Source organism: Pyrgilauda ruficollis, unplaced genomic scaffold, assembly GCF_017590135.1.
Source record: "Pyrgilauda ruficollis isolate IOZ18807 unplaced genomic scaffold, ASM1759013v1 scaffold3, whole genome shotgun sequence".
Taxonomy (NCBI): Eukaryota; Metazoa; Chordata; class Aves; order Passeriformes; family Passeridae; genus Pyrgilauda; species Pyrgilauda ruficollis.
Genome location: NW_024524377.1, coordinates 23,969,362 through 24,029,271, shown reverse-complemented (window position 1 = coordinate 24,029,271; position 59,910 = coordinate 23,969,362). Strand labels below are relative to the sequence as shown.

General features: G+C 43.6%; 2 protein-coding genes across 7 annotated transcripts; one reads left to right on the top strand and one right to left on the bottom strand.

The window, feature by feature from the left end:
• The first annotated feature begins 9,777 nt into the window (after positions 1–9,777).
• Positions 9,778–12,824, top strand: METTL21A (methyltransferase like 21A). Of its 3 annotated transcripts, none has more exons than XM_041473517.1 (3): positions 9,778–10,021; positions 11,219–11,330; positions 12,345–12,824. In XM_041473517.1, the coding sequence occupies exons 1-3, from the start codon at positions 9,875–9,877 to the stop codon at positions 12,740–12,742; spliced, it is 657 nt and encodes a 218-aa protein (XP_041329451.1). In that variant the 5' UTR covers positions 9,778–9,874; the 3' UTR covers positions 12,743–12,824. The 3 variants fall into 3 exon arrangements, with proteins under 3 accessions (XP_041329451.1, XP_041329452.1, XP_041329453.1); XM_041473518.1 differs by having other exon boundaries at positions 12,216–12,351; XM_041473519.1 differs by lacking the exon at positions 12,345–12,824 and adding an exon at positions 11,407–12,207.
• A 4,075-nt stretch (positions 12,825–16,899) lies between these two features.
• Positions 16,900–56,776, bottom strand: CREB1 (cAMP responsive element binding protein 1). Of its 4 annotated transcripts, XM_041472855.1 has the most exons (10): positions 56,393–56,776; positions 53,629–53,664; positions 50,242–50,332; positions 37,847–37,968; positions 34,388–34,534; positions 32,425–32,525; positions 29,551–29,693; positions 27,938–28,120; positions 26,360–26,510; positions 16,900–23,446 (listed from the first exon to the last, which is right to left on the bottom strand). In XM_041472855.1, the coding sequence occupies exons 4-10, from the start codon at positions 37,958–37,960 to the stop codon at positions 23,302–23,304; spliced, it is 984 nt and encodes a 327-aa protein (XP_041328789.1). In that variant the 5' UTR covers positions 37,961–37,968; positions 50,242–50,332; positions 53,629–53,664; positions 56,393–56,776; the 3' UTR covers positions 16,900–23,301. The 4 variants fall into 4 exon arrangements, with proteins under 4 accessions (XP_041328789.1, XP_041328788.1, XP_041328787.1 ...); XM_041472854.1 differs by lacking the exon at positions 53,629–53,664; XM_041472853.1 differs by lacking the exons at positions 50,242–50,332; positions 53,629–53,664.
• Between the last annotated feature and the right edge of the window lie 3,134 nt (positions 56,777–59,910).

Below are 59,910 nucleotides of genomic sequence, written 5' to 3'. Positions count from 1 at the left end.
GGGAGCCCGGGTCCCGCCCCGCCACCGTCCAATCGCCTCCCGCCGCGGCGCCGCGTGACGGCCGCTCCGCCAATGGGCGCGGGGCTCGTCACGCGGCCTCCGCCGCGCCCTCCCCCGGCCCGTATCTCCTCCCTCCCCTTCCCTCGCCTTCCCCACACGCACGCGCGCACGCACCGCCGGCCGCGAGGCCTCAGACGCGCCTCCGTGGCCACGCCCACTCGGCGCCGCGCGCCGGGCCCCGCCCCCGGGGGGCTCGCGCTGGCCCGGCGTGCACGTGCCGCGGGCGCGGCGGGAGCGGCCGTGTGGGAATGCGGGACGGCCGGGGACAGCCACTCGCAGGAACGCGAGCCACAACGCCAGCGCTGCCCCGGCGGCAGCCCCGCCGCAGCTCCTGCGAGTTGGGGCAGCACGAGCCTCTCCGCTGCCTTTAACGGGCTGAAGGGCTCCCGCCCGGGGAGCCCCAGCCGTGCCGCGTCCCGCCGCTCGCTGTGCGCGGAGCCTGCCCGCAGTCCGGGAAAGCGGCACTGCACGGGGCCGCCGGCATCCCCAGCGACACTGGAAGTCCCCAGCAGTATTGGCTTGCTGAGTTTCAGCTACCTGAGAGCTCCTCAGAGGACTGGAATGTTCAAATACACTCCAGGGGAGATGGATTAGAGGGCGAGATAGCCACAGCAGTCAGAGGCCCTGAAAAACGCAAACGTGCGTTGTTCTGCAATGAGACAACCCACTATCGCTACAAAAATTTAACTCTGGCCCCTGATAAGAAGAATGGCTCTGCAGAAGACTTAGGAACACACAAAGGTATTACAAAACTGCTATCATGCTGGCAGTTAGTCCAAAGATAAGCAGGCTCAGGGTTTTACTCCATTTTGTAGGAAAAATCCTAATGTTGGCTCTCCCATGTGATGACAAACATGGAGTTTTTGGGCAAACCATGTGTAGTTTCTTTGAAGAGAAGTCAGAGATGCTGTGTTTCCAGAATTTGTACAACTTAATCCCAGGCACAATAAAGTGACAAACCAAGTGATTTATAGTCTTATGTGAGGATTATTCCCTCAGACTGATGAATGATACCTTTTCACTTACCAGCAATTTCTCTAAACTGTTAGCTAAGCCCGTCTACATGCTACTGACAGTTTGCAAAGCCTTGTTACCCCAGACGGATCTGACCTTGCGGTGGATTACACCAGGGCCTCAGGGAAGATTTGCTTTCAGCACTTCTTGAACCACTTCAGGCCAACTGAAGTCCCTGTGCAGCCTCTGCACTCTGCTTGGAAAGCTGTAGGCCAGCCAGTCCTGCTCCCAGTTCTAGGAAGGGCCAGGGGTTAACCATTGGGTGGAACAGGAGACTGACCTGAGCCAAGGAGAGAAAAAGGGGCTTCATGCAAAACAGTTATTGAGAGATTGGTGTTTTCTTCCCTCTAGCATTGCACCCACAGATTTTTTGTGAGTATGGTGGGGAAAGAGAGGAAGCTAGAGGGTTGCCGTGACTTACTGAAGTAATTGATTCTCAGCAAGAATTAGAGTTGGCTTGCATCTGCACTATTTAATATGAAAACTGGCATAATTTCCTCTTGCACGAGAAGAGCAATACCTTCCCTCACTCTTTGCACCTGGCTATTTTCAGAGGCTGGAGAGGCTGAGCAAGCTGCACTGCTGCTGCACTGCTGGGCCCCTTCCAGGGGCTCCACACTGATGGAGGTGAGCTGCTCCATCCAGAGCAGTGGAAGGAGCCACAGGCAAACCTGCACACCTCAGCTGGACAGCAGCCATGCCCAGTGTCCTGCCCAAAGCCAAGTCCATCTGCTCCTTGCAGCCCTGGGCTGTGGGGCTGCCTGCCTTCGACAAAGGGAGGTGCAGCTGCAGCAAGTGCCTCCGGGGATCCCAGCAGCAAGCTGGCACCTCTGCTAACTCTCAGCTTTGGAGCAGCTTCAAGGAAATCCTTTGCCAAAGCTGCGGTTTTGGGCAGTGGAAAATCCTTGTTCAAGGGTGAGGAAGTGAGGAAGAGTGGCTCACTGGGCAGCTGAGCACGAGGGCCCAGCCACTGGGGCCAACAGCCAAAACCCCACATACTTGTGCCGATAGGTGAGAAATGCTGGGAACTCAGAGTGGCTGGAGTATGTGATGTGCCTCACTGCTATTTGGGTGTGAAGGTTTTGGTTCCTCTGCCTCACAGAGGCTGAAGTTTCCCATGGGTTTCATACTTGTTCTCAGCGTGTAATTCTGCAAAGGGGGAGAGATGAAGGCTGCCCTTCCCCTGCGCTAGTGCTGCTGTAGAGTATCAGGATTTATACAAACATTCAGAGGGAGGAAAGAAGGCAGTAGTCTGTTTCCCTGTGAGGACTTATTCATGTAGGTCTTAAGCAAGAGGAAGCTGAATTTAATCCCTGGAAGTCACAGAAACAGCAAACTGTCCCACCTCCTTGTCATTCCAGGCGAAGTTGTGCTTCCGCTTCCACATACCTCAGTACACCAGCAAAGAGTAATTTTCCATATCTGTGCATGTTTTCATTTAGCTGCAGTGATGAGGAATATCCATTTCCTGCTCCATTTTGGCAAAGTAACTCTTAAAGACTTAACTCAGATCTGACTTACCAGGATAATATGACAAAACCTGTTGCTGTGTGTATTTTCTGCAGAACCAGGCGATCCTGTTAATAGGTGTAGTCTGAGCAACACCCTGCAGAAATGAAACACATTATCTTTTTATTTATGCAGCTTAACATTCTATTGACTTACTGCTGTAGCAATACGCTGAATGTCCTCTATCATGATTTATTACTGGTCCTGTTCTCTTCCTATTTTCTGTCTCATCTTTCTACTGTTCTGCTTGATTTACTCCAGTGAATCCTCAGACAGTTTCCATTATTAAAAAAATCAGTTATTTGGATGTACAATGGGCAGCATGCACCTAGATCCACATTTTGCATAAGCAGGCATTTTGGATGGCGGATCGTGGCAATAATGAATGCCTGAGCTGAAAATAGCTTACTACAGACTGTTGGGATTCAACCTCTTTTCCTCCTGCTCCAGAAAGAGAGGTGTGTGGCATGGGACTCTCAATTACCACCCCTCGTCTCTGAGCAGGGCACCCACTGGGGAGCAGCCCTCCTGCGCTTTAATTTTCACAAAAGGAAAAGCAAAGTAACTTTCACAAATGTGGGATCAGAATCCTAATTTAGGCCCTCTCGGGAAGTTGCTGCAAACTTCAGGAGAGCTCCACACAGCCTTTAAGGAAGGCCAGACAGCATCTTGAAACAAAGCCTAAATCAGATTGTGATGACAGCCAAAGGAGTAGTGACCTCTGCTCCTAATATGCAGAGATTAGAAAGACCTGTGGTTTATTCTGAATATACAAAGGACCAGACTTGCTCCTCATGTTAGTCTAATGAGGTCAGAGGAGCAATACCCTGCCAACTGCTCCAAGTGAGGAGCACACCCTGCCAACCACTAAATGCAGCTTCTGAGCTATAACTTAACTATATGTATAATTATTTGCAGGATGCATAATAAATGAAGACTACCAGGCTTGACACGACTAATATTAGTGCTACCAGCTGTGTTTTGGCTTGTGGGCTTACAGGGGGAGGTAATTCTGTCTCTTTACTTGGCCCATTTGCTGAGTAGATGGGAGCTGCTGTCTGCTTGCACTTCTCAGACAAGTCTTTACATTTCCTGCTGAAGTTCCTTGTAGGCAGAGTTGTGCAGGTTTTTATTTAACTCGCTCTCTGAAATCTCAGCACTTGCATTCACAACCACACAACCCTGTTGTCCTTTCCCTCATTAAGCAAAACCAGGCTTCCCTTCATCTGCAAGCAGCAGTATCCCTGAGAGGAGATGTCTGAAGCCAAAGTTAGCAGCTTCTTTATGAGTAATAACTCTTGAAAAATTCCCAACTCCAAGCATATGTTCTTGTCCACACCAACTGCAACAAGAGGATGAAAGTCTCCTAAAAGGTTTGAAATGAAATTGCAGAATTTCCTGTAAACCATCCAGCTTCACAGTCACCATCAGTCCCAGAAATGGAGAATGGCTCGTTGCACACACTTGGTTGTGCTTCACAGGGATGAGAATCTTAAATCCACTAAACTCTGCTGTTATCTTCACCCTGACTTGGTACTGCACATGCCTTCCCAAGGTCATGCACCTCCTTGCCTTTCTGCAGGGTGATGACACCAACTCTGGGATGTGTTTTGTTCAATTTCTCCCTTCTTAGAAAGTGTCACAGCTGGGGGAGGAGTGCTTTCTGATCTTACTTGGATAAATTGGAGAAGAGCCAGGGCTTTGTCTTTTCCTGGAAATGTAGCTGCAGGAAGAATGAATCACCAGGTTGAACCTGTATAACCAACTGAAAACAAAAGCTCAGACTTCTGTGTCTCACTTGGAAATAATCGGGGGAAAAATAGGCATCCTGTTTTGAAAACCACTACCAGCTGACAGGACAAAAATGTTGCACGTGTGATGTCTTTTGAAGCTGACAAGTAACCTAAGACTGCAGCCATTTAAGGGAAAAATCCCTGAGCAAAACAGTAGTTAGGGAAATAGACTATTCCAATGTTTGGGGGAGCAAAGTAACCAGGGAGGTTATTCAGAACACCCAAGGTGGATTTTTAGTAGCCCTAATGTTTCACACACTATTAAATCTCCTGTACTACCTTGGCTAGCAGTGAATACAAGCAAACCAGGGCTGGGGAGCTGTGTTTGATAGCATAAGGGCAGACTGCAGTGCTGCTGTCATTGATTAAATCCCTCCTTTTGCCTTTGCTGCTATCTAAGATGTCATTACAGGCAATGCAGAAGCTGCTTGGCTGGCATGCGAGCATCTGGATCGCTGCAGGGATCCAACAGCACAGGCATGTGGGAGTAAACCTTTCTTTATCTTAGCTTCTCTCTTCTGCTCATACCTTTGTTTTGTCTTCAGGTAAAATAAAACCAGCTTGACAGTTACTAAAGACTAAGTTAATGTTAATGGAGGCTTAGTACCCGAGAAGAAAATTCGAGATGTGCTGGAGCCAAGAGGGAGACCTGCAAAGCTGTACTTTAGGCTGGCAGAACCACCACTTTCATTTATCTGGTATTAGAAATAGCTGTTCCTGCAGGTCAGGGAGACAGATTTCTTGTGTGGAAAAGGAAAATGCCTTTCAGTATTTTAACAGAAACTTTAACATGAATAGTTTATTCTCAGAAAATTCTAACTGTGCATGTGTAAGTCCTGCAGCAAGTTTATTTAGAACCTTCCGCAATTCTAATTCCAGCTCTGGGCCACCAAAGCCTGGACAGTGGTGCTAAGGGACCCTCCCTGTTACTTTTAAGATACCTGAAATTGCTTAGACTCAACTCTTCCATCTTCTATATTGTCTGATGGATTTTCTTTCTAAGGACTCAAGAAGAGAAACACTGACAATACCATTAGAAAGAACACCAAATCCCCCATATTTTTCATATGCTTGGATTCTTCCTTCTTTTAAAAGGGTAACAGCTGCACTGAGGGAAATGCCTTTGCATCTGTATGAATGCTATAGCTGTTGTCTGCCTGTCTGTATATTTGTTTTTAAATTGTTTAAAATTAGCTATCTAGTTTGAAATTAATACAGTGCATTGCTTGCACTGTAATTTCCTCTCAGATTGCAAAACACTGCACCTATAGAGCATATAATAAATTTCTCCACCTAATGCTGAGCCTCTAGATCCATACTGAGACTCCACAAAAGGAAGGTTTTTGTAACATTTTCCCTGCCCCATGTCTGTTCCACTTCCCCACCACAGCCCTGTGCACCTGGAGTGCTGCTGGAGCAGCTTTCCCACGTCTGCTCACGTGTCAGTCTTGCTCCATGGGTTATGGACTCTCCCCTCCCAAGACCCAACCCTGGCATCTCGTGGCCTGGAAGTTCAGCAGCTGGAGGTGTGGGTAAGGCTGTGGGTCTGTGAACATCTGAAACTGGGGGAGGTTTCCAGCAAATGAAGTGCAGCTGGAAATCCAGTGGTTAGTTGTGAAGAAGAGGTGACTCAATTTGCTTTTTGTTCCTTAACTAAAACTTCAGAACAATGTCAGCTTCCAGATCTGCAAGGCCTTAGAGAGCTCACTCACATAATTCTACTAAAAGCTAAGTGATCTTTCTGCAACAATGCATTTTAATAAACGTGGTGATTGTTTATGGCAGTTTATCAAAATGCAAGGGTGAAGGGATAAATGTAGTATTACTGATAGGAACAATTCCCTCTTCAGAGGTTCCAGAAACTTCCTGTGTTTCAGCTCAAGCACTTAGGAAATTATACATCTTCATATTTTTGATAATTACTTCCACTGTTTAATGTAACTCTGTGTGTAAAGGAAATGAAATGCTAGATCGGATTATACATTTATTTCAAGATTTCACTTTTTTGCAAGGATCTTGCAAAAGCAGTAAGTTCTAAAGTCTACTGATAACCCACCAGTTTCTGCAGAAACAAAAGTTTTCATTTTTAATTCACCCCATCAGTTTCAAAGAGGGTCCAAATCACTTCAAGCTGAGGCTGTCTTGATTCTGCAACTGCAGGCTGTCATCAACCAAATTAATCTCTGCTTTATTCCCTTTGTATTTAACAGCAAGTGATTCACCACCCAATCTATTTTACTGGTGTGGAGAATCTGGAAGATTCTTCTACTGGTGAAGATGAAAATGTAAAACTTGTTAAATCATTTCAGTGCAAGTCATTTGAATGGCCACTTACAGTGATACATAGGGAGAAAGACTGCTTTCTTTTCTGGGTTTTCCTCCATGCTTTGTGTTACCTCTTGTTCACTTGGTTGATGAAAGCTCTTAGCAAAACAGATATTTGTCCAGACTTTACTTCCAAGACAATTTTCTTGTTTCAGTGGAATGACAACCAGAAGTAGCTGCTGTTTATTTCGGGAGGAAAGGATTAAGCCAGAAGTTTTCACACAAATGTAGAACAGAACCATTTGGAACAAGGCGTTGCTGACAGAGGGTTATGAACAGCACAGGTTTCTAGATAGAGTTTAAAAAAAATCAGATTGTTTCTATTTATATCTGCCTTTGCCTTGGTAACCAGAGACTGTGTGAGGGATGCAGTATTTTCCCATCATGGATGTCTCCAAAATCCATGCGCAGCCATGCAGTGCATCCAGTGTTTGCAGAGCTATCACAAGAACTGGCACATTCATTTCTAAGAGAGGATTTTACATGCTAAGCAGCAAAGAGAAGATTGCAGTAAGAGAGTTATATTAGTATGGATTCAAAATAATTTGTACTCATTTCTATCTTACCTACTTTGTTCTTTGATCTTTTAAGTATTTCATGGACCACTGCTCTTAAACACTTTTTCTTAATCACCCTGAGCAGCTTACCCAAATCCGAGGTGGTGGGATTTACTCATAATTGGCTACATTATGCCTGCTTTATCAAGTGGTTGAATGAGGTAAGAATGGACTTGAATCGGTGTTTCTTCACACTTTAAATCATTCTTGCTTACCTTAAAATCAGCTGTTTTCTACTTTGCAAGATTACCTGCAGCTTAGGTGTCCTTACAGCCCCCTGCAGTGCTCAAAAGCCAAACCAGGCTAAGTTCTCACCACTGCACTGCTGTGCTGAGCTTTAGCCCTGCTGGGAGAAAGGCATTCCAGCTCTGGACATCTGTTTTAGCCACAATTCTCTGTTGTGTTTTCCTTTTACTGTCAGGAAAGGTAGAAGAAACCAAGTGTGTCTCTCTGCCACTGTAGTACCCAGGTACTCCATTTTCTTAGAAAATGGATGGGAAAAGGTGAAGAGAAGGTAAACATAGGCTCAGAATGAATATGGGGAATCAGGCCCTTATTAAACTTCTAGTGGACTTGCTCTTTCTTAATAGCTTCACTAGCCAGCTGTGATCCAGAAAGTAATTTCTGATCTTCTGTCTAAGGCTCATGGAACTCAGTGCCAGAGCAACTTTATCAGGGAAGAAGGGGAAATATTTCTGAGAAGCAGGGCAGGATTGGTAGAGAACCTGCTGCGCTCCTGAGATATTCAGGGATATCTGACTAATAAAATCACATTATTGGGATAAAAGCACTCACTGCATTATCATCTTCGGGAACAATACATTTTCCCATGCAGCCTTTTTTTACTCTGGTTGCTATTCAGCCAGACACTTGGTCTTATGAAATACTGCAGGGGAAGAAAACTCATCTGGGGACAGAAAGGAAGCAGTTGGGAGCACTGGAGCCCTGCCACACTCCTCCATATTCTGGTTGGAGATCCCAGGGCTGGCATATGGTGCAGGAGGTGGAGGTTGAAGCTTTGTGCCATTTGGGAGTTTCCCTCTATTTGCCTGCTAATGTAGTTTAGGCAGAATGTAGGTGACACAAAAAGTCATTCAGAGTTCTTGTTTCAAATGTAATGACTCTCATTGCTTTTTTTTTTTTTTTCCCCCACACTGCCTATATAAATAATTTAAAAAATAATTGAGAAAATAGCACAAGCAATTTCAAACTCTCAAAAGCAGGAATAGTGGCAAGGGACCAGCACTTTACGACATAAAACCACAGAAAACTGAATCATCACACCTGTTCTGGCATGTTTATAGGGAGAAGTCTGAGTTGCTGTAAGACAAGCATGGACTGGTTTGGGGCAAGTGAAATTTTGGGTTCCATTCTCCTACAGGAGCAGAACCCTAAAAACAAGCTTTACCCTCTGTTACCCCTGTGCAACCTGTAATGATCTTCCACAGAGGTTTTCACGAATCTTGAGCCACTCTATTGAAATTGACAGCTTTTAGATGTAACCACACTTGCCTTTGACTGCCAGACAGATTTGCTGGTCCCTGTGGGAAAGAGAGGGAATGTTTTCTGGAGCTGGTTACGGTCCCCACCTTCGAGGGGCCGGCCTTGCCTCATCGGTGGTGTCACCGGGAGCTGTCAGGAGACAGAGCCACTGGAGATGGGGCACAGAAGCTGTGTCCCCTGGCCCTGCCGGCCCCGCTCCTCTCGGGGGCTGAGCAGCGTGGCTGCGGGCACTGCGCCTTTCTGTGGGGGACCCGCAGCAGAGCCTCCGGGCAGCCAGGGCAGAGTGCTGCCAGGACACTTCCCCGGCTCTGCCGTGGCCTTTAGCAGCCTTTGGAGCTAGTTCAAGTAACACAGGAGCGGAGCACTGTGTTGTTTTGCCAAACAAGAGATTAAATGGAGCCAAAGGTGAAGAAACACCGCTGCACAAACAGCGCCGGGGAGCGTTTCGGCCACACGGCCAGCCGAGAGCAGCCTTGGTCGGAGCTCCACTGAGACGCAGAGCTGTGTGTCCGCTCTCCCAGGGCTGAGGGAGCGCTCCCGGGCCGCGATGGGCCCTTGCGGAGATACTGCTCTCCGTGCCACCAATGGAGGACGGCGCCTGCTGCGCTGCACAAATGCTTCTGTCGGGCACTGCTTTCCAAGCCCCCGAAGCAAAATCCCAAGGCTGGAAGCACAGGGAGGCTGCGGGGACAGCTGAAAATGTCCCACAGGCGTGGGACCTTTCCCCCCGTGCCTTTCCGCGTGGCAGCGGCTGTGAGCAGGCGAGGAGCCCCTCCGTGCCCGGCCTCCCGCGGGAGGCAGCGCGGCGCTTCTCCCCTCGGGCCGCCCGGGGCCCTCCCCGCGCCGCCGGCCCCGCCACAGCCTCCCCGCCGCCTTGGCCCCCGCCGCGGCCGAGGGGCAGGACCGCTGCGGGGACCTTCCACCCGGCCCAGCCCTGCGCACCCGACAAGTGACCGCCCTGCCTGGGCTGAGCGCAGCCGTTCCCGCTCGGGCGCTGCGCAGAGGCTGCGCCCGCCCCTGGCTGCGCGGAGCAGCGCGGGGCTCGGGCAGGGCCTGGCCGGCGGCCGGGGCCGCGCTGAGCCGGGGCCTGGGGCTGCGGTGGCCGGCGGCGGGATGGCCTTGGTGCCCTACGAGGAGGGAGGCGGCTGGACAGCGCGGCAGCTGCACAGCCCTTCGGCCACCTTCCACTTCGCCAGCCGCACCATCCGCCTCCAGCAGGACTGGCGGCGGCTGGGGGTGGCGGCCGTGGTCTGGGACGCGGTAGGTGTTCAAAAGCGCAGCTTTTCTGCAGCCGGTGGCTTCCTGAGGCTCTTGCCGAGCTTTCAGATTCACCGTAGAAATTTATTTACCGTGGAATTGTAAAGGGAAGGCCTTTAACTTTTTTTTTTTTAATGTTAGGAGAGAACATGTTAAACTGTGCTTTACCTTTCCCTCTTTCCCCATAAGAGATCCTGCAGGAATGCAAGAGAGATGCACCATCCAAACCCTGCACAGCCACTGCCCAGTACAGGAAATATTTTGGATAACTCTCACCTCTTTCTTTTCAGTGGCTGCTGATGTTAGCTTGGCATCTTTCAGAGCATAGCATAGATCCCACTGCTTGTAGCCTCCAGCAGGAGTGCTGATCGACTTTATCTTGGGGATAAGAGCCGTCCAAAACAGAGGGGTTTGTGGTGGGTCCAAGGCCACAGCACAGTCGCTCGCAGCATCACTGTAGGAACCCAAGGGCTTCCCATCGAGTTCGATTTCAGTCCACACACAAATTGCACTTTTACCTCTAGTTTAAAAGAAGAAGTGTAGCATTTTTAGCAAATTTCTCAAATGAATTGTACAGGGTTGCTGATCTTTCTGGACGTCAGCTTTGGCAGAACTTGCTGTGGGAGAGGTCCTTGTCAAGACCTATGTAACATGCTATATACAACCAGCTAGAAGTGTCACTAGTTTACTTTCCCTGTGTCCTTCCTGAGGGGATACCAGTGTTGTGCAGAAACCTTCTGAAATACCATACAAGATACTATGAAACCTTATTCTGGACTTTTGCAATACTGGGTTTATTCGCTAATATTTGACAACCCCTCAAATTTCCTTTGAGGAAATTTTTTCAGATACAACTATCGTATTTCCTTTCCAATACAACTTTTCCTTTCCAAATACAGCTCTTTCTACCCCCTGTTATGTTTGGGCATTCATGGAGCAGTCACCACATCCAAGTTGTAACCACTGTGGTTCTTTTTTCCGTTTGCCAGTAGGAGTCTTTCATAAAACACTATAAAAAACTTCCATAAAGCATAAAAAGACTACAGGTGCACACAGGAGGTGGAGAAGTGCTGAACAAAGTTTGCTGCAGACCTGAGGCACCCGACCCTTCCCATAACCTCCTCTCTCAGGTTAAACCAGAAACCCTGTGTTCAGTGGGACTGAAACCCTGTGCTTAATCTCCCCTGTCTCTTGGCTTAGGCTGTTGTTCTGTGTGCTTATCTGGAGATGGAAGGCATTGATCTCAGGGATCGGTCTGTGATTGAGCTGGGAGCTGGAACTGGATTGCTGGGAATAGTGGTCACATTACTAGGTAAGGGCTTTTTTTTTTGTTGTCTCTTTTAAAGCAAATCACAACTGCAGTAAAACTAGCTCTTTTACCTGTACAGGCCTGGTGTAGAAGTGGGCACCGAAGCTGCACGTGTGAGCCGTGGTGGTTCTCTGAGTCATCTTCCTTCCTTGTCGGACTCAGAGCCTGCTGCGGTGTTTGTTGTGGTGACGGTGCCGCTGCAGTTTACTTTATGGCGGGACCCTGTTGAGGCTGCCGCCTGTTGCCATGGCAGGCAGCTCTGCAGCACTCAGCTCTGCAGCTATTCCCCGCAGGGAGCAGGAGCTGTGCTTCCCGACTTCCACTTGTCCTCCGATGCAGATAAAGCTACAGACAGAAACCACTCTCCGAGCTCGCATAAGCCTTTCATTAGCCTGTCTTGCAGACAGGGCATAGGGAAATGAAGTGATTTGCTGCTGATCTGTCTGTGGCTGAAGCAGGAACTGGGTACTGTGTTAAATTTGTGCAATCTTTCCCAGGTTAACTTTGTAATTCGAAGCTCTAGTGGCTGTGAAAGGTGCCTGTTGAAATCATAGAAACAAAACAATTTGACAAAATACAGGCTTTTGTCTGACCTGTGAGAGAGGCTGTCTAGCTGCCTCTCTCTTACAGAAAAATACGGAATTGGAGCAGGTTAATTGTAACACCCCCTGTAATTTGTTCTTTTGTTGCATATGGAAAGGCCAAAAGTAACTCCTTGACTTCCATGCATTAAGAAAAATCACCAGGAAAGATGTTTTTTTTCCCTACCCAACTTAATCTTCACGTAGAATACACTTTATATTCTTAAGTGAATGATGAAGGGTAGGATGTCTGTAGACAGGGGGGTTTTTGCTTATTTTGTTCTTTTATTTGTTTGTTTTTAATCAGGCAGCTCAGGGGAGCTGTTAATGTTTAACAGGAGCTAAGGAGCCTGCTGGATTTAGAGCATTGTGTTCCTCTTGCTGCATTGAGGGATGTGGATTGTGAGTGTGAGCCATGGCCTCCTGTCCCCCTTAGGTGCCCGTGTCACCATCACAGACAGGGCAGCAGCGCTGGAGCTCCTGGAGTCAAATGTGCAGGCAAACTTACCCCCTGAACTGCGTCCCAGAGCGGTGGTGAAGGAGCTGACATGGGGAAAAGACCTGGATAACTTCTCTCCAGGAGCATTTGACTTAATCCTGGGTGCAGACATCGTTTATCTGGAAGAAACATTTGCAGAGCTGCTTCAGACGCTGGAGCACCTGTGCTCGGAGCGAACGGTGATTCTCCTTTCCTGCCGCATCCGCTACGAGCGGGACCTCAAGTTCCTGAAGATGCTGAGACAGCGTTTCTCCGTGTCTGAGGTCCACTATGATTCCAGTAAGGATGTTCATATCTACAAAGCACAGAGGGGGAGTCGCAAGGATGACTTTTGACTCTCTGCTTTGTTAATAAGCCACTGATGATGTTCAATTCTCCCCTTTGTTTCTACTGAATACACTTGTTCCTAAGCATGAAGTTGCAGTTGTGTTATTTCACTGGCTTCTTGTTCTGATGGTCTTGTCTGATCACTGGGTCTGATACAGCAAGGATTGTACTTCTGCATATTGAACCTCTGCTTCATATCTGAATAGTGTCATATAGGGTGTTCCACTGTTTTTTTATCAAATGTAATTTTTGAAGCAGATTCAAGTTGCAGAAACCTCCAGCATCAAAATTGTTATATCAAAAGGTCTGTTGTCTGAAACCAAACCACATTTAACTACTGGGGAAACTTAAAGAGATTACAATGCTTTTTTTTCCCCTTTATCACTTCCTTAACTCTAGAAAAGTAGGAGAGTGGATGAAACAAAAGCTAATGCTCCAGCTCTAAATGCTTTAACTCTTCAGGACTTCTGCATCTTAGCAGTTTGTGGTAGAAGAAACCACTTAAAAGGCAAAGAGAACCAAAGGCAGATGCTATAAAGGTGTTCTTTTGCTGTCACTTCTACTTTGAGGAGGCACAGTGAAACAAAGAACAAAATCTGGAGGGGCACTGGAAACAGGGATTGCCAAATAAGCCAGCTTAGAAATCAGTGTTATTTTTATCTGATTTGCAAGTGAGTGGGCTACACCTGCAGTACTGAAGCAGTTGCGGTTTCTGAGTTGTCCCTAACAAGTCTGCCTCACACAGATTGAGGCTCCTTGGAGGAGATACACGTGCACATGTGCTGCTGGGAAAGTGCAGCAAGGAAACTCAAGCTGTTCTTAAAATATCAAATCAGCCCTTGACTCTCAAATCACCACTAGTAATGTTCTACTTTGTGCTTTTATTCTTGCTCCCTCTGTCTCTGAGAGCTGTTACTCAGGTCAGGAGGTGCTCTGTGCAGTCTTTGCAGCAGGGGAAGTACTCTTGCATTACTTGGGACCTTGGGGCAGCAGCTAGGTTTGTGTGCTTTCAGTGCACAGCGGTAGTTAAGACACTGCTCCGAGTAACAGATTTCATACCTTGAGCTTGTAAAACACATCTGTGTGTTTATCCCACAAGATCTGGGAATCCATCTCACACCAGCAGCAGACTTCCTTCTCTTTCTAGTGGTGGAAGAATGAAATTGATGAAAACAATGGGCAAACAGAAGACAGCTACACCTCTAAACGCAGGAATTGCTTTACTACCCTTTTTTGTTGTGTGTGGATGTGGAACTATTTTTGCTTTAAACTTAAACTCAAAAAGCCTCAGGTCAGGCTCAGACTTTGAGCATGTGCCTGTGTTTGGCACTGGCAACAGCAAACAGCTTTGCAGAACACAGCAGCAGCTGCTTTGGGCCATGGACATTTTGGAAGTTTTGGTCACTTTTGCTCCCATCACACTTCCTGGTCGGTGGTCCAGAAGTGCTGTGCTGACTGTAATGTGGAAATGACACATTTATCATTAAGGTTTGTGTTTCATCCCTGGCACATCTCTTGCATGTTTTCAGCGAAGTTCCTTGCTTGGCTTCGGACCCTGTCTGGATTTGCCGCTCTGGAACACTTGCTGTAACAGTATCCTCAGGAGCCACATGGTGTCACTAAAACAGTGCTTAGGCAGCTGGCTGGGAATTCGCAGCCATGAAACTGGAGTTGGAGTCAGTTTGGGAGAAGGAAGACAGCACCTTTAGTTGGAAACAGATCATGAGATCTCATGTGTCAGGTGTAGCTCCTTCTGTCCTATCCGCTGGGTGAGCAATGGTTGAAAAGAATTATGAGCTCTCCCCTCTCTGTCTGGCTCTAGTTTTTGGAGTGTGGCTGTAAGTTCTCACCTCTCCTCTTCCTTTTCCTCCCCACTGGTGTATCCTTGTCTCCAAACTCATCTGGGAGTAGGCATTAGGCTCATGTGTATCTCAGGCCCCCCTTGGGCTGGAGCTGGAAGAAAGCAGTGTGCTGGTGCCTGGGCTCGTGAGTGCCCAGGGGAACTTTTCTGTGGGAAAAGCCTGGCAGTGCTCGGCCCTTGCAAGAGGCTGCAGCTTGCAGCACTGACAGCCATAGCAGCTTGCACTGTTGCCATAGCAGGAACAGGCTAAAAATTCTGTTTGAATAGCACAGAATAAAGCACAGAATAAAGGCTGGTGCAGCGACCCGCACACTTCTAAGAAGGGGGTTTTGTCCCAGACCTCGCTTTGACGATATTAAACAGTTTTGTACTTTTAAACCAATGCAGTTTAATTCCATCTAATTGTTAAGTTTTCAGTGTCAGATTTCCCACTGCTGCTGTAACAGCCCACAGCCATCCTGCCAGGGCAGACATGTGCTAGTGGAGACCAGGCTTGGCTTCTTTAGCCGTGCTGCTGTTACACAGCAGCTGCATGCACACCCAAGGGAGCGCGCCTGAAGGCTGCAGTGATGCTACTGCCCATAAATAACAGGAGAAGAGCACGAGATGGCACTGGCAGCTCAGGTGAGTGCCTTGCCCCTGGCCTGCGGAACTCTTGGTGGCCCCACCCCAGCCCAGCAAGTGGCACCTCTCCAGGGGACACCTTCTCCTCTGACTGCTACTGGGGTGCATGTCCTGTTAGACTTAGCAGACCAGCTCCAGGAATACTGCAGTTAGGCCACAACCATGTGCATGTCAGTTGTGGTTGCATTTAAAGCTACAGCGTTTAGGAGCAGGCATCAAGCGTGAGAATGCAGCTCAGCTGCAACCCACAGTCCATCCCCCCTGGGCAGTGCTGACACCCACGTGCACCAGGCAGGGAGTGCTGCCTTCTGTTGTCCCAGGATGGCTTCCCAAGTGTTCTGTATTTCCATGCACTTACCTTCAGGGAGAGGTCAGGAGTGAGTCAGGCCACAAGTGAATCCCGCCAGGCGTGCAGGACAAGCAGCAGAGGTGTAAGTGCTGGTGAGGGAGCACAGGGAGCAGCCCTGTGCAGTGACACCTGCAGACTCGGGTGTCCCAACCCACGGGTCCCACAGGAGCTCCTGCTCTGTATGAGATGGTGCATGACAACAGCTGCTGCCAGCAGCTGTTTAGCAATTACACCAACACCCTGCCCAAGCACCTTCTGTCACCCTGCTCATCCCAGCACTACAGAATCCCACTCCTTTGGGTGGTTCCATTGCACTGATCCTGTTTTGTAACAGGTGATCTGAGCTCATCTGTAGGACGTGGTTGGCATACATCCCTTAGCAGTGGGGCGATGCACAAATAAGTCTCCTGAGAAATTCACTCGCTCTAGGGAGTGGGTCCAAGCCCCAGGGGAGTGACCAGGTGAGACACAACCATGCTGTGACACTGAGAAACCATCCCTGAAACACGTGCAAGAGAACAAGCTTTTTGTGAAATGTCACTGCAGCCAAGGTAATGTTTGATTGATATTAAGATACATAGTTGACTACACAGGGATCTGTGTTACCCAGTTCTTTTCAGTGCAAAATTCAAGCCAAACTGCATTTTTATCTCGGGGACTAACCCTGTTTGGGATTCTCTCTCATTACTGTAGATTTTTCTGAGCAAGAACGTGAATGGCATTATAAAAACTAGAAAATCCCAGCTGAAATGAGCTGACCTTACTGCTTCCCCTTGATTTCACTGGAGGTGTGTTTACCTCAGAGCTGAATTTGTTCTCCTGGCTTCCATCCCAGTGTTTGGATCCAGCCTAGCAGATTACATAATAGGGCTGCGATCCTTGCAGTGTTTGCTGCCTTCTGTTTCTGTTCTGTTCTAAAGACCAGTGGTACACAGTTCACAGGAATGCCTAAAAGTGAGACATGCAGCATATTTAAACTGTGAAAGGCATAAGCCTTTCAAACATTATTGAACAACAGAACTGCCACCAGAATAGGTACTGGAAAACAGGTTTAAAAATATCAGGAGGAAGAGAAACTTTGTTTTTCAGGACTTAACCTCTAACAAATTCTAACTCTTAATTCAATTAAGATTAAAAAAAGCCTTCTCTTTGGGGAGAATACTTTATGAATACTGAGGGCAGGACACAAATTGAGATGATACCACAGACTGCTCAAAATACACCTTTTCCCATATTCTTCTAGCTGCCATTTGCCACTAAATTAAATTAGTGTAAATGGAACACCCTGCTCAAAAAAGAGACTTTGTAGAGTTTTTTTAAAGCATGTTTATGTGACTGCACATAAATGTTTGTGTAAAAAGGGAGTTATGACAGTTTATACCACAAAGGTTACAGTAAGAAAAAGCACTTCTTTATGACAATAATTCACAAATTCACAAGAATCACTTTAATATACAAAGCAATTACTACCATTCTGAAACACAAAGCAGCTAATATGTACATAGTGTTAATAAAATGCATTATAACCCAGTACAATTCTTTTTAAACACAGATAAAGCACAAAAAAAAAAAAAAAAAAAAAGAAAAAAAAAGAAAAAAAAAAAGAAAAAAAAAGAACACAACAGGGATGTTTCTAGATTTCTGGGGAGATGTAAAAAAGCCTTTATTTTCCCCCAATGATGGATTTTCATTTAATCTTTTAATTTCCACAAGTACGTGGGAGTCAAGCTCAAATACCCTGTTCTGTGCTGACATGGTTTGGGTAAAGAATCAGAAATGCAGATGAGGTGAACATACTCTTTCCAGCTTACACTACAAAGGGAGAATAATAACCCTTGCTCTGGAAGCTTCCCTGAAAAACATTGTTTCAAAACAATTCAAATTATAAATCCAGAGTAGAAACAACTCATTTCTGAAGTGAATGACCAATCTGTGGAAAAAAAGTCAGTGGAGGGGCTGGCTGCCAACTAGCACCTCTTCTTGTCCTGTTCCCATCCCAAGAAGTCCATTATAAGCAGCACAGTTTCAAATCTCATAAAAACTTGAAGTTGTAGAACGTTTTAAAATTAACGTTTTAATATAAATAAATGTAATTAAACACACAAAAAATGGAGTGGCACCTGGATAAAAACACAACTTGTGGAGAGCACCCGAACATCCTTAGTTCTTAAGAGTGGCCGTTTCCAGAGAAGCAACTGGCTCAAGGCGTGCCATTCCCATGCTCTCACTCAGCTATCCCCTAATTTAGAGGAATATGCAGCTGAGGCTGAGTGAACTGCTCGAGTCCTGAGTGCAGTGAATGCTCAGCTTATGGAGTGTGCCAGCCATGGGTCACTGCAGCCTGTCCCTGGCCCTTTCCCTGCCAGCACACAGCTCCCGAGGACAGCTGACTGCTCCTGCCTCTCCTGCTGAAAGCCAGCCCTGAACTCACCGCAGAGCAAGTCACAAAGCTGCACCTGCAGTGCCACGCAGCAAACAGGTCACTCTTCAGTTTGTGCTATGCCAACTAGCCCAAGCACATCTCTCTGCAGGCCACAGCTTAAATACATTTTAAAAACACATTCCAAGGCAAAACACTTGAAATGCAAACGCTCTTTACACCACCTGGATCTGGTCCCTTTTCCCCAAAGATTCACACACTTAAGTCTATCTATCCACAGACCTGAACCTGTCACAAGCACACAGAAGGTGGATTTCAGCACCCTCTCTTCACCAGTCTGGCTCCTTCCAGACCAACTGAGCTTCAGGATACATTCAGGCTTTTGTAAAATCAGTGTCTTTTACAACTAGCAAATTACACAGCTCAGAAAAATGAGTTCCCAGGCAGTCAACAGAGAACCATCAATGTACTGTATGCTTTTTAACACCTGCTCACAATGACAGACTTCAGGGTTAAATTATCATCATTCCTGCTAAAGAAAGGTGGTTGTGCTGTGCTTTTCTTTTCAAGCAAGGTGGCACACTGTCAATGTACCTTTACTTCCTGGTGTCAAATTACTGGAAAGCCTTTCGATTTATTTTCTTGGAATGCAGCTTGTAAAATCCGCAGACAAATAGCAAATCAACAAAAGGGGAATAAAGTGGCTGAAAAATAGTTCAGCTTTCCTTCCAAATTAACCTCCCTTTCCCACAGGGGATCACTGAACTAGTTCTACTCTAAAAATAATTTCACATCCATCCTCTACATACTGCTCCAGACACCACAAGCTTGATTGTTGCCCCTTCAGCTCCCCTGCCCTTCTGAAGCAATGCCTGCTGGGCACCAGGTGCTGATCTGCAAGTTCAATTAGCCAAGGAGTCAGCTGCTGTGGAGGAGTGAATTGTGTGCAGGCAGCAGGATCACAACTATTATGCCAGAAATCTTCTCAAGCAAATCAAATTTATCTTAATTTTTTTTCCTCTGTTTGTTGTTTTTTTTTTTTTTTTTCTTTAAAAGTGCACATTTTAATTAAACATTTACGAAGAACATAGTGTAACAAAAATAAATACATGACCTTTTGGTTAGATCATTGGCAAATGTTACGTCACTAACCAGGCTCCAGGGTAAAAAAATTACAATAAAAACAAGGTCTTAGAAAATCGATTAAATCCTCTATGAACTGTCATAGATTTGCAACCACTGATATCAAACTTGCTTTGATGGGTGGACTTGTCTTTAAACCACAAAAAACAGTCTGCCATAAATGAAAAAACAAAATAAAAAAGCGGGTGCCAGTTTTCACTAACAGATGACTAGTTGCTGCTGCAGTTTACTGGAAGCCCAGATTTAAAAAAAGCCACCTGTGGTACAAATTTAGGTCAGAAACTATCAGGGCTGTTTTTCCTTATTAAATCTTTTTTTTTTTTCCTGAGCCTCTTAATGATTCCAAACACCCCACCAATTTTCTGACCAATGTACACGTACCAGAGAAGACAGTGATCTCCAATGCAAATGCCAACTCCAGGCTAGCCAGAACTGCAGGTGTCTGAGCAGTCCTGACAAGCACAACAGGCTAAAATTGTGCTTTCGGATACAAGCAACGGTGCCGGCAACTACCCAGTGCTGGTGAAATTGCTGCCTAAGGAAGAATGCATCACCACTACCCCAGGAGGAAAACAGAAGTCTTACCAGTGGTTCCTTTAGAAAATAACACCTTAACAACCTTTCCAAATGTTTTGCCTTTGATATATAGCTGCCAAAGAGAAAAAGCACAGAAGTGAATTACTCTGGGTGGAGGTGGCTGTAAAACAACTGTTTACATAATCTCAAAAATCTTCATCAATAAAAAACAAACTTCACAAAAGCCATTAAAGATGAAATAAAATTCTTGAAAATGGGTAACTGAGAGACAGCACAAAACAAATCAGTAATTAAGAGCTAGAATAACGCAGCCCAGAGCTACTGGGGTGAGGGGAAGCTTTCAGACACACACACACACACACACACACACACATCCACACACACCCAGACACACAGAAAAGTAAAAATTCTTTTTCTGACCTCCATATACTATAATACTCAGCATTCCTGACTTAAAAGCTCTCAGAGCTGTAGATTATATACTGTGTGTATATATATATATATGTACATATATTATACATATGTATTTTCCAAGAATATCTAAATTAAAAGAGCACCTTTGACAATATCTTAACTGCCTGATTGGTGCTGTTGTTTTGCAAAATAATGACATTACAAAAATTATATTTCAAACCAATTCTTGTTTATTATGAACGTAACGGATCTAGCCCTTTCTAACCCTCTCTTCAGGTCAAAGAGTCTATCAGGTCTTGAAAACTCACAACCGTGAGATATAAAACTAATCCTCCCTCCCCCTTGTCAGCATCATTTCCATCCTACTTCCAAATGGCCTTAGTTAATAGAAGCTTATCACCCCAACCTCAGTACTTGGTAAATAACATAGGAACGGATTCCTGTGTCGTATTCTTTCCCTTTTTGGGTCAATAGGAATAGTAAAGCATGTATGGGTAGCCTAGCCAGCCCTATACTTGGTCTAATACATTTTTTATTATTGTAATCTATAACTTTCATTAAATAAATTTGTGTCCCATAATCCTCAGTGCAGCATAAATAAAAATAAAGATTCTTGCAGACCCCTATGTGCTCTGAATTACATTCCTTTTCTTAGTGGAACTTTATTTGCTAATGAAGTCTAGGCTAAAACCACTACAGGCCACTTGCAGACCACACACAGACAAACGGGTAACACAGTTCTCCTCTCACTGCCACACAAGTTTGCACAGTGGATTAGGAGAACCCCATCTGGGCACTGTTTTAGGCTCCCATGCCCATTCAGCCCCCAGGCTTTGTGCCCAGCGATTATCAGCAAGCTCTGGACGGTGTTCATTACCCACTAGACACAGCTCTCAGAGCCCAGCTTGCCTTGTTCAGGGTCACTGCAAAACCACATTTTTTGCAAACAGATGTCCTACAAAAGAAACAGCCTTAATGTGGGCATATGCAGCCTTTTCTGTGTTCCTCAAAGCTGGAGGAACCATTCCCTGTAATTGCAAATGAGGCCACCATGAGCTTCATGCTTTACAAGAATGACTCCTGTATTATCAACATTTCTACTTCAGTACTCGTTCTGGAAAACGTAACCGTTTTATGTGTTTGTATTCGCTGATTTTAACGATCAGATAGTTTCTATAAAAGCACTGCTGAGAACTTAGGGTCTTCTTTACATTTGCACTGCTAAACTAATAGATTCATCTCCCATTAAATAAAACCACAAAAATCAACTCTCTATGGCAGATAAAAATAGACCATTTATAAACACCCACAAAACTTGTGAATTATTTCATATTTCTGATGCTTATGTTCTTTTCTTGAAATACAAGTGTAATTTCAAATTCCTGATAACTCTAGATGTAACAATAATGCTGTAAGTTTAACCCTGCTCCTTTTAAATTAAGTCTCTTGGAAACTGAATGCCCTCTCAAATGAGAAATCTAGAACTTTTAATACTGCTTAGGTGTTTGAGACTCAACTGCCCAGAGTCTTCCAAGTATTTTCCTTACAACATCACACTGATTGTATAATCTTTTAGAAGCCTGTGTGTGAAATTTATCTTAAAAAGATATAGAGTGAATGGGAAAAAAATATTAGCTAATACTCTGCTAGGCAAGGCATTAGTCTAGACCACAGCCTTATCCACACGTTTCTATACATAAAAGTTTGACCAGAAGCCCAAAGTAAACTTACTCCATCAAATGACCCACGTTAACACAGTGAGAGACTGGCTTCAGAGGGCCAGTACACAAACTGCACATGATTCTTTTGGACACATTCTTTTTGACAACTTCTTGATGTTCTTTTTTGGTTTCTTTTGAGCATGATTCTTTTAAAGTCCTAATGCTTAGTACAGAGTTTTTTTTAAAATATGAACTACCTTTTTTAACATCATATGTCTGGGAAAGACCACAGTTCCTCAGTGCACAGAAAAAAACCCGATCTTGCAAACATCTGAGGCACGTAAGTAATTTTAGTTGCAGGAATAATCTGACCCTTTCCATGAAAAAATACCCCAAATAAATCAAGAGTTTAGCTAATCTGGTCAGGTTCAAATAATCAGTATTTTCCCTTTCAAAGCAGGAGTTGGAATATTTGTGTTTGAAGTCCTCTTTAATATTTGAGGTTGCCCTAGTAGTTGTCATACTACAACTTAATTTATGTATAGAAGGCAGCCTCAAAGTTCAAAAAAGAATTTAGCAAACCAGGCTGATATTTCTATCGAGTACAATAATTTCCATTGCATAAGACAGTGGTAGGGAAATAAAAACAACTTCATTGCTTGAGAGGACTTGGGACACAGACCATACTGTCTTCAGGGAGTACTTAAGTGGAATTGGCTATGCTTCAACTGCTTAGTTGTTCTGCATACAAATAGGTAGTGCTTCAATGTGTTACCCCTGTTTACTATGTGACTGTTTACAGAACATGACAATTGCATCTTTTTAAAAAAATTTCTTTCCCATCCAAATATAATTTCCCAACCTATATCCTATGAAATTTGTGTCTGTTTTCTGTGCATTCAGAACGCTGAACGCATTTGCACACATAAGCTACGAGAATCAACAACTGACCAGTGAAGCTCATTTCAATGCATTTGTTTCTGAAGTGTGGAGAAGGTTTTACTAGTCCAGGAGGGCTTAATACAGATTGCAGATGAAACCCCCTCCTGGGCTAGTCTGAAAAGGTCTGTTATCTCCACCCCAAGAAGGTGACAGTGAAGCGCCCCTCTGGCGCGCTGCTCGGCACGAACGTGTGACACCTCCGTGGCAACCACTGCTTCTTCACCGCAGCATGCATGCTCCACCTATCGGCCCACCGTTCTCTGGACCAAGAGGCTGGGGTGCCTCTGTCTCTAAGGCAATGGAAAGAGCTCAGCACAAATTCTTGACATCTTTACAAAAGGACCCTCCCCACAGTAACTCCCCAAGTGACCACTGTTACTCCTTGAAGAGGATCGGGAGACGAGAGAGAAGCCTGTTCTTCTTCACGCTGAGATTGATGATGAAATTCATCTTGTAAGGGGAGAAGTGGAGGCAAGTACTTGAACATTCACAGTTTGATGCAAAGCACAGATGAAGTATATTCTGTAGTTGCTTCAGGCAGTTTTGCGCATAGAAAAAAAGAAATGTTTAGAAAATAAAAAGTTTACTTTGTCTTTCTGGGTATAGCCAGAACCAGTCTCTATCCCACCTGGACAAGTGAAAATGAGAATCCAAAATTAATCTGATTTGTGGCAGTAAAGGTCCTTAAGTGCTTTCAACTCCTCAATCAGTGTCTTGTTTTGGTTTTCAAGCACAGCCACTCGATTTTCTAGACATTTCACATACTCCTTTTTCTTCCTGCGACATTCACGTGCTGCCTCTCTGCAAAGCAAAAAAGGCCATTCAAATCCAGAACAATCATTTGCAGACATGGGCTACCTAACTGCTTTCAGGCAAACCTTTACTAGTACTGCCATTTTCAGAATATGGAGGTATTGCTAAGAAATGCAAGCGAGGAAAAAACACTGAGCTCATAACAACTGCTCCTCACAAATCACACACACTCAAGATCCACACATCATTTCAACACAGAGATCCCAGTAAGACAGCACCAGTAAAATTATTATTATTATTATTATTATTATTATTAATTTTGTGAGCAAAGGATCCAGTGATAAAATTTTGTTTGCAGGATTCACATTGGAGCCTTTAGGCTGAGTAAAATGCTGCTGCAATAATTTGACTTTATTATCGTCTATTATTCTTTTTACACTCTTTAACATTTCCCTTTGCTGCAGTCCAACAAGATGATCAGCTGGTGTAAAAAAGTGCTGTATTTAGAGCATTCATGTATTTGCTCTTGAGCAATGCTTTCATTCTAATAATGATGTCTGCATCACTGCACTGATACTATTAATGACTCAAATAAAAATGAAACACAAAAGATGTCACAAAAGAAACAGTAGGAACCAATTCTTTAGTCCCTGTCAGCTATGCCAAAAACAGACCTCAAGATAGTCAAACTTCTAAGTCTTGCTTGTAAAGAGTGAGCTGCCTGTAGGTAACTTGGTAACATACCAAGAACACCAGTGAAAAATAGCAGAAGGTATTAATGTGCTGCTGAGCATCCTGAAGGCAGGAACACCAAGGCAGGAATACCCTGCACAGCAATATAATGGCACCAACGTGCAAAGGAAGCACAAGGCTAAATGCCACGGGCAGATGGGAGCCCAGGCAGAGGGCTCTCCTCCTGCAGTGCCACTTGTCCAAGCAGCACTCTGCAGACACAGGGAAATAAACACTTATTTGCCCTGAACCTTTAGGTGCAAAGCAGAACAGCTTCAAAAATAAGAGCCTGTGCACCCTTTCACTGCAAACACTACACAGACTGGTGAGAGAGTCAGTCTTCTGGGAAATGAGAGGACAAATCAGAACCCAGTTCCTCCCCTTATTAGATAAATAGGAGCTGTAAAAACAGAATGCATTCCAGGACCTAACTGATAAGAAGCCTCTAAAGTAATTTCTGAAATTCAGCTCCACAAATGAGACACGATGAAGAAACCATAGCCTGTAAGCCCTGAAAGGACTCAGCTATCCATTTGTCACTCCCACAAATACAATTTCACATGCCTGCAGTGCTTCAGTAAACCATCTGTAACATTTAGAATTGAAGTAATTTTGGGCTGTTACCAAAAGATTAAGTACTAGGGGATGAGGAAGTGCCTCCCAGTGCAAACTACTAACAAGTCTCCTTGGGTGACAACATTTTCTTTCTGTGATTTTTTTCCCCCCTTAGGCTGTATATATTAAGCTACCTCAAGTCTGTGCTAATGTGTGCTAGTTGTTCATTATGAACAGCCAGAGTTTTACTGAATTACAACAGAGCTTTAAAAATGTAAAATTTATAAAGAAAATTTGCACAATAATATCTATGAATATTTACACTATAATCCTCCAGTAAGTACCACCTTACCATCTGCCTCTCTGTCCTTTTTCCCCACTTTGTTATGGAGCTTAGATTTGCAAATATCTATTAAGCAGACAGGCTAAAAGCACCACATGCAACATGATACTGTTGCAAAAGCTGTCAATTTAACTCAAGTGGAGTAATTCCCCATTGTTTTTCTTGGCTTTCACAAACACAAAAGCTTTCTTTTACTGGAATAAGACTGATGACTAAATGAGGGTATTCTGTGATCCTAATTATTTTTTTTTTTCAAATGCAGAGCCTGAAAGAGTGATATCCACTATTCACTGGTATGAGAAAACTATATAAAAAGGGAAATGGGTGACATTCTATACAAAAACCTTTTAAAAAAGTGACCTCTGCTGTTCAGCATTATTTACTTCATTAAAGCCCCTTGTATAAGCACCAGGTCTGCTCAAATAAGTTTCCATTTTGTTCACAGCACAGCAACCTACAGAAGATAAATGAACCTGCACAACATCAGTTTTTTCAGGCTGACAGATGAAGTTAACAAGGCTTTCAGGGGGCTTCCCCTGCTCAGAAGGGTGGGAAGCACTGGGCTCTCAGTGTCACAGTGGAACACACAGGCTCTGATCTGTGGCCTGTGGGTAAAAGTTCAAGCTTGGTGTGATGGGCCAGTTCAGGCCCACGCCTTCCCACTCCCACAGCAACACACTTCAGGAGCATCCTGCTCAACTTCTCCCTACAGCTCCCTTCCTTTGCTACTTCCACCCACTCCCACCTCTAAGCTTAGCTGTTCCTCCTCACACACTGGATCCCACAGGACCAAGTCTTTACCTTTCTTTTAGCCCCTCTGCTGCCACTTCTGGCTCCACAGGACTTCAATCAAAGGAAGAGCTGCTCATTTAGCCTTTGCTTGAGCCCTTCTGCCCCTGGAGGGGAAAACCCAAAGCGGCTAAAAGAACAAGTGAGACAATCAAGAAAGTACTCACAAGGAGCACACGTGGGCCAGCAGCCAGGCTAAGGGAGAGTATCCAGCCAAGTAAACCACATGAATGTAGTAACTCAAAAAAAGCAACTCATCTTGGTGTTTGTAGATCTGCAGTCATCTCACCAATTACTTTTTCCTTACTGCAACAACCAAATTCACACACCTCACAGAATGAGTCTGACTCTTTACTCGAGGTTTCACAGTCGCACCACACAGCACTAGTAGATGTGCATTTCTGCTTTGCATCTTTAAATAAAGGCAAATTCTTCAAAAAGCATTTCATAACATGGCTAAGAAAGACCAGCACTCTGAGCACTCGACACTCTAGGCCCGTGCAGAGCTGGCTGGGCAGCAGCAGTGATGTGCATGTACGTGCCTGTTCTTCATCAGCCGCACTTCCCTCTTCCGCGCGGCCTCCTCTGCCGGCTGCGTGGGGAGCGCTGGGGACGACGCCATGACCACTCCTGGTGCAATGGTGCTGGTCGGGGCCGTGCGGATCTGGTAGGTCTGCACGTCTCCTGAGGCAGCTGCAGGGACACACGGGAACGTGACATCAGTCTGGTGACAGCGCTGTCACACGTGCTGTGCAGAGCACCCACTCATCTCTCTAACCTGTCCTCTCCCGAGCACAGCTCGCTCTGTGACCCAGCCGTCTGGGCCACAGCTCAGGAGGGACGGCCATCATCTGGGTCACCACTGCCACCTCAGGCTCAGTTTATTCATGTGTGCAATGTTTTGGGCATGCCTGCTGAAGAAGTCTTCACTTGTGCTTGGTAACTTGATTTGTCTTGCAGTATAGCTGTGCTTCTTTCTCCCTTATTATATTTTTTTGTACTGCTCTGTTTTTTGGGCAATTTCAGCATTTCTAGAGAAGGATGGGGGTCACTATTTCTAGCTATGCTCCAAATGTTTGTCTGGAAAAGGAGGTGTAAGTAACTGCAGGTGTAAGTATCTAACATAGAAAAAAAGCAGTGAAAATGTAGCATTTACTCCCACAAGAGATGGACAGTGCATTCTGTTGCTTCTCTAGAATGAGCAAGGTCTTGGCTTTCTTTTACTTCATTAATTTTAATCTTAGGAGTGTGTTAATTTTGCCTGAGCTCATAATAAACCACAATACCACCTAAAGAAATCATATGTCCTTAAGAACACAAAAACCCAAAGATCAATGCAACAACAGCACTCTTCTCTGCTATGCATTTTTACTGATGCCTGGTAAACTCTTCACTGGATAACTTTCTCATCAACTACTTTACACTCATAGAAGCAGGGGTGCACTTCTGTTATTTTCAATAAAATATCTGTAATACTCCTAAATTTTTAATAAACCAAAGTATGTATTTTGATACAATAGGTCCCCACAACTTACTCTAAGTGAAAGTAGCTCTGCCAAGCTGAGAGCCAGACCAAATGATCACTTAAGGCACTCTCCTAAATTGTTCCATGATTCCAAGACTCACCAATTGAGTCACTCACTCAGTGACTAGTTAAAGAGTCACAGTAGGAAGAAATTATGACTTGCAATTGAAAAAAGGGAAAAATTACTAATAAATTAAAGTGTCCCTCTAGAAAGAATCAAACATACCTCTCTCCTGTCTTTAATGCTTGCTTGAAATTTCCTATTGTTGCACATACAGAGAACTCAGAACTCTAAAGTGATATTAGTTTTTGCAGAACATATAAAAAAAATCGTGTGGACAAAATGCAGCAAATACGGCATGGAAAAGCAAAAATAAATATATTAAACCTCAAATATCCACAGTTTTACCAATCTAAAGGGAAAGGCTTAAAAAATATGACAAACAGCTTTGTCCAGAATCTCAGTAATTTTATGTACTTATCTGTGCCAAAGCTGTTAATTCTGCTTCCTGACACATTTGAAGGAGTCAGGCTGGCAACTTATATCTGCACAGAGAAAATGCTACACAGAATGAGTGGCTGTGAGGTTTCTCACCTTGTACAACAACTTGGTTGCTGGGTACAAGTATCTGCTGTCCGTCTGTGGTCTGTGCATATTGTAAAATGGTGGTGCCAGGTTGGGTTGCAGCTGCATTGGTCATTGTCAACGTCTGGAGACCTTGTACTCCATCTGTGCCATTGTTAGACAACTGTATTGCTCCTCCTTGGGTGATGGCAACTGCAGACAAAAAAAATCAACCCAGCATTTAAGACACTAATTCACTCATTAACTTACAGTATTAAACCTAGGTGTGGAAGAATATTGATCTAAGCTAAATCATTTGAACCCTTACACACCCCCAAATCAGACACATGGCTTCAAGGTACATGCAAGAAATCATCCTTTGAAAGGTAAGTTTTCAAATGTTTGTGAGGGCCAAAACCCACAGCTAAAATACAAATTACTTTCTCTAATAAAACAGAATTACATGGAAGAGCTACAATCCAACCCCAGGGAATACTTTTTAATTTGTTAAGATTTTCTTCTTGGTTGGTTTAGGTATTTTTCTCAGTCCTTAGTTTTTCTTCTCACCTGAAATTCCTCCCATCTTCTGTGCTTTATACCCTTCAGTCTCCTCTGCTGCTAGTGCTATCCATCTTGTGTTTCACTTTCTTCTTGATTTGGCATTTTATTTTCCTTCTGATTGTGTCCCCCCTTCTCTACAACTTCCTGAGACCCTTACTAGCTGTTTTACCATTCATAAAGGTACAGTTTGGTTCAGGCAGTCTTAACTTTGCTGTTTTTTCCCTTTCTTTCCCTCAATCCTGTCATGCAGGTATACTGGGGCACCACCCCTTTTGTGACTCACAGAATTCCACTGTGTTCCTGTATACAGACACACCAAAATGTCAAGTGTCTGCACACGCAGTTATTGTACAGGTATAACAGGAATCAGAATTAACCACATCCATTTCAATAAAATTGAGCAGGATACAAAGCAAAGGGGTTAAGGAGTAAACAGAGATACAAAATTTTAAAGAGATTTTGAGAGACAGATGTAAACAAGTAGTTCTTTCTCCCTTCTGCATGTGTTGTATGTGTCTCCTACTGTATGGTTAGTGTGAGACTGCATGTGTCTTATCTTTAAGGCCATATCCTCAATCATTCTTCAAGTGAAAACACTGTATCTATAAAATCTAACATAGAAAACACAGAAACATGTACTTATGACATATATTAAGGTTGTCAACGACCTTATTTTTTCAGGACTTTCTAAAAATGTAATTGCAGACCGTAATGTTTTTTTCTAATGATGAGGTTACAGAATTGTGAACAAGTATTAATGATCTGCCAAGAAAAAAAAAAAGAAACTTCTGAATTCCGCCATCTAGCTCCTGAAGTGAAGAAGTTTATAATAGCCTTATGGTTAGTTCCTGTTTTGCCTCAGGATGCATGAGCTGCACCAAGTGGCAAGCAGTCCCAGAATGTTAATCGAGCCTTTCAAACACTTACAATAGAAATGTGTTCAAATGGTTAACAGTCAAAATAAAGTAATCTTTTTTTCACCTCCTGCTTTGTCCTAGTCCAAACAACAGTTACAGAAATAATAAGTTCTTCATCTTCTCATCCCCACTTACTAGCACCACTGAGAAATTCAGACTACATACTGTACTGCCCACTGCTGGTTTGGTAAATGGGAGTTGGCACCGTAACAGTGGCGATGGCAGGTGCTGCTGTTTCCTCTTCAGACTTTTCTTCTTCGATCCTTGGCACTCCTGGGGCGTCTGAGGACAAGTCATTCAAAATTTTTCTGGCAAAGACAGTGTGTTGTAGAGATTTTAATAAAAACTGGGGGAGAAAAATAGTCTATCTGATACACAACGCTGGGGAAAAATGTGAAGTGCAGGAAGCTAGCAAGGAAGATATGAGTGGAGAATGAAAACCACACACTATCTTCAAACTCTTATTGGAGAGGCTTGCTCAAAATGCCAAGCACTGATGGGCAAGGCAGCCAGCACAGAACAGCTGTGCTTGTCAAAACCCGTGATACAGATATTACAACCTTCCCTTTTTCTTCAGAGCATGCTTCTCTCATCCATTTTTATTTGTTTCCTGCTTTTAGCCACATAAATATTTGGAGAAAAAAAAGTCAGAACCTGTCTCCTCACTTACATTGGGGGAACTGCTCCATTTCAAAGACTATGAACACCTCAGCCCGAGAGCTGAGTACCAAGGGAGTTAGCAGGAATGCTTGCAGAGGGCCAGCAGTTCATAATTTAACACCTGCCTGGGAGACAATACCCAGTGTTTGAGAACAGTCTCACAGTTATGTTCACAGGTGCCCTGCCTGAGAAAGTTCATGGGTAAAGGAAAGAACAGATTGTTTCATTATTTTCATGAGCTAATTATCCAAAGTCAAAACTTCTAAAACATCACTGCTAAACATGACTGTAGAGTGACCACAGCAGTCACTGCCATTTGCATCACTGAGATCAAACACTGTCCTTCCTCAGAGGACTGTCAAGCCCTTTTCACTGCTGGCATATTTTATTACATCACAGCGCAGTGCAGTAAATGCCTCTAGGTAAAGGGCAATATTTTTTGTAATTCTCCTCCTATGTTTTCCAGTGGATTGGCACAGGAACTCAGTGGCAAAGCAAATACAGATGTAGACCCCAAGTTCCAAGACAACACTACTTTCTTAGGCAAGCCTCCCAAGGCTGTGGGAGCCAGAACACCTCTATGAAGCTATCTGGGGAGAGCAGTCATTCTGCTTAGCAGCTTCACAAACAGCTTTGCTGTTGCTGTTTTGACTTTGTGTGCATGCAAGAAATAAAAAATTCCCATCCAAAGAGTTTGCAATCTAGGTGTTAGATCAGAAACTAGTGAATGAAACAGATGAAAAAATATGGAGAGAGCTGGGATGAAGAAGAACAAAATCCAAGGAGATAAAAAAGTCACTTTTTAACCTCATGTCATTATGACATGGTGGTTAAAACCTTCCTTTGCCATCATAAAAATGGATTTAAGGTAAAGGATAAGGTGGCAGCTTTACAAATACAGGAGCTATGAACTGATGGAATACATGATGCACTTTAGTAGCAGAATCACAGAGGAGATTTTGTGGAAGAGGTATAGCTTTCAATTCTGTGAACATATCTGTACCTATCTTGTTTCTGGGGCCAGTTACAGCAGGTTGAGTAATGCCAGCTGGGAAGTCACTAAAGACAGCAGTGGTCTGGCTCAGCCTTTCTGACCTAACCAACACCAGCCCAGAGTCTGAGCTGCATATACAAGTTTTACAGCTAACAAATGTTGCTGTGTCACCACGATCTGGTTTGAAGACAGAGGCTGTGTTGTGGCACCAGTGCAAAACAGTCCATCTCAATGAGAAGTCAGCATGCACAAGCACCCTCTTCTCAGTTTTGCTGCTTGTTTACTTAGCTCTGTTTTCTCACCATATACAGCCACTCTTCCATATATAGTAAAATCAAGTGTCTTGCTGCAGAAGCAGACTGAAGGGAATCTGTGGCAGCCTTGAAGCTAATACTGCTCCTCACAAATAAAAATATTTTTCCAGATCTATTATGGCTAGGGATCTCCAGCAATGATTTTCACTATTTTTGGCAGAATAGCCTTGAAGGCTGCTGGACAAGGCAGATAATAATCTTCCAAGTGCTAAAAAAGTACCACGGTTGAGATATGCTCAGGTCTACAGCCCAGCTTCTATTTCCAAGGATATGCTCATAAAGGAAAAAGGAGCATCTGAGTTTTCTAAAGCAGCAGGAACTCACAGGTCATTTAAAACCTACTGAACCCCAGAGCTGTTCCTTAATGCTATTTGCTATATTTTAAGAATGAAAATGGAATTTAGTACAGACACAAAAAGCTGTACAAAGGCTTAATTAATAAAGTAACATGACACACCACGTGAAGGAGAACCTCAGCTGATTTTGCCAGAGGTATTCGCCATGAGAAAGAGACACTAGATACCTTTCACTATATTCAACTCATATACTGACTTAACTTTAAACACAAACTATTTTGCTCAAGCAGAAATTTTCTCTGAGCTATGGAACATCACAGCTTCCTTAAGTCTCATGGGAGAAAGGAATTAAGTTTGATTCCTGCTAGCATTTCAGCAATGAAAACCAGTAGAGTTGATTTTTTGCAGACTACAGTTTACACAGAAGTCCCTTTTTGCAAAGCTTCAGTGTATTTTGTATATTAAGTATTCATTAAATCTATTTCTAAGGCATCTACCACAATGATACCTCAATTTTCTGAAATGTAGCAATTAGCATATTCTCAGCTCACTTCTGTCTTAAGTGAGTGCAACTGCTGAGGTTTCTTCCTCCTGCTGCTTATCTCTTAACATCCTATTCCATGGACATATTCCATATTCCAATTGCAAGACATGATAGAACAGAGATTTCAGTTAAATGGTAAATCTAGAAATAATAAAAATACAATCCCACTGTTTGTATCTCCATGTGAACACACCCATCCATCAAGAAATGCTTCTGCTTTAACCTCCCTACCTGTAGGAGGGTCGTCTGGACAGAATTTCTCTTCGTTTCTGTGAGTCTGTGACACTGTCTACTGATTCCTGTGAATCTTCACTTTCTGCTATAGTGGAGATCTGTAAATAAGAACAGCAATCAAATTTAACAAGACACTTCCAATGCCTTCATTTTAAGGAAATGTTGACATCCTGTGAAAAACACCACAATGCAAGTGTTCTAGGTAGACAATGAACAGAAAGTCACTGCTTAGTAATAGATCCAGCAAAGAATGACCACAGTCAGTGATATACCCATCAGAATGTTCTTTAGAATTTAAATACTCCAGTAAGAAAACCTAATAAATAAAAACATTAATACCATATGGTTTTTGCCTTCCATGATGCTTTGTTTTCATACATTGCAAGGAAACAAAGATTTTCTTTTTAGTAAAATTTAGGGAGAGAATAAGTAAACGAAATTAAGGTAGTCGAAATGTTTGGAAACAAAGAATATAATAGTGAAAAAATATCAATTTATAAGTAATGAGGTAGATATGTTAAAGAGAGACTGCCTTTTATGGGGGAAATTGCCAGGAAAATGTCATACATGAAGATATTAAAAAATAATGTAGTGCTGCCATTCTGAATATCTGTGCTAAAAAAGCAGAATGTTTATGCAGAAAAGCTAAAATAAAAATCATATTAAAATAATTTTGGTAATTTTAAATTTGAAATGTGCATGACAAAATATATAAAAGCTAATGCTGCTTATGTGAGAAACAGAGCTCACATCCTGACAATTTATGCACTATAGAGAAGATTCTTAAAGGCTCAAAAAAGTGCTCTTTGCTGGCACCCACATCTCACAATTGTCAGATAGAGGGCCTGAATATGTCCAAGGCTGACTGTGAACTACTGGGCCCTGAATATCAAAACTCGATGGATCTGCATTGAACCAGGTGAATTCCAAGAACAGCTTCATTGTCAGTCTCTTATCTTCTACCTGCAGGGTAGCAACTTGTGCACTTATCTCAAAACTGCTCACCTCAGATAGATTAAAACTCTAAACTTTTGACTGCAATGGCTGAGGATGGTAGAGCCTGCCACAAACTCAGCACTGAAGCTGAGAAGGAAAAAAGAAAGATTATTATCAGAATGGTCTAGTTTTTAATTATGCATAACTTATTTTTAAAAATAATACCCAGTTGAATATCTCTGTCAAAAAGTCACAATAACTACTTTTTGAAATTAAACATTTTTTGAGCTAATTGTTCTAACAGCAAATGAATAATGTACAGTCCTTGTCCTGTGGTGTAGCTGCTGTACACCAAAAAAAAATCTGCATTCAGTAACACTAAACTTCAAGTGGATAAAAAGCAAGTTAGAAGCTTTAAAGATTTCAGACTGCTTGTCTCCTCTCTTCAGGTTACCTCACCATATTGCATTACCTGTCTTGCTTCAGAGAAGAGACAATGCTAAGGCTTCACAAAGCACACAACATCAACCAGCACATTTAAAAACCATTTCTATGTAAGGACTGATATATTTATTTTAAGAACCAGTAACAAACAGAGACCTTTTTTGTAAACCAATGCAAATACTTCTTACTGAGCAAAGAATCTTATTCTAGAATACTGGTCTCATTCATTATGAAAAATGACAATATTTAAAAAAATTCATACTTTTGTTCACTTCAGAATAGTATGAATTCTTACTCAATAAAAATATATGTAAATACAGTACAGAGAAAAAAACAGAGTAACACTGTAAGAAAAACCATAAAGCTGTTAAAGTCACCAAACAAATTCTAGAGGGAAATGAAACTCAGCAGTGTTTGAAAATGAAAAGTGGTTAAGCCAGAACAGAAAAAAAGTCAGAGTAGCAAATACTGTACAGATTTGCAAAAACACAACCCAGGACACGAATACATTAAAACCAGTGCAATGACAGGCCTATTTCAAAGGCCCAATTCACATATTAGGAATTTCTTCAGTCAGTACCTGAACTGTCTGGACCTGTGGAGACTGAATAACTGATGGCTGGGCAGCCTGAATTACTCCATGCACTTGAACCGTCTGCCCATTGGGCAGCTGAACTAAGGTCACCGTGGGTGCAGAAGATGTTGCATGAGCTGCTGGCATAGATACCTGCAAAGAAGAGACAGTGAGCATAAATTAGGTTATTGCAAAATCTCCTTAGTTCAGTGTTTGTTTTGGTGAAAGAACTATGTCTCTTCTAGACCCCAGTCAGATGACCCAAATGTTTCAGAGTAATGTAAAACCCCCTGAACTGCCTGAGCCCAGTACCTGACCTACTTCACAAAATAATCTAATGCAGAATTTCTGCAGGCTCAAACGTAGTTTGTAAAATCACTGAGAAGAAGAAAAACACAACTGCCTCTATTTTGAGGTAACCTGATACAAACATATCATTACCTTTCACTTACTTCACTTGGATACTGCTCAGACTCGGGTGTACTCCTACAGACACTGCTGAATCAGAGGCAGAAACATATGGGAGTGGAGCTATTTTTGTTCTCACTCAGGAAAATGCAAAGAATTTGCCAGATGTAAGAACTAAACATTTTTAGGGAATCATACCTTTCACCTTGTACAGATTAAGCCATATGAGTAGCTGGCAAAGTGCATGTAAATGAAGAAAACTGACCATGTGCTCAGACAGAAAAACCCCATGAGTTTGCAGTGGAAGTAAGTATTTTGCAGGCAGTCACTGTGATTATTGTGTAACAGGTCAACACAAACTCTACTTTCAAGAATTACTTCTATGAGGAAAAAATTGCCTGTGTTTTAAACACAACTGTTTCTCCAGCTATGCCAACACTGATGACCTCAGCGTGGCACATTATGGCTTTGGGGACAGCAGTAGCCACACGGAGCTGTTCGTGCACACGGGGCAGTCTCACCCTGGCAGGCCACAAGAACTACCCTGGGCAGTGAAGTGCCATGTACCAAGGCTGCTCCATGGCTGTGCCCATGCCCAGTGCACATCCAGAACCAGCAGCTGCCTGCTGACAGGGTGCCTGGGGGCTCCTGAAAGGCTGCAGGGTGCAGCACACCCTGCCCCCAGTGAGCATCCCTGCCACGCCACGGCCCTCAGGGAAGGACTGCAGGCAAGCGTCAGCTGCTCTGGCAGACCTCGTGGCTCACTCGCCAGCTTTCTTCTCGTCACCCAAGTGTGGAAAACCTAACAATGCTCCAGGGTTCAAGAGCATTCAAAAAAAATTCGATCCACATAGCTGCAGTGCAAGAAAGGGCTGCACTGCTGTCCTACCTCATCTCAAAAGACTGCTAAGTACTGGATGCAGAAGGAAATCCTCTGCTGTCCCCGTGAACACGTGATTCTCAAAAAGCTGCCATAGCTCATCTCTGAATTTTCATAAACATCCACCACTTACAATGAAATCTTGTTTAACAACAAAATTAAAGGGAATTACATGCAGACCTCTCTCCTCCACAGCTGTCTCTCCCTAATCCACCAATTTGCATTTGCTTTCACCTTCCTTTTTCAGGAAAGCAGATGCAGCATTACATGGTGCTACTTAACTTGCATCTGAGAGAAACTGGGCTGAGATTACCATGAGAGCCCTTTCCTCTGACAAATTATATTCCTTTACCAAGTGACCTTTCTTAATAATGCACGTCTGACTAAACAGTCCTTGGCAATGACAGCAAAGCTGATCAACTGGAGGCCACTGTGGTTGGATTAAGCCCACAGCAGAGTGTAACTTCCGCACATGTCTCTGACTCATACCTTGTGGAACTGGGACGAGTTTCCTTCTGACTCTGAAAGCTACCCTGAACTCACTAAAAACGCAGCAATTAAACTAAGCTTGCAAGAGGGGTGACCTTACAAGAGATAATGGAAGAATTAAATTGATATAATTAGTTATTTAGATTTGGCTAGGCCTCTGAGGGCACTCCCTAATGCCAAACACTGCCACTTCACCTATTAAAAATATCATAGTAACATAACACTGATGTGAACAACACATGTTTAGACTGTTTTATCACCTCCACAAACTCTGCACAGGCTGGGGAAAAACCAAGGTGCAGATAATATAGTGAATGACAACATGGTGGTTCACGTGGATTTTAACCATACTTGTAAGGTGTTTTATTACTTGGAAAAAAGTCTCATTCAAGTGCTGGGGTAATTATGTCCGAGTAAAGTGCATTCTACCCACTACATACTTTTAAGTTCAGCTCCCTGGAGGTTAGTATGTTAGCACATAAATGTAAAACACTCTTGACTCTCTGGACTAAACCTTAAAGCACATCAAGTGAGCAGCAGTTAACTGGTTTTGCAGGAGAAATAAACTACTTCCACTCAGTTCACATTGAAGTGTTATTCACACCACCTACATCCTGTGCCTAAGTTAGACAGTGAGAAAACTGCCCAAAGAGGCAAGCTGGTGCAGGGCAGCTGGTGGCTTGTAAATTCACACTAGAGCTTCACTCAACAAAATCACCCTGTGCATTTAAACAGCTCCAATCCCTACACTATCACTTGAATGGAAATGGACAGACTACAGAGGACAGGAATTGTTTGGAAGTCTCTGGACTACCAGAAGGTGCAATGACTTTAAAAAGACACTAATCATTTATAGAAACTAAGTGACTTAACACTTGTACCACTTAAAAGACACTCAATTCCATAAACTGTGAGATCAAAAACACCTGTTTGGTCTTTGCAGACTACAAGGAGTTTTCAAATTAAATGGTTACAGAAGAGAGCTAAACATATTCGGTAGTCATTCATACAATGGGGTTGCTTCTGCCAACCATCAGTGTATTCAAAAATGAAACCCAATACCAAAATCAGAGAGAGAGCTGTGGTTGTGTTTCTTGTCTCTCCAAAATAATTTGGGGATAAGAAATTATCTACTTGTGTCTCTCTAACTTGCCAACAATTCTGTGAAACTCTGGAGACAACAGGTTAACACAAGCTGCCAAGTGCCAGATTGTTCCACTTGATTGTAATCCTCATAATATTAATCCCATCTGATAAAATATTTTATTTGCTGCCTTATTTATCTACATATTCAGTTTGCTTTCTTCAGAATTAAACTGACTACGACAGACAAGTTTTTAACAGAAAACACAACAGCAAGACAATCCAGTCAATATAAAAAAGACAGTAGATTACACGTATTGAAATGAATACCTTTCAGTGGTATGGTTGTGGTAAAGAATGCTAGAAATATTTTTATTCATTACCGTGTTAACATTACACAATTTACACACATACAGTTCTCCAGAGCTAATGCAGCCTACCACTCTACTGCTTTAAAAATGTGAAGACAAATATTAAAAGAACTATACATCACATGTGTTTCAAAATGGTATCAACAGAATCTTCTCTCAGTCCCGTGAGCAGACATTATCCCTCTTAAAAATATTAACCACAAGTAAAACTATTACACCATATGATTTTTATACCTGGGCTAACGTTGCAATCTGTGGTTGTGCCTGTACTGTCATCTGTTGGGTTTCTGCCTCTGTACCGGCTGCATCTCCACTCTGCTGGGTCTCTGCTCCAGATTCCATGGTCATTTAGTTACCTACAATCACAATATTTGTTGTAAGTCTGGGTTGGTATGCAAGTCCATTACTCTTGGTGAATCTGGCAGTAATCACTGCAGCTGAATTCCCATTACTACATACTGTTTTAATTTGCTTATTAAATGTTGCCAAATTATTAGTATTCAGGCAAATTCTTTTCATGCCAGGTGTTTGCCCCAGGTTGATTTTTCTGCGTGTAATGTTTCTGAAAAACAAGTCCAGTCTCCTCCAACAATGAGAACAGGAAAAAATGCATTTTGCTCATCCTAAAAAAACTGAGCAATTGCACTCTGATGACCTAGTACCTCTGCAATTTGGAATAAAGACCTGTCAGTACGTCAGGAAGGGCACTCCCTCAGTGCCAAGGTGACAACATGCCCTGTTACAGCCCTCCCTCTCCCCCCAGCTGCAGTCTGCAGATATCCAGCAGCAATTGTTCCTGTGCTGGGTGCTCAGTTCTCAGCTGTCTTTGCCTGAACTAAATATGCAACATCTCCATGCAAGTTCTTTCCATCACCACGCTGCGTATGGCTCCACATCACAGCAACTTAGCCTCTTCCACCCAGTGATTTTAAAGCCAGTATACAAAATGATGGAAGCCATTTCTACTTGAACCTTACCACAAATGTTTTTATATTTAGAGGTGCACATTAGTTCGTCATGACCTAAGTTTTTTATCATATACAGCTCCTAATACACTGATATTTCTAAACACTAACTGAGCAAACCTAGATCACCAGAACATACAACTCTATAAAAAGAGGTTGCATAACTTCCAAACCCATGCACGTAGGCAGAGTGCAATGCCTGTTAAATTCTGCACCGATCTGAGAAAATCACTTTTCAGTTCTTCTTTAAGTACTGATATGAAAATACTTGATATAAAAAATATCTTCAAAATACAAAGAAATTATATAGCAATGCTACTGTATTATGCAGAACTCCAAATATTAAGAATGGGTATTACCTCCATAGCCACAACACTTATTCTGTGTACCACCCTGTGCTGCCCGAGCTATTCTGGCCTTTGGCTACCCCAGGGCAGCACACTTCTCTTCAGAGCTGGTCCAAAACAACCATTAGAGTATTTCTGCTTTGGGAAAGGACCAGGAGGCAGAGGATGCTCAGAGCAGAAGAAAGGTGGAAAGAAGCAAAAATGCCCCTCTTCTTCCCTGGCCCCCTGAGGAAAAGACTTAGAAGCATCAAGACAGGTGGTGGTACCATGTCCATACTCCAGACATTTCATTTTAAACACAAAGTCAGGGAAACTTCCATTTCAATACAAACTATACCTCAGTGTTACAGGAAAAAGAATACCTTTCATACTGCCTGAAATAGCAGTGTCACACTTCAACCCTGAATATGAAATGTCTTACAGCAAGCAGCTGATAATCAAGAGAGATAAAACAGCTTTTCACAGTAGTAACTGCATTCTACGTCGAAAGAAATCAAGCCAGTATATATAAGTAAAAATCTGCATATTTACTATTGAAAGTGACCGTTCAAATGAGCTTGCGTGTGTGTCAACACTGAAATGTAAAGTATCAAATATTTAGTTCTAACACCAGTAAAGAAGGAAAATAATTAAACCTGCTTTTCCTTGAAAATTAATAACAAAAGAAAACACTGAATTTTTTAAAAAAGCAAATTAAACTATTCTAAGCAGTGGAATTTTGTTATGCCTCTCTCTCTAGCCAAGACTTCTGTGCTACAAACCAAGGCTTTCCCATGTTGCGTTTCATATTTCAAAAAGCACACAAGAAAACCCATGCACTATTAGTATTTGCAATATATTTTATCAAACAGCTTTTAAAGACTTAATTACAACAGTTTCCATGGTTTTCTATCCCAACTTTAACACCTAAGTCACATTTTAACACTTAGTCCTCCATGCTATATGCCCATTTTTCTTTTGAGTATTCTGTATTTTGAAAACTACAAACCAAACTACCACAGGTTTCCCTTTGATTTTTACCATTTTAATATTTCTCCAAGGTAAGCAAATCAACAACTTTTTCCCAAGTCTATGCATTTATCATGGTGACTCCAGTCAAAAGACTACCTCATTGGAACCATTTCAGAAGCAGATCTTTCACATCAGCAACATCTCCCAGCCAAGTCTCTCCAAAGAAGTTTTGAACACAACTTTCCAGCTACAAATCCAAGTATACTGCAAAACTAATAATGCTTTTGTTTGCTGACAGAAATCGTGACTCCAGCATGGAATGAGTTGGGATTAGAAATGGATGAAATGTGCAAGTATCAGGTATTTAGCAATGTTCACTGAGGTAAATGTGTTGCCAAATTCCTGCTGATAAATGCAATGTTATCCTAAGAAGAATTTCCAATCCTCTCATACACTATTCAGCAAAGGTTCTCTGTCTTTACAAGCTTGGCTTCCATGCCTGCATCATCTTTTGCATATGTAATCAACAAAAGGATTAACTGTTTGAGATACTCCCTCTTCTGTAACACCAACATTTCAGAAATCAAATTCTTAATATGAATTGCAAACACCTAAAAGGAACTTCCTCATTTCGTAATGTAAGAACCAAGCAGTGCAGGAAGCTGGCTGCAAGATTTACATATTGCCACATGCAGTTTAAGTGAGTTTCCAATGACCTGCAATTTTCTGACAAGCTCTCAGTCTCATGTTATTTACAGGTTCTAAGGACTCTGGTTCAATTTAGCTTGTACTTATACATCACAGGATTTGAATTCTAACAGATTCTCTACTACCTTTCACAGTAATTTGTGAGAAAAAAGAGGAATCAGATTTTTGAGCATCAAGGCATCATATTCCAGAGACAGTGGCCACCACATTGTTTAACATTTGGGTATGATCAAGATTGCCAAGATGTACAGGACCATGCACACAGAACATAATCACTTACTAAGTTGCATGTATGGGTAAGGCCATGACAGCTGAAATTAAGGCTGTCAACTCCTATTCTTGCAATTTACAGTGAAAATATGCTTGGTTTGAAACATTAACCTCCCAACATACATAAATGAATGCCAATCTGTACATCTCCTTTCTAAGCTCTCAAACCCCTAGTCTAGACAAGCTTTGCTGACGTATTCCAGCATCTGTCTGTTCTTGTGGGTGCCACCTCCTCCTTTTACTCCTCCTGCCCTGTTCACAGTGGCCCACCCTTCTCCCTGGCACTGATTTCCCTGGCAGGCACCACACCAGGAATTCTCAAATGAAGACACGGATCTGAAAAGTGTCCTAGTAGGGAACAAGTCTCCAGGGCATGGACAGCTTATGGGAGCCAAGGGAGCACACTTCTCATTTTTCCTTGCTTCCAGGCTACTTTCCAGCTTGTCAGGAGAGGACACCCACATGCACATACTTTGAGAAAAGATTAGTACTGCAGTATTGAACCAAGTATTCTAAATGAAACTAACTGAAAATAATAGTTATTAACAACCAGAGCTGGAAAAACAGAGACTGTTTGCCTAAAACATCCTGGATATGAACTCTGAACAGCAGAAACCTGAGACTACCTGGTTAGAGATAGCTTAAGTCATGACTTTTGTAGTGCACAGCTTTCATTAGTTCAAAAGTGGCAGCAATATTACATTTGCTAATGCTTTTTCCTAATAACTTATTAATGATCTCAAACTCTGGAAGCATAGAGCCAAAAAGTGAAACATTCAGGTGAAGATGAGCATTTATTTTAGCTAAATCAAGACTGGGAGAAGGAGTTCAGCAGAGGATAACTAACTGTCCCAGCTGAATTTACACCATGACCAAAGAAGCCAGATTCCACTAAAAGTAAACAGTTGCAGAATGCAACTGAACTATATACACTGCAGAAAAATCCAAATAAACCTGTCTCCTTAGCTGCATAAAGCTGGAAGGGGCACTTAGCTAAGGACTGCTGAAGAGAGATCCACTTCAGATTTCTCCTTGATGTCCATTTATGACAAGAAAAGCTACAGAATTAGACTGCAACAATAATAAGAAACAGGGTCATCTTGAACTACTGTATTTGTGCAGCTGGACCCTACACATCACCTAGATTACAGTGCAGAGACTGGGAGCCTGTATTAAAAATGGGTTCTGTGGAATTTGAGTATTCAGAGAAAGCAAGTATTTAGGGCAATGAAAACATGTTTTATGAAGAGACTAGAACGGATTTTTATTATTTATCCCAGAAAGGAGAAAAATGTTTCAAAATAATTTAGAAAATATATTTAAACTATTAACAGGGTAAGTAAACTCTAAACATGCACTGTCTGATTATAAAATCAGCAAAGCTTAAAGATGTCAAATTTTAAAGTATAAAAATTTAAAAAATCTATTAAAAATTATGAAAATTGATACTTCATGTACTGCATAAATGGAGCAATGATGCTACTGATAAGAAATTTATTAGGACTTAAACATGGGTTAGACAGGCACTTGGGTAAAAGGAATATCCAAGAATATGTTGAATTAGTACAGCTTTTTCATGCCAAAAAAAGTGCCGAACCAAAAGGAAGATAAAAACTTAATGAGTCGGGATGGAAATTGATTTCTAATCTTTAAAAATTCAAATAAATGCTTTTATGAGTGGGGAAGATTATATCCCATGTAACTTTTGCAGGTTCCAGTAGTCTTTTGAGGTACCTACTGATCTTCACTATCTCGAAGACAGGACGCTGAACAAGGTGCTACAGGTAATGCTAACTCCTGTAATCCCTGTTAATTAAAGTGACCATCAATGTAGTGCATCCAGACCATGAGCTGTTATTTACCTCCCCTCCCACCTGCCTAGAGTCAGGATAAAATATAACTGTCTTCCAACAGCTCTCATCTCCTTCACTCTTTAGTATCCCCCCCTTGGGATGTCTGCTTGGGATGACCACTGCTCCTGTGGTCTGCCTGCTCTATTTGGCTTCCCTGCATCTTGCTGTATCTCCTGTCTCATTTACCCCCATGAATTTTAGCACATCTCCTAAAGATCAGGCTCTGCTCCTTGGCTTCCCCTTGCTCACACAAGCTGTGGACCTTTCCTGTTCTGCAGACAGGCTGCTTTTCATCTCCCAAGGCAGAGTGGAGAAAAGGTGGAGATGCTTTCCCAAACACCACCAAATCCAAGGATCAAACCACACTGTGGCTGTTAGAGCAGATAAAACTTCCCATCCAGTTTCATAAGCAAAAGTCCTTAACACCCCAAACCTTTCTATGTTTTTCAGCTAGACAGCTGGCACAGTAAAACATGGCAACTTTCTTTTCTCTCTTTATTAGCACTGTGGTGGCAATTCATTGTCAGAAGTTCAAGCTCACACTGCCCGTTACTGCCCAGCTGACATTACTGCACCTCCAGCAAACACAGTTCACTTTACGCCTCGGAGGCACTGTCACACCTGCTGCCCAGCAAGCACAGCTTCACCAAGGGACACGCTGTGAGGAGTCCTCCTCTGACTTCTACATTTATTTTATTGAAGTATACACACAGATTTTGATGAATAACAAGTCTCCAGAAACAGTGCAGAGCAGAGAGCCAACAGACTCATACCCATTCTGAGCCTGACTCGTACCACACCCAACACCCAACTGCTCAGCCAACACCTTCAGAGGTCACTCTACTGCCACATGAGGCTCCTGATCCAGGGCAACACCCAGTCACCCAGCTGCTCATGGCAGTGAAGGACCAGAGCAGCTGAAGGAAGGGAAATTGAGGCAAAGCCTGTTTCTCAAGCCCTGTATTCACAGCAGGTGTGCCAGTACAATTGTTCAGGAAAGCAAGCACAGCTCCAGCACCCAAAGTTCAGGGATTTGACTCATTCCGGATTTAATGCATGTGGCTTTATAAAGCCACAGATCCACCAGGAAAGCACTGAGAAGATCATCAAACACCACTCTGTTTTCAGCGGTACACAACTGTTTTCATGGTTCCAGCATAAGCACTGAGAACACTGACCTGCAATCTGTAAACATTCCCACTGTCACCTTGCAGAGTGGCAGCCTTTTTAGTCACAGCTCAACAGCCACTTTATGAACTCCATTCAGCGGCTGCCAGACTGAAAATGTTCAGAGAAAAATAATTTTATTTACAGCTAACACATGGGACTTCAAATAACCAGTAATAAATGCTTAACAGGACAAGATGGGTCCATAATTATGCCTCTTTGTCACTAATGACTACAGTGGGTTGGCGCAAGAATTGCAATTTATCCCACAGCTTCTTTGTCATCCCAAGCTGGCACTGCCACTGCTCCTGGGTATTTGCTCCCCGTGTCCTCTCCCTTGGGTGACCAGTCTGTGTGTCACACTGTGAACACAACCTATGTTTGCTGCTTCATCTGAAATCCACCTTTTACTACTCCACAGAATGAGTTCTCCACAAAGCCATTCGATGATCACACCAGCTTCTGGGTCAGGGAAGCCCAGAGGCCGGGAAAACCAAGTGGAAGTGCAAATAAAAGAATGGCTGCAACAAGCAACGCCACTAAAAATGCAAAAAATGAAGAAGAGTGTTCAGATTGTGTTCTGCAAATAATCTGCAATAAAGCAATCTGCCAGGCAAACTGAAGAATAAGAAGCTGGAAAAATTCTCCTTGTCACTGAACTTCAAGTATTTAATCTTGAACATACAAGAAAAATTTAATCTCACTGTAAAAATATCTTGCACAAAGCAGAATCATTCCATCAGCAGAATGTAATATCTGTAGTCCCACCCTCTGTTTCCATCAATGTGACACTCAGAGCAGTGTCTAAAAACTCTCTGCTGACTGAATACAGCCTGTAACAGCCACTGCAAGAGATGTGCACAAGGTAGTATTCTCATACAGGAAACAGAAGAAATGCAACCAGGACCCTTAATTAAAATTAACCAACTTTTCTGGCTCATGACTTTTGCAACAAAACTTTTGTTACGCTTCTAAAGTCAGTGAAAATTTCTCACGCTAGATTTAAATATATGAGTGATGAAAGTACTGGAAATTATTTGTGTTGCATACTCAACCTCCGTTTTACTACAGAAAATGCCGTGGCAGATTTTAAAACAAGGGCAGAAGACCAAAACTGTCATATCAGAGCTACAAAGGTGAGCAACCAAACCAGCAAACTCTTCTAGATTTTGTTCTCTGTTAGCATAGCTCAAGCAAGCTGACATTTACCAGGCAGATGGTGAATCAGTAGGCACAGGTAAGGTGTATGAGTGAAAGTTGCTTGAACACTCTTCACTGCTATATCTTCCTGATTTGACTCCATACTCCTGGCATTGTACTAGTATTTAGTATTTCTGCCTTCAAGCTTTTTAAAAGGAAAAAAGGCTCTGACAGCTATTAACTGCAATTAGTTTCTTGTATCACAAATTACATTAATAAATACAGAAGCATCCAGCCAGTATTTGGTACACACAATTTAATTCAGGTTTAACCTATACTGCCTTTTTTCCAATATCAATAATAAATAAATAAATAAACCAGCCACCCCTTTTTACTAACCTTACCTAACAGCTGGGATAGGTCTTATGTGAATACATGAGCAGAGCCCAGTAGAAGCAGCCAAGGGGAGACACCAGAGCAAACGTTTCCTAAGGCATTAACAGTGAAAAGCAAACAAATGACTCTCCACTGTCTGATTCCCTCCCCTTTCTGAAATCCCCCCAAAATACTGCCAGACTTCACTTAGACAAAACAAAATGTCAAAACAAATCCCAGGAAGGTTACAAAGTCATTAGGTAACTATTATTATTATTGAAAACATAATCCATAAATATGTTCTATTTATAAATGCTCTGTGCTCCTATTGAAGGCACTCAGGGTATTAAAAGACTAATTCACATGCTTTAAGTCTGTGGTCCTCAACATGCAGAACAGAACTGTGGTAACTATTTCTAAACACCTATATTAGTGCAGCAAAAACAACCAAAACCCACCAGAAGAGATCTGCAAACTGAATTTTAAAGAAGCAAGACATTTTCAAGAATGTTCTGGCCAACATATCCAATCTATTCACAGAGACTTCTAAGAACTCTGCCCATTTTGTCATTCTTAACACATTCATTGCCAGTATCATATTTATGCATTTCAGTTACTAACTGACTGTATTTTACTACAGCTTACCATCTGTTCTCTGACATTATTTTTAGGGCATAAAACTCACCTAATTGTCAATCTACGCAGATTTCTTGCAATTCTTACCAACTGTAAAAGCTTTCTTTTCTCAAAAATGAACCCATATAAAATTGCCAAAATGCACGCCTCTTTTCTCTCTGGGGCTGCTGAAAGTACTGTGGCTGACCTCACCACTTGTGGCTGCTGGTTACTTAATGGAATCCATCACAACATTGTATCTGAATGCTATCATTTGCAGGCAGGCATCTTTAGTGCAATATAAAATATAGGCACCAAATTATTTTATCACGCTGTTGGGGAACTAATGTTTCTGCTGAATGTAGCACAACTCCAGGAACAGCTCCAGGCTCTGCAATTGGTACAGGCCAGCAAGTCAATAATCAGCACAGCCACTTGTGAGGAGCTTTAATTTCTGGCCCTAATCAAATTCTCATTTTACCTTTGACTGAAACAAAGGTGGGTAGAGAAGTGGGTAGAGAAGTGTGGGTAGAGAAGTGAGGGATCTACGATTCCACGGGATTTGAAGCTGACCTCAGCCCAGATGGGGGCAGCTACCTGAAGACAGCCACTTCTCGTATTTGCTCGTCTCACTGCAGGGTTGAACTGTGACAGCACATCAGGCTGATGGCAATGTTAAAAGGTGACATGATTACATCTGTACTATGACAAGTGAGGGAGTTCTGCTCAGCCCAGGGTGAAAGCTTGCTGGATGGAAACAGCACCCATCTACGAGCCTGTTAATGCAGCCTGACCCCAGGCAATGGAGTACAGAGGTGGGTACAATAAACTAACACCTTTACTGCTAAGCAGGCCCTGTGTCTGAGCTGGAACACCCTGCTCTCAGCACGGGCTGCTAGCCCGGGCTCAGCGCCACAGCAGAGCAGCTCTACGAGCCCTCGTAAGGAGGCAGGTTGTACCTGCAGCGAGCAACTCAGAAACAGCTCTCTCCTACCACCCAGATATCTAGATATGCCAAATAAATAATCTACCCTGCTGTACTGGTCAACCAGCAGAACATTTTGAGCCACTTCCTTTCACATCACGTGAAGGTGTTCTGAAGGTGTTCAGTAGCAGAGCTACGGCAGCCCAGAGGGAAGAAAGGAGAGCTAATTCTGCAAGCGGTCAGAGACCGTCCCCTTTCCCACTGACAGGGAGAAAAGAGGATTGTTACTACAATAATTAAAGGAGTATTCAGAGCAGAAAATGATGCCAAGTTAGCAAGGCTAAGATCCATTTAAAAGAAGGTGCATGTGTTCCTTTTTTCCACTGGGTAGAGCTGTCAGAGCTTGAGATTTCCACCTGACCTGCCAGAGTCATTCAGATGAATATTACATTTGTTCTTCTCCATATGCATTTCTATGTTTTATGGTCTTTTACTGCCTCACCATTCATGCTGGCACAATAAGAACCACCTAAATGCTGCATGACATATTTTGAGAACTTTTTGACATGTTGTAAGGATCTTTGTCCACTTGCCAAGCAACCTTTAAACATTCCAGGTCTGAGGCATCAGCTGGAAGAACTGTTGCAATTCCAAGCCTGGGGCAGCCTGAAACTATGTAGGGAGGGCCTCCAAACATTTTTATTAAATAAAGGGTTATCTCTGAGGTGAGGGAAACTTGTTCTCAGCAAACAACTACAGGAGCGATGACTGACTGCTCAGCAGAGTCACTCTCCCAAAGTGAAGAAGGTCTAAGATGTTTTTAGGACAGGGGTATTTAATGTATGACTGCCTCCTGCACAGGCTGCACTCTAGAGATGTGCTAGGGAAATCCACAGGCTCAGTCACTGGGTCTGTGACAAATGCTTATGTGAGCAATTCTAAAGCTACTTTGAATCCCTACAGATGACCCAGCTCTCTTGTGGCGCTTTGAGCAGATCAGGAACAACTTACAGAAAGATACAAATAAAAACCAGAGCATTACACCAGGCCTACACCCATGGTTAACCTGACTGCTCCAAGCCCAAGGGCCAAAAATACAACATGTAGTCACCTCAGACCTGTAACAGAAAAAGGAATCACATCCATACAGGTGTTTCTTTAATTCTATTAATTTCAATTACATACCAGGTATGATTTAATGGAATAATGTGATAAAGCCAGAGAACCACATAAACATGTTTATTATTACCTGAAATCTTTCTATTCCAAAGAAACATTTTCAGAATCTCTGCTAATTTTACAGTGCAAAAATATTAATAGACACATGTAATTTATCAGAATAGAGTACTGTAAGACTGGACCAAAGGTTCTTAAAGAGATTACACTGATTAAATATGACACTCTAAAGTAATATGAATGTAAATTTATATTCCGAAACTCAAATCTTCTGGGAAGTCCCAGATATTCAGGGGATTTTCCCACGAATAAAGTAAATGTTTCCTTTTCCACTTTATAATGAAGGAGAGCAACTGTCAGTATTTAAAGGGTTTTTTATGGTCTCAAATGTCAAATTAGAGACCTGAATTTTATCATCCATTTGCAATAATATAATAATGATAATAACAATAAGCCTGAGGTTTAAATAGCATAGGTCACCTCAGCCAAATACTGTACACTGAAAAGAGACAGATACTGGAATCCCAAAACAACACATATCATACTCCCTTTCACATCATTCTTCTGTTGCAGAGAACTATCAAATCAGCTGGGGAACTTAGGGCAAGCATGGAGTTTCAGGTATTTATAAGCTACACATTTAAACTTGACATGAGAATTTTAGGTGGAATTTGTGTCTGCTGGTGAGAAGGGACAGTTCCATGGCTAATGTTTCTAACCCAGTTCTGAATGTCAGTGGCTAAAGCATCAATTCATAAAAAATATCACTTGAGATATTTATGCTGCAAGCTTGACAGAGATGAACTATTTAAACAAAGAGTACTCATTCTAATTGATGCTTGGAACATATGTGGTATTTCTAGAGTTCAACCCATAGTATAAAAGCATGAAGTTTTATAACTTGGTAAATACTGGAAAGTCTTGTTTAAAAAAATTTGAACACGTCTAATGAGTTCAGAAAGAAAACACAACAAAATAGATGTTTCAGACCAATGCTTTAACTGTTTTATTAATAAATATCTTTAGAGTTGTTCACCTGAAAGTAAGACAGAGTTATTCATACAAAGCTGATAATTACCAAATATCAAGTCAAGTCTCTGAAAAAAACCCAAAAAACCTAGTATCTTTAAAAGCAACATAGTTTGTTTATTATTATTATTATTATTAAATAGCTTTGTTTCACTTTTAACAGGCAGTATAGATTATTTTTTGCTTTCATGTCCTCCAGGAAGTGAAAACCTTTGAATTCTTTCTGAGGTTGGAGTACTAGAGTAGAGTATGCCTGAGTATGCACAAGAAAAACAGCACTTCCTTACAAACTTTGCCCTTGCCAAATTTCTGAATGCATCCTATTCACAAAATTAATTGCAACATTAAAACCAAAATATCTACATCTTAAACCGCAGCTTAGACTTGGAAATACTTTTAAATCCTAAACTTGCTCTGGCTTTACTAGTTTTATTGAAAACATCGTTGCTTGGTCAATTAGCACTTGTCTTGAAGCATCATCAGACTATGTTGCTTAATGCATCAAAACTAAATCTATGACCCAGCCTCTCCCTAAAAACCAACTGAAATGCAACGGGGATCAAACTCTGCAGTAAAATAACTCTGACTAACATTATCAACCTAGTGGATTCTAGTTTATTTTTCATCTATCTTTAAAATTTGCCTGGGCAGTGCATGAGAGCCTTTTAAAGGAGAAAGATCACTCACATGCCTGCCAGGCAGATCTACTCTGCAAAAGCATCATCTCCAAAGAAAGAATAATGTTTCTCAAATACTATACTGGAGTTTGAGACCTCCATTACTGACTGTCCCCACAGACCAGGGGTGTGATTTGCTGGTAATGCTGAAGGTCTGCAAGGACCCAGAGTAAGCAACTGGAGCCACTGATGAACCAGAAAGGACAAGAGAAAGAAACAGAATCCATCACATCAGTGTGTTGCACACAAAAGAAAATCTCCATTTTGCTTTCTGCAACTACAGTTTTGCTAGCATTTCTGCTGGCATCATTGCCAGCTCAGGCTCTGGTTTCCTCTAAATTCTTTCTTATTTACACCTGTCTGTAAAGCTGTCTAGTAAACGGCACCAGGCAATCAATTTGCACTACAGACAAGGAACCACAATTCCTCGCCTGGACCAGTTCTCTGATCCAGTTCAGTCGTACTGTGAAGAGAAGCAGGAACAGGGAAGGTGGAGCCAAGTCTACCCTGCTGCAGCCAGCCCTGTCAATGAAAGCAAGGTAAATCAAACCATGGGTATAGGTGTCATGAGATTGTGGGAAGCCAACAAAGATGCTGAAAAAAACCACCTCTATTCTGTAACTTGATTACTGTTGTGATGACTCTGTTAGGAGTGGGAGGCTGGAAACAGGATGAGTATTTTTTATATAATCAACATTAACTTTCTGAGGATTGGGCAGAGATGTATTTTTCAAACAGCCATGCTGCTGACAAAGCAGCTATTTGCAGCAGGTAACACACTTCTTTCCCTCCCCAGTTCAGGGTAATGTGCACTGGTTACACATCCACATTAACTTTACACTACAACTTCCAGGCCAGTAGTTTCAGCCACCATTAATTATTTTACAATCTGGAAGGCAGGCCAAGGCAGTTATCAGTTTGTAGCAGCAGTGACACGACAGCGAGCTCACTGCCAGGCCCACTGACAGGACGTGCACCAAGAGTTGGACCTGGATCCCTTCTGGAGCTTTGTATTTCAACTTAGGCTTCATTAAACAGACGTTACACATCATTCTCCCCTGCTGACTGGGCTTCTCATCATGAAAAGTACCTAAAAGGTACACTGATCTAACCTCTTGAGAAGACTGAAATCTGCCTCTGATAAGGAGCAGTTAATTCAATCACACAGGTATCACCAATCTTTTAAAACAAGGGAACTTTCCTTATTTGGTTCTTTTTGTCGTTGTTGTTTATTTTTCGACTTACTGTGTTCTTAGCCTTCCTAGCTGCAAATACAAACTCATGTGGCTCTGATCACTATGGACAGAGTCCAACTCTTCCTTCTTGCTCCAAGTCATGGATATTGCTGCCATTCCCCAAGATGGGTCTGCTGACACAGCTCTCTGCTGCTGAAGGGAGAAATTGCGTACCCCTCCTTCCTTCCCCTACTGTCACTGCAAATCTGCATTGGCGTTTGTGCCACCAGCTCAAACAAATCTCAATCACCAACTAATTCAGCTCACCCATGCAGGAGAAAATTATCTACTAAAAAAGTTCTCTCCTGGGTTAGTGATTTGAACTGGGTTATTAGGTTTTGTATACAATCAACACTACAGACAATGTAAAGGGATGGTCCAACACCACACAGCCAGGAGCAGGAGGGAGACAGCAAGACTCTGTCTCCTGAGAGCCACATGCAGCTGTATCAGCTCAGACAAAACCACAGCAACAGATTACTTTTGTTGGTTGTACTGTGGCATTAGTACACAGTAACCTTTCTCACACCTTCCCTTCCTTTTTATCTCTCAGAATTTTCCTATCAGCACAAAAGGAAAATTTGGATGAGTTTCACAGAGGGCAGGGGTTCTACACGTACAGTAATGCCCTAGGCTTTTTTTTTTTTTTTTCCTCAAGAGAAAGAAAGCTCTCTACAATCCAGAAAGGTGTAAATTTACAAATCCTGCTCATATTGTAGGTTACTTGGAGCAATGGGCAGGCACCAGTGCATTCTGAGGCCAGGCCAGCTACACACAGCCAGATGCTGTGTCATCAGAAAAAAAAGGCAAGAAAATAATGCTTCCCATCCATTATTTAATGGGGTATAAAAGATGATGAGAGAGATTTTACAGATGAGAAGAGATTTTGACATTCAAGCCCAAGGAAAGGTGCAAGGGGAAGTGAAATCCAATTGATACTGGAACAGCATAGAGAATGAGAGATTTAAGGCAGCACCTATAAGAAAAGTGCATGTAATATTGGACCCAAAATGTCACAGGAGGTTGCAGAGTTTCTGAAGAGATGACTACAATATTGCAGCAAAGGGCTGCAGTGAATAGCAACAAGTGAACTTAAAATGTGAATTGAAAAAAGGAAGTAGAGGAAGTGCACAGAAACTTGCTAAAACACACACAGAAAAGGTGTTTGAGACAAGTAAATAAGCAGCACAACAAACCAGTTTAATACATTATATTGAAGTTTGGGAACAGCTGTTACTCATGTTCATTTGCTCGTGGTTAGCACATGTAAGAACTTAGACTTAGCTGAATGATCCAGCTCTGCGGCAAGAAGAATCCCAGCAGGATCTGTGTCATCCAGCTTAGTTATAAACACAGCAATAATTTAAAAATTTTTACATAGGCTGCACTGTCTCACTTAGCAGCAGAGCTGATTGAGCTGCCCTTATCTCCCTGCTCATTCCAGCCCCATCCCTTCCCCTGATTAAGCTGTACAGCTCCTGTGCAGCCATGCAGCAATCAGGGCAGGGAATGATCCAGGTGAAAATGAACCAGGCTCCACACCTCTCAAACAGCTGAACCATTTCCCCATGCAGTAGCCCAAGTATTTGTGCAAGTGCAATGGAAAAGACATGGAAGATGCTCTGGCCAGTATTATTGCCAAAAAATGCTATGAGGAACTGTGGTTTCAGTTCATCAGCCAGGAGATAAGCCTCAAGAATTCCCAGATTTCTTAGACTACCTGCTCTTTTGTGAGTTTAGAAATCTATCTGAAGAAGTTTCTGCCTAAAGAAGAAAAGACAACCGAGCTTTAGTTCTGCCATGTGCAGGGAAAAGGAGTTTTCCTGATAACCTCAATGACTAAACAGACTATCACTGAACACTTAGAAGATCAGAAATTTTTACAAATCACTTTAACTCTCCCCTCCAAAAAGCGTGAAAGCATCAAGGACAGAGATTTTTATTTCAGTTTCCTGAACCAAGGTAGGTTCCAAAGAGTTCACTGTAAGGCTTCCTGCAACTGTGTCTCAAGTAGCCAGTGTAGTCTGTCAGAGAACAACTGAAAAGTAACAAAATCCAGAACAGCAATTGGCAGGACTCTCCTATCTTCAGAACTATTTTTCCATTTTTCACCTAATGGTCTTTTTTTTTTTACAAAATATCAGCTCTTACAATATTCTTAGAACAAAAATAGGAATGCTTATCATCTTAGGATAATATCCTGTACTTCCCTGCACTCTACTCAAAACACACTGCAAGTAACTAACAAGTAGCAGCGCTGCTTTATAAACTTGTGTGTATGTACATGTCAGATAAACATATATATGCATCCAAACAGGAACAGGCTTCCTCCAAATTCTTTATCCTCTCACCTTAAAGTGTCTCTTCCAACACTGAGTTTTCTATTCTTTCCACTTGACACATAATACTGTAAATCCAGCACTGCCAGACAAAAACAGCAGTAGAGAATTCTTGGCTGTTTTTGAGTGCTCTTTTTACCTGAAAGGCCAACTAGAGCCTGGCACATTTTCACCTCCTGTGCAGCTGACAAGGCTGTTTCAGAAATATGGAAAGCTGGAAGGTGTTGTAATCGTTCTCACTCACCTTTTTTAACTGCAGTACAATCAAGTGATCTAAAAGCTTTGAAGAACAAAATAGGTATCAATGCCTTCATGTTGGGAGATGTACATAGATCATTAATGGCAGGGTGCTCAGGTTTTCATAATCACTATGAAATATGATCTCAGACTGCAGATGAGGCAACACAATTTTTGATTCAGTAAAAAAAAAAAAATCACTGCCTTGTCATGAACTTCAGCTGTATGCAAGTAGGTACCAGAGAACTCAAAGGAAATTGGGTAGGGTTGTTTCTGTGCTGAGGATTGCTGTCACGTCCCACAAAACTAACTTTAGTTAGATTAATGACAGAAAGCTAACATGGCCTTCTCACTGCACAAAAGCCTTGAGAGGTGTGGCATGAGTAACTGATCTCCACTTGCTTCCAGAGATCCAAAAATAGAGGTGAAGTGTGAATATCCCATTTGTTTCAAAACGGTGCCAACAGAAATTCCCAGTTGGGGCCTTGTCTCCTATCAAAATATGCACCTACAGAGCTGTAGCTGCACTTAGGCAAGAGGAGCTGCTTCTCACTGCAGCAGAACAGCTGCTCTGCAGAGTAAGATCTACAGAAGATTTCGTACAGCAAGAGCTGTGCTGGTGCAGGTTTCCAAGAAACAGCCAGACTGATGACTTGACAGTCTAAATGAGATGTTTCTAAATTTTCTGTATCAGCAAACCCCTCTCCCCTTTTAGACCTTTGGGGTGTTTTTTGTGTTGGGTTTTTTTTTGTTTGTTTGACTGGTTCTTTACTTTTTTTACCCAGAGAAGTAGACACACATATCACCAAATCTAGAAGAAAAAAAATAAATTAGATGCAGACTGTTCAGTGCAGATCCAAACACCATATTGAGAGCACCAATCTGCATAGTGGTGTTCTCTCAATTAAAGCATTAAAAATGATTACACTGTTCTTTACTACATGCAACAATTTCACTTTAGGTCACATGTAAGTGATGCTTAGCAAATACACAACCACCTCTCCATTCCCTTTTCTCCCTGACCTGTGAGGGGACAAAGTTGGTGAGGAAATGCAGAGACCTGTGTTTGAAACATGGATTTGAGAGTCTTCCACTCTACTACGAAACAGAATAAAATGAATTGTTTTTCTAAAACTACAAAAAACAACAAGCAAGGATTTTCTGTCCCATTTTTGTATTTACAATGTAGTGCGTATTCCATCAAACCAAGAATGAATGAAATACACCAACAAATTACACTCTTTTTAATCACTATCAACAGCTACATTGCTTACTGAAGTCCTCAGATGTCTATTAATCCCTTTAAAGTTTAAAAACCCTCTTCTCATGTTGGTATTACACAGTGAAGTTACGTAGAGCATCTCTGGCCTTCATTTCAAAAGAAGTGGTGGAAGTGACAGAAAACAGAAATTCACATACAAGGAAGTATACATGTGAATTACAAATATCCATTTTGAACAAAACCTATTTCAGTGACTTCGTATTTTACTGTATAAATCCACATTTGTTGATACAAGGAAGAAAGGATGCAAGCAGAGTCTCAAAATTCCTGTATTCTAAAATCGTGTTTAGTGGTGGTCAGCATGGGACTAAACAGAGACACGTGATAATTCTAAGAAGTCTCTAGTCTTTTATTTAAGAAATAGGAAACATGTTTCTAATCCCAGGAAGGGAAAAAAAAAAAAAAAAAAAAAAGACAGGTGTTATTGCAGAAGCAGATTGTGAGCCGGCATTCCAATATTTAAGAGAAAGAAACAAAAATTTTAGAAGTATTTCATGAAAAAAAAATCATATGCTCATTTAAAACTTTTTATCCGTGTATACATTTAAGAAGTGTAACAATCATTGCTTAAAAAGTTTTTTAAGTCTGCCACGTTGTTTTTGCTTACTACTGTAACACAAAATTGCAGATATCCAGGATTTGAAAGTAGAACAAAGTCAAAACACTGTCTTCTATTCTAGGCAAGAAAAGAGGGAAAAAAGCCCCCAGCTGCAGCAAGGCAAGGCTGGTGTAAGGTGGAAAGAAGCATGTGAGCTGACATTTGCTATTAAAGCTGGGATAGAGGTCAAATCCTCTCGCTGTGCAGCACCCAAGTCTGTGGAAAACTGGCAAAAGCAAATCCCAAACCGAGATTTACCAGCCGCAGCCTGGCTCAAGTTCACTTTGGGTTAAAAATACTACCGGGGAGAAGCAGGGCGGCAAGAGGGAACCGTATCCCTGTTACGTGACCTGCCGCCGGGCTCGGGCTGCGCCCGCGGGTCCCGCCCGGAGCGCGGTGTTGGGTGACCGGCACCTCTGCCCGGCGCGGCCTCCCGGAGTCGGAGCGACAGCGAACCGCCGGACCAAGCGCTGCCCCGGCTTCCGAGCACAGATTTTATTAAAAGCTTCTCGTTACAGAGCCGGGGAGCGCCCCACGCACTCGTGTCCATCACGGCGGGAGTCTGTTTGTTTATCCGTACGGCGCGCTCGGGGCGCCGGGGAAGCGGAACTCCGGCGGGCGCGGGGGGCCGCGGCGGCCCCGCGGGAGGGTCCCCGGAGCCCGGCGGGGCCGGGGGCGGCAGCGGGGGAGCGAGAGCCGGAGCGCACACGGCGGGGAGGGGGCGCGGGCGGGAGCGCGGCCGCCCCCCGCCGCCGCTCCCCCTCGTCGTCGTCCTCCGCCGCCTCCTCCGGGGGCCGGGGGGCGCGGTGCCCCTTCCCCGCTGGTCCCCGCCGGGCTCCATTTCCTTCCCTCCCCCCCGCCCCTGTTTGCTGGGCGCCGTCCTCCTCTTACCGGTTACCAGGCTGCTCCGTCACTGCTTTCGTTCGCGCCTGGGATCTCGCCGCAGTTTTATTCTCTCCCCCACGTAACACACCGCGTCAAACTACACCTCCGCCGCGTCACTCACACACACAGGCGCTCCCAGCCCGGCGACAGGCAGGCAGCGGCCGACTGAGGAGCGCCAGCCAGGGAGCAAGCGCCGAGCGCGCCCGGCCCCGCACGGAAAACGCCGAGCGCTCACGGAAAGCGCCGAGCGCCCGCCAGGCGGCGGGAACGGCCGAGCGCGCCGCCGGCCCCCGCGGAAAGAGCCGAGCGGCCGCGGAAACGAACGAAGCGCCCCGGAGGGGGAGGCGGAAAGAGCCGAGCGGACGGCGGGAAGGCGCGAGCGGCGCTTCCGCCCCGGGGCGGCCCGCGCGGGAAGCACCGAGCGGGGCTGCAGGGGGGGAGGGGGAGCGCGCGCTCCCNCGCTCCCCCCGCCCCGCCGTGCGCGCGGCCGAGGCGGCCGGAAACTCGCGAGCGCTCACGGAAGCGGCCGAGGGGCGGCGGAGGCCTGGGCTTCATCGCGGCGTCACCGAATCCACCGGGTTGGGAAAGACCTGTGCGATCGTCACCTGTGACTGAACGCCACCATGCCAGCTAGATCATGGCACTAAATGTTCAAGTTCTCTAATCACCTCCGGGAACGGTGACTCCACCGCCTCCCTGAGCAGCCCATTCCAATATCTAATCCCCCTCTGTGGGGAACTGCTCCCTGATGGCCAACCTAAAGCTCCCCAGGCTCAGCTTACGACCGTGTCCTCTTGTCCTTTTGCTGGTTGCTTGGCAAAGAAACCGACCCTCGTGTGGCTGCACCCTCCGTTCAGGCTGTTCCTGAGTGACAAGGTCGCGCTGAGCCTCCTTTTCCACAGGCTAGACCCCCCACCCTCAGCCACTCCTCACAGGACTTGTGCTCCAGCCTCTTCACCAGCTCCATTGCCCTTCTCTGGACACATCCCAGCGCCTCAAAGCCTGTCCCGAATGGAAGGGCCCAGAATTGGACACAGCATTCAAGGAGTGGCCTTATCCATGCCAAGTACAGGGAGAAAATCAGTGTCCTGGTCCTGCTGGCCACACAATTCCGGATACAGGTCAGGATGCCACTGGCCTCTAGGGCCACCTGGGGACACTGGCTCATGCTTAGCAGCTGCTGACCAGTGCCCCAGGTACTTTTCTGCTGAGCTGCTTTCCAGCCGCTCTGCCACAGCGCACAGAGCTGCGTGGGTTTGTTGTGACACAAGTGCAGGACCTGGCACTTGGTCTTCTTGAACCTCGTGCCACTTGTCTGCCTCCATTGGTACCACCAATGATGCACCATTGATCCACCCTGCCCAGATTACTGTGCATAGCCTTCCAGCACTTCAGCAGATCAGCACTCCCACGCAGCTTGGTGTTGTCTGCTAATTTGCTGATGGTAGACTCAAGTCCTCACCCAGATCATCAGTAGGGATATTGAATCGAACTGGGCCCTATGCTGTCCTTGGGGGACACCCCTGGTGACTGGATCCCAGCTGGATGCAGCACTGTTCACTGCCACACTCTGGATCCACCCATCCAGCCAGTTGTCAGCCCAGTGAGGAGTGCCCCTGTCCCCACCATGGGCTGCCAGCTCTTCCAGGAGTATGCCATGGGAGATGGTATCAAATGACCAGGCATGTCCCCACAAACACATTGGTGCCATGGGGGACCTGCTACCCCCAGCTCTGCAGGGGTATCTCTCCATGGGCACCCCCTCCCTGCGTGCCACACTGCCAGGGCTGCTGCCCAGACCCCCTTCCTCAGCCCCCAGTGTCACCCCAAGACCCAAGCACCTCTTCCCTTTGCAGGCACCATATGGCAGGTGAGGTGCCATAGGCAGGCCATGCTGCCCCTCAATGCACCTTGGCTTCCCAGTGCCCCTGCTGTGCCCTCCCCATGTGGTCCTTCAGGTTATTCCTCTAGACTTTCCTCTGCTGCCTTGTTTTTACTCCAGCCCGCGACTCCCATGCTGCTGCCTGCCCTCTCTGGCCCTGTGGCCAGCCCTTGCAGCCCAATACCAGGCATAGGGTGACTGCTGCTCCATCATGACACAATATCCCCATGGAAAACCCCAGCGCTGAGCCACTGCCCCCGCCGGTGATGGAGGTGGCAGAGGTGTGGCCACCAGGCACCTAAGCTCTCAAACCACTATGTTAAGAGTAGCTGGGGGCAAGGTGGGGCTTTGCACACATGGCACCCGCTCCCTGCAATGCCAGCTCTCAGGAGGGACAGCAGTTGGCAGCACAGGGCAGAGGAGCAGCTATGTGTTTGTGCCTTGCCAAAGAGGAGCAGCCATGTGCTGTTGTCCTCAATCTCATCTGCAGCGCCAGTGTGATGTCTGTCACTGGGGGTATCAAATGCACCTCCATTTTCACCAATGGATAGGTGAAATGTTTCTGGGAAAGGTGTTTCAAAGAGCTGTGCCACCAGAGAGCAGGGAAAGAGCCAGTGGTGCTCCAGCCGGGTGAGCCCATCCCTGTCTTCTGTTCACCAATCCAGCTGAATGCACTCAGTCATACACCCTGAAGAATGGACTGCTCCAACTACAACCAGGTAAAAACTGTCTGTACTCAGAAAAGCTGCTTTTCATTTCCCAAGGCCTCAAGATGGCACTACATAACAAGATTTGAAGCTCCAAAGCCGGTTCATTTTTGCAGCTGGCCCGGCAGGACACTGCTGCCAGGTGCACTGCATGACATGGCATTGGTGTGCCATTTAGTTCAGTTCATCTCGAGTCTTGATTTCTCAAAAAGGCTGAACTGGTTTTACTTATGCTGAATTTCATCTAATTCCCCCCACAATTGCAAGAGGTGGTGCAAGGAGCGATAACAGCTGTACTTTGCCTCAGATTTTGTTGATTACAGTTATTCTAAAATAAACTGCAGATATTTAAAAACGAAAAAAAGGCAGCTCAGGTTAAACAGCTAAAACATTGTTTCATTGCTAGGTACTATAGCCTGGGCCACACATAATTTTCTGCTTCTGCTGCACTTTTTCCTCTGCCCTGCCTGCAGACAGGAGCTCCAAGGCTGCAGGACAGCGTAGCCCTGGCTGCCACCAGTTTTTGCTCCGGCTGTTGTGGGCCTCTGCTGTGCCTTTGGCTCATACCCATTCCCATCTGCAGTGTAGGGCTGACATAACTTTTGGAAATTATTTTTCCTTTTTAGAGTCTGGATATGAAAATCTCCATGCACTAAGTAGGTCTTTTGCAACTCCTTTTGGGAGCAGAATCTTTCTTCCACTTAAAGCTTTTGAGACAAGCAAGAAATCTAAACTTAATGTTCTTGATTTGGTGCATTCAGTGGCAGTGAATGGAAATGCTTCTCATTCCGAATCACCAATAGAGGTGAAAAAGGCTTGTTTTACTATCACATCCTTCTCATTTCACAGGATACTAAGGTAGAGGGTTCTTTTTGGTAGTGTTTTGACATTTGTACTTTAGCCCCATTGCTCAGTTTCAATATTTTAATGTGTGT

Excerpts from the sequence above, each read along its gene's own strand:
- METTL21A (XM_041473517.1), top strand. The coding sequence starts at position 9,875 with ATGGCCTTGGTGCCCTACGAGGAGGGAGGCGGCTGGACAGCGCGGCAG. Across the intron at positions 10,022-11,218 it reads CGGCCGTGGTCTGGGACGCG|GCTGTTGTTCTGTGTGCTTA; the intron begins GTAGGTGTTCAA and ends CTCTTGGCTTAG. Across the intron at positions 11,331-12,344 it reads AATAGTGGTCACATTACTAG|GTGCCCGTGTCACCATCACA; the intron begins GTAAGGGCTTTT and ends TGTCCCCCTTAG.
- CREB1 (XM_041472855.1), bottom strand. The coding sequence starts at position 37,960 with ATGACCATGGAATCTGGAGCAGAGACCCAGCAGAGTGGAGATGCAGCC. Across the intron at positions 26,511-27,937 it reads CAACCAAGTTGTTGTACAAG|CTGCCTCAGGAGACGTGCAG; the intron begins GTGAGAAACCTC and ends GTGTCCCTGCAG. Across the intron at positions 23,447-26,359 it reads GTGCGGCTGATGAAGAACAG|AGAGGCAGCACGTGAATGTC; the intron begins GCACGTACATGC and ends TTTGCTTTGCAG.